The 71,913-nt window shown below is 41.7% G+C and overlaps 3 long non-coding RNA genes across 4 annotated transcripts; 2 read left to right on the top strand and 1 right to left on the bottom strand.

The window, feature by feature from the left end:
- Window positions 1-11,718: 11,718 nt before the first annotated feature.
- Window positions 11,719-28,637, top strand: LOC119017107. The gene is made up of 3 exons (XR_005074341.1): window positions 11,719-11,935; window positions 20,768-20,860; window positions 27,708-28,637. It is a non-coding gene; the product is annotated as an uncharacterized LOC119017107 (long non-coding RNA).
- A 5,784-nt stretch (window positions 28,638-34,421) lies between these two features.
- LOC119016945 lies at window positions 34,422-44,857 on the top strand. 2 transcript variants are annotated; one of them, XR_005074297.1, is made up of 4 exons: window positions 34,422-35,377; window positions 37,444-37,536; window positions 44,354-44,465; window positions 44,608-44,857. It is a non-coding gene; the product is annotated as an uncharacterized LOC119016945 (long non-coding RNA). The 2 variants fall into 2 exon arrangements; XR_005074298.1 differs by lacking the exons at window positions 34,422-35,377; window positions 37,444-37,536 and adding an exon at window positions 43,857-44,024.
- On the bottom strand, window positions 34,495-36,910 carry LOC119016946. The gene is made up of 2 exons (XR_005074299.1): window positions 36,499-36,910; window positions 34,495-36,044 (listed from the first exon to the last, which is right to left on the bottom strand). It is a non-coding gene; the product is annotated as an uncharacterized LOC119016946 (long non-coding RNA).
- Window positions 44,858-71,913: the final 27,056 nt, after the last annotated feature.

Raw genomic sequence — 71,913 nt, 5'->3', positions numbered from 1 at the left:
CAAGTTTGCAGGAAAATCAGAATTTTGGTTGAGGTGTTTTTATCACATATGTCTCACTCTGTATCTCACCATAGACCATAAAACACTATCAGGCAAGACAAGAAAAAACATTTTTGAGATTTGAGATTTAGCTCTGTTTTAGAGTATGTAACTTCCTGGAAAAGCAATAAAACTGCTGAAGCCTTATCCTGCACTCGGGGGCGTATGTTGATTTTCTGTCCGATAAACTTTTTTTTGTTTTGTTTTATGATGCTTCCATGGATGTACAAATGGACAAAACAGCGGCAGAGCAGTGTCCTCACTGATTACAGTACAAAAACACAACTTTAAAACTGGGTCATGTTTTGTGGAGAAAATTGTTTTCCCTCTGTTGCCCTCGAGCTGCTCTGCTTTGAGAAACTCTGGTCAGATAGCTTTACTTGTTGCTAAAGTAACCATGAACAAACACACAGCTTCTCACCTCTGGAGGGCCAGTTACAGCTCAGAGGTGATTTATTGGGTTACCTGGTAGACAGATATCAGTAGCTTTGTTGCTAAAGTAGGTACTACACTGTTGCTAAATGTAGGTAGCCACTATTAGCTTATTAAATGGTCCTTACTGCCTCAGCCCTGGGTTGCAAGCAGCCAAAGCTGGCAAGAAAAGCACCTCAGCACTATATTCACCTTGTATAGCGTGACCTTGTTTTCTGGGGGCTGCCAGTCACGATGGTTATGTACATTCTGTGTTATTGACTGCTGCCAGTTTTTAACTATGACAAAAAACTAGCATCCTATTAGCGGACTCATTGGGACTTTAAAATGCCGTTATTATGGATCCAGATTTCTTGTAAGACACAGCGTACTCTGCTTCTGATAGATGCTGATCAGAAGGAAGCCATGACAGCTTTGTGGTCCTGGTACTCGGTGCTACCATGAAAAGCAGTAATGTTCAACTGATATGCCTTCTTCCCTTTTATAAATAATGGCAATCCGTTCAATAGTTGAGATATATCAGTCTGGACAATCATTCATACCGGTTTTAAACAAAACCCCAGGCTGTTCCTCGTCCAGTTTCTCGCTTTCAGAGATCACCACAGCAGATCATCTTTCCATCTTGCAAGCAAACCGAGCAATTACAAATTGAATGGTTTCTGCATTCACAGGTCCCCCGGTATTCCTGCCCAGGGGTGACTGATCCAGACTTGATCAGTAGACAACCCACCCCTCCTCCTGAGATATGGACATGGCAAATGAATTCCATGGTTAGCCAAATGTATTTGGAACCAGATAGCAGACGTACTCAATATAATAATTGCTCACTCTTATGTCCACATAAAAAGTGTTTGGATAGTTTAGATACATTTTTGGCTTGTGTAGAACATATCCAATCACTCAACAGTTTATGTATCTTTGACTGGTAGAACGTCAAAACTATCCTTAGAAAAGGTGTGATGTTAAATTAAGTGATGCTTTTGTGGGTAATGTTATAAATATTCTATTGTGACAATATTCTCCAAGGATGGCTATTTTTATGAATTTATCTGTTTGCTTTTTGGAAAGCATTCCAATCAGGCATTGAGACCAATGCCAGGTTTGTACCTCAGTAGACTTCTGTCTAAAATATCCCAGCTTGTTTTTAACAGCTACTCTGAAGGCAGCTTGCAGATTTTTCATTTTTTGTCTGTGAGCACTTCGGATTTGAAGTTGAAATATACCTTTTATACCTGTTATTTGGTTTGTAAAAAAGACAACCAACATATGGCTTGGTAGAGCTTCATTGTCTGTCTACATTATAGCTGTGGTTCTCTCCTGCAGAAATAATATGCACACACGGAGCAACGCCTTGTAATTACCATGACAATTGAAATGACATGTCCAGTGGAGGTAGCTGATCATACCGCCTTGATTAGATTGTACTACTAATGGTGTGTGAGTAAGTGAGAGAGCTGACTGTGCACTGTGGTGTGAAAGTTAAATTGATTGGTTAAGGTCAAGAGGAGTTGTGGTAAAGCGCTGGAAATGTGTCTCCAACGAGACGATGCAGAGAATTCGTTCGGACATGAAGTACATCTGTGATCCACATTGTTGCAGAGTGTCAGAAACCGCTCGGCATGACTCATTGCAGACTATTCAGAGGACCATTAAACGTGTCAGTGGTTTGAGTCATGAGATCGACCTTTTCACAGTTTCTAATGAGATGGTTGTAGCCAAAAAGAGAGAGCTTGAATTATCCATTAATCTAGTTTGGATGTTAAAACCTAAACTTCGATGCTCGTGTGGATCTTCGTCTGCAGTTAAGCTGCAGAACTTGGACGGCAACACGTTCCTGAATGTTTTGGCTTCATACAGTCTCTCTTATTACCGCAGATGTGAGGTGACATGATGACAAATCTTTAAGCTTTAATTTGACTTTTGGCCACATCAGAATACATTTAGCAAGGCAGACATTTTTCTCCCTCTTTTTTTTTGCTAAAACTTTGCAATGACTTTTAAAACTTTGCTGCTAATGAACACTGCCACTCTCTTCATATCTTTTGTCAGCCTCCCTCTTTTTCCCCCCGTAGTCTTTTTTGTAATGACTTTTTAGCAGTGATTCGGTTCAGCTCCAAAATGACTCAGCGAGATGGCGTACGTGCAACAAAAAAGCGGCGTAGGGAGAACAAGTAAACAGGAACTGTAGCTTTCAACCCAGTTTGAAGCTACGGAAATTTAGGATCGATGAGCGCTGTGTCACAGATTGTTTTCCACTGTGAACACCTGCCACAGAGGGAAGTATCAACATTGTTTTCGGTTTGTTTTATTTACTTTTCAACAAACTCTGCTCAGACAGTTCCACTCTGTCACACCTCAGAACTAAAATTACAACTTGTCCATCAGTCAGTGTTTGTTTTATAAGAATTCTAATTAAAGTCGAACAACAGGTTATATCAAAGTTATTGCCCTTTTTTAAAAACTAGCTTGTATAGGCACTATTGGTAATCTCTGCATCAGTTTAAATCCTGTAAAATCATAATAATGTTGTATGTTAGTCAGTACGTAATGTCATAACTTTGCATAATCAGAAAAAAGACCAGAGAAATAATGTACATGTAAGTTATTCTCTCTATCACATTCAACATCTTTTCCCAAGTATTTTGTCGCCTAAACTGTGAATGAGGATGCTAGTCCTGCAAACAAAATCTACCTCTGGGTAGAACTAAACCTCACTCAACTGTGACAGAAAACTGAAAAAAAAAAGAAAAAATAATAAGTGAATAGTTTAGCTCTATGTTCAAAACAGAACACAAGCTATTGTCTCCTCTTTTACTTCACCAACACAACCACAACCTTTGCTCCAAATATAGACTTGTCACATGAACAGTGCCAACAGCCTTGAATTGAAACAACGTGACTGATCATTCGCAATCAATGGTCCTGGAACAGTGCTGTCAGAACAATGCCAACATGCCACGTTAGACAAACCGTACCCACAGACTATAACATGTACAACCAGTACTTTCATTTTAAGCCGCTTCAGACTAATAAACAGAGAAATAAACGGGCATTTTCAAGTAATTTGTGTTACCCCCCCCAACAACTCCCAGCTCCACTGCAGGTAGCAGCAACCACAGCTGAATGCTGGAGACAACAATGAAGAACCTTGAAGTTCCCATGAATTCAGAATCATCATCATCTTCCTCTCTATCTCATCCTACGCCTGTATCGTGTGCAACAATGGCGAAAAGTTGTTTTGAAGTTATTTTCAATTATATTTTAGAGTTAGAGAAAACTAAAAAAAATGTTGATGGCTCATCCTGCACTCTGGATTTTTGGTCTAGCCTCTGGCTCACTGATGCAAGTATTACACTACTTATATATTTGCAGTGTTATGGACTGTGTGTCCATCTCAACATTCCCGGTAAGCTCCATTAAGTTACTGCTAATGCAAACTGAGCATTTACTGCACCTCAGCTTCACAATAAACTCATTTTTCTTGTGGAACACTGTCACAGGAAATGTTATGTGTTTGGCAGTATGTTTAACATGTGCGGCTGATGTTCATGAAAAGTGCATCAGCAAAACAAGATAACAGGGTGGTTTTGTCTCAGGAGGCGGAGCAGGTCGTCCAGTACTTGTAACTGGTAGGTAGCTGCTTCCAAAAGCGCTACAGAAATGCAATGAAACAGAAATCTGTTTACCATAACGGTAATTTTCTGAATGTGTTGACAGCAGATTTAAATATGGCAGTAAGTAATAGAACAAAGAGAAGACACTCTGCAACAGGCTGCATATAATACCTCCAACTTCTCAGCAAGACAGCAGCATCTTCCACTGTGCACTGCTGTTCACAGATTCACACCGTGTGAAGCTTTAAATCAGATAATGATTGCTCACTGAATAATGTGAAAAGGCCAATTACTGCCTGACTTCTTTATTAAAACTAAAACAGTTCATTTTGCTGCCCTCAGAGTTCTGTGACCTATAGTATTAAACCACACTTGCTGTTACCACCAAATAACACTTAACTTCTCAAAAAAATTAAAGGTCAGTTATATTTTTTCATGCAACAACAACGTGTGTTGTGTTTTTTTTTTTTCCTCTCATAGGTAACATATTATTTTGTGTCCCCTGAGTGAACGGAGTAAATGCAAAACCAGAACTCAAGCAGGCCTTTCAACCTTAATGATACGTGTAGGAGTGTACTCATTTAATTCCTGAGTGTGCTGCTTTAAGTGTTGTCGTGCTCCCCAGCCTCCTTTGAGGGATGTGCTTCATGAAGAAAACAAGGCACCATCTCATTCTATGGATAAAGCCATGCCATACCAACAGATTTGTTTGCTGTTTCTGTGTATGAACAATTATGCGCTCATGTCCCTGCATGCATTTTGACTTAAATCAAAACAACTCCGACATGTCAACCATGTCAAAATGATGAATATTGATTGTCGGCTTTGCAGGGCTGAGGTCAAGCATGTCTTCAGGCTGAGCTCGACCTCTTGCCAGTCCTGCTGTTATACAACATGTGATAAACTTGTGAAGAGATAAAATCAACCTCCTGCACTTCCTCCTGAACCTTATAGGCCTGATCATTTTTTTAGCACCTATGATAACATATGGGTTAAATATATAATTTGGTACTTATTACATTTCAAATGGCACAGATGGTGCAAAAATCTTTCAAAATGTCCCTTCAAAATGGTACATTTGGGGATTCTGCCTGAGTACTTCGTACTAAAACCTCTCTAATGACTTTTTTAGCATACAAGTTGGCAGAGGCAATGGTCAGATGTTTTGCTATGGTTTGCTAGAGATTTGGAGCTGCAGCTGCATCATTCCTCAGGGATATTCAATTGAAAAAAAGAATCTTTAATTAATGTTGTGTGCCAACTTACTTTACTCAGACCCAGTGACATATATACTTATACATCTGAGCAAATATGTGAAGTGCTCCCTTTACTATGATAACTTGACTTTTCAAATAGACCTTGTAGTGGTTGAGCAGCGACACAATATAGAGGCTAGTTTTTGTACACTGTGGCTATATATATATATATATATATATATATGATTATAAGTAATCAGGAGCAGTGTATATATATATATATATATATATATATATATATATATATATATATATATATATATATATATATATATATATACATATATACACTGCTCCTGATTACTTCATCTTCTTTTCTTGAACAATCAATCACTGCAGACGAGCAGGATAAACACAGCAGTTATCTGAGCCTGAGTGGCCTGTGGAACGGTACATAAAGCCACTCTGGAAGACATGTTGAAACCATTCATTTTTAACCATTTTATATTCATGACGAAGTCTTTTCCATACCATAACATACTGTTACATGTTACTAATGTTGGTGATCCTCCTCTGACAGAGTCGTACTCTCAGATTCTTCATCAGGCGTGTTGGCTTTCTGAGGCGTCTCACCAATTACTGCTGCTATTCTGTCATCTATGAATGACACTCAAGTGGTACTCTGCCCCCCCACTGTGGCACTGACATCTCTTTTGTGTTCTGTAATCTTTTTTTGCAGTCACTTTCAGGTCAGTCCATCTTTTGTCACTGTGTGCCTCCGTTCTTAAGCCCTTTTTCTCTTGGACAAGCCACTTGTGAACATAGCAGTCACAACGTTTTGCTTAAAAGTACTCCCGTTTAACAGTAGCAGTTAGAACCTCATTGTCAGTAATGTTTGTCTTGTGTACATCTTATTTTCTCTGTTCTCTAGAAATAAGCAGATTAATATTTAGCTTACTCAAGTTTTATGGGGATGCCTTTTACCATATATTGCAATTTATGCATTAACAGGTGGATGTAACATACATTTGATCAAAGGGTTACTCAGGTGATTTAGAATTGAACTTCTATGAATTCGGAGGAATTACAAGAAACAAGAGGGACGTCAAATTTTGAAGCAGTAGAGGCCAAGATACCCATAACAAGTATTGTTCAAGCCTTAAAACACTGGCTCCTATTCCCATAATGCAGCTCAACAACATATTTTTCAGGCCATGGTGGTGGTAAAAAATGCTGGATATTTATGATGAGAAGTCAGGACACATCCTGCTGTGTCTGGTGACCAAAGCTTGTATAATAAACTGAAACACAACCTTTACTAACCCCAACTAAGTTGTTTTTGTTCCTTAATCCTGCAGGCATCCAACACAGCGTTGTCACAACATAGAATTGAAAATTCAACACAAAAAGAGAGAAAACTTGCAACATTAAGAGTTTTAGCATAGCCGTCCTCCGTGTAGAAACATGCATTGTGAAACATTTTTTCTGGCAATTGGGAGGTACTGATGAGTAAACCTGCAGAATCAATGGATTTCTTCTTTAATACCAACTTTCTTGTATGTGCAGGCAGTAATTACATGCACATTGGGTTTGTTTTGCATGATTTTATAATGATTTCCTGGGTTATTACTTTCTCCAATGATCAACACACTGCTGAGGCTTGAAAAGCTTGACCACAGCTCAGCGTCCCCGCTGTCAATACATGCAGAGGTAGTCTTTGAGTGTGAGAGAACAGTCAAAGTGACATGTTTTAAGCACTTAATTAAATATCCATCTGTTGCTCGCTGTTGTGCTCGCTGTTTCCCATGTAATTATATCCCCTGATCTGTAATTACTTTGTGCATCTTAAGTGCTTTGTGTGCATGCACTTTGCAAGTGCACATGAGAGCGGAGTGCACAGGGGCTTCTTCATCCTAATAGGTGCAAACATGCACATATACACACACATCCATCCCAAAAGTGATTAAGGAGGGTGGCTGAGGTGGAGAAAATAAGTGTCTTGTCTCTCTTCCAACTTCTTTCCAGGCAAACAATCAATGATGGCCCCGCAACAATTGAGTTACAATCATTTAGTGTTTTCCGGCTATGCTTTGATGCCGTCTACTTCCAGACAAGGCTTGATGGGACAGGGAGGAGAATTGAATTAACCTAAGTCACAAGGGGAGAATGGCACCTGAGAGCTTTGGTTATTCAATAAACCACCCTTCATTCACTTGCTCTCTTCCCTTTGCTTTTCGCCCTCCTTTTTAAACTCACTTTCCCTTGTGAGCATTAAACGCCTGGCGTCTTGGAGACAAGGTGAAGAGAGACACACAAGCAATGCATAAACAAAGTGTCTAATCCTCATGACAGACCCCGAGTCTTCACCAGCTGTTTGGACTTGTTTGCTTTTGTGGACTGTAAATTGTCTTGGATTGCAAGTGTTTAAAAATCTTTAAAGGATTACACGGGTATTTCAAGCAATTTCCCTGACAGAAAACAGCTTTTGCTTGCTTGTTTGTTATTGCCATTGTCAAGGACTTTCAGTTCAATAACTGGGCTGAATAAAGTAATTATCCTACTCTCTTCAAATAGACAAAACCTTCAGTGGCTTAATTTAAAGTTGGAGCCTGATTTTAATGCCTGAAATGTGTTAACATCCAATTGTTGTGTTGTTTGTGGAATTAATAAAGTAGAAAGGATTCCCACTTGGGATGCGGTGTAAATTAATATAGATATGTTATTTGGACACGCTCCATAAACAGAGTCATGGTTTGAATTATTATTTTTTTGTTTAACCTTTATTTCATAGCCTGCTGAGATTGGAATATCTCTTTTCCTGGATACAAATGGCATCCACACTGGAGCAGCCAACTGAGAGGCAGTCCAAAGGGGTTACACTGCAAACTAGAATCATGTGGTGCCCCTAACAAATCACATAGAGCTGAGTGCAGCGCTGCACATTCATAAACACAGAGGTTGATTAAAGCCACGTCAACTAGGAGGGGCCTCACAACCAGCGTGATGTTCACCTGTGTACTCCGAGAGCTCAGGGTGGAGCCATGGTAATGCACCAATAGTGTTGGGTCAAAGTTCTGTTGTCATGTAGCGGCACCATCCTGTTGTGTCTGCTCATTAGTGTGGCAATAGAAGTCTAATACGCAACCCAGATAGCATAATTGTTCTGGCACATGTCTGGCCCACACCAGACACCTTGATGTGGCCCACATACTGTGCGTAATGATGAGGTGGTCCATTGCGCTTTGCCAGATCTAAGCCACAAGCAGGCAATAGCATGGCCACATGTCAGCCAAGAGCAACCAGAATTAACCAGAACCAGGCCAAGTCTGGGCCAGATCCAGCCAAACCAGAATAAAAATGACCTATAGCCCAGATTTAAGCCAGTTCTGGTTCATTCAGTTTGCTCTGGTACAATTTTGCTATCTGGGAGCTTATTTCACTGAACTGAGACAAGTTGTTTTTCTTGCAACATTAAAGTCGCGTATTGATTTCAAATGCATTAAAGTGAACATAGCCACAACAATTTTAAGCTGGCGGGCTGGCGGGAGAGTAATGGATACATTATTAAGTTTAGCTAGGGTGGTTTTCATCAGAACAAGTTTGATTTCTAACACAAGTAAGGACTGTGTAATTTATCAGGGCTAGCTTTGCTTGTTAATCAGCTGCCAAAGTGTTCTTGTAACAGTAACTTCATTATGTTATGTTCTTTAATTTTAAGGTTTGTTAGTATTTCAGGTTTGTTGCTTGTTGCCAATATTTGGACAAATTGCAGATATTTGGATGATGCTGATGAAATTGTGTTTGTGTGGCTGATAAATATGCCTGGACGAGACATGTATCACACTAAAGCAGTATATTTTATTCTGTTTTAAAAAGAAATTATAATCTAATATACTGTATCTAGTCTATTCAAACTGCAATCACTTTACTTTTCTTAGTGACAACTAGTGAAACATGTTCTGTGATTACATTACTGTGATTAATTCTACTGAATAACTAATGTTGCTTGTTTTTACTTAGAGAAAAACATGTAATATAAAGTATTAAACACTGTGTAAAGAGGTGTATGGTCATGGCCTCTGAGCCACCCTTACACTTCAAATGTTAAATAGGAAGTCTGTACTGTAACACATCCTGAGGGACTTCAAAAGAGGTGAGCATTTGCCAGACAGGGTAAGGGAATTGGATTATGGGAGTTTTACTGAAATACTGTCACTCGTATGTAGCGCTTAACTGATCCTGACCACGAAGCAGCAGTGGGCAAAACTCCACTCAAGGTCAGTTTACTTGGTTGAGTTGCTCCTCTCACTGTTATTCATGCTGACTCATAAGTGCTGCCAGAGTAAAGGTTGGCAATTTATGTTTGGACAGATATGTTGAAACTCGAAATCCTGTTGCAACACTGTGCCTTTGCTCTGATTAGGTTCAGAACATAAGTCGCTTGGTAGCACGGCAGGAAATCGTCCCAAACATCCTTAAAGATATCGAGGGGTTTCACTGGGAACAGAGTCTCGAACTGCAGCCACTGACTCGGCAGCCTTCTCGTTCAACTCCACCACCATCATCCACTACTATCATCCACTACACCTCCTGATGTGCAGGTCAGGCCATTAACATGCTACGTGAATGTGACATGACACATCTTGCAGTAATCTCAGTGTGGTAAGTAGCCTGTGACATGTACAAATGTGCACGGATCAGCTGTTTGCAGAAACATTAACTGCCAATATTTCAGTCTGGTGACAGGGGGTGATATTCACATATGTACAAGAAAAGTCACTGTCCTAGACGCCAATCACTTTCTAAAATAGCCTCATTTGAAGAAGCTCACACTGACATAGCTTGAGCTATTCCTGGCAAAACATCAGCTGTACTACACTAGTGCCTTTGTAATTATTTTTTGGATTTGGGTGTTAAGATGAATGTTGTGGGTCCAACCTCAGTTCATTTCAGGTCTCTACAGAGTCAGAAAGATTAGTGTGACTGTACAGTTGGTGTGTGCATGTGTGTGTGAGTGTGTGTGTGTGTGTGTGTGTGTGTGTGTGTGTGTGTGTGTGTGTGTGTGTGTGTGTGTGTGCTCGTTTGTGGGAGTGTACACAGTATGTGTTCCTGTGTGTATGGGCCACTGCGTCCAGCTCCTTCTTGCTAGAGCTCCAGTCTGTGGAGGTAATGAAGATCAATGAGAGGAACGGTGGAGGCCGGCTGAGATCCAGGTACTGTCTCCCTGTTTCAGGCCAAAGCTCTATCGATCCCCCAGCGCTCCACTCTGCCAGCATCTGATAAAGGGGTTCAGTACACACACACACACACACACATGCACACACACACTGGCACAGAGACTCATGTGCACGACCAAAGAAACACACCAAGTTGCCGTGCTTAGTCCCTAATGCCTGGGAAGGAGTTAAGCCTCCATCACCCCCTTTTACAGTTTTCTGCACTGTCTCAAACACCTGAAGGAAAATGTAGAGCTCACATTTCATCATTGTCAAATAATGCTAGCTGAGTATAGCTATTTTTCACACAGCAAATTGCCTTGTGGTGGTGCTGCTGCTTTCAAGTACACTTTTGCAAGCCCCTACTTCAGAATGCAGACGATGGGAACGCAAGTATATCAAACATTCAAGTGCTGTTTTTGTTGGCTGTAATGAGAGAGTGGATCCTGCAATAAAAGCAGTCAATTTTTAATGGCAGTTATATTAGTTTAGAGATCAGCGGTGCCTGCAGCCTTCTGTCTTGTGGAATGCTAAACAAAGGGGCAACAAACATTTTCCCATTTGCACGGATATGTGATCCGACATTTGTGCACAGAAAAAAGGCATTTTGGCAAGGTTATACCTGTTTTTGTGCTACACTGAATGAGTAAAGGTCTGTTACTGTTTATAGGCCGTGCTGAGAGTTGCAGTTTCTGAGTTATTCAAGCTTTAATCATCACTTTGTGTGACTCTGCACCAGTTTCCCACATAACACAATATGCCCAAGATTGTTGCATTGTCCAGATGTAAGATTTTTGTCGACCATTGTCGATTTTAACTGCTGGCGCCAATGTTGCAAAGACAACCAGACAACTTTCAGTTTTCCCCAGAACCTGGCAACTTGTCATGGTCACATAATTTTAGTTTATGTGTGTTTTCTAGGGTTTCGAGGAGTCCTCCCCGTTTTTTCCACTGTTCTGTTTTTGCTCCTCTTCAGCCAGATTTCCCTCCACACCTGCCCTGTTACCTGAATTCTTCCCCAGTCGGCTTTCACTCCACACCTGCACAGCATCTCTTTCATTAGCCTTCTCTCTTCCCAGTGTTTCTACTGTTTTGCCATTCATTACCCTCACCTGTGTGTCTCCGCCTCACTCCACCTGCACCTCATCCCCTCGTTAGTTCAGTTCGTATTCAAGTCCATACTTTTCATCAGTTACTGCTGAGTCATATGTTGAGTTTCAATCATCCTGCTGCTGTTGTTTTTTCCCGTTTCTGCTATTGTGTTTCCCTGCGCCTGCCGTGTTCACCTGTTCCAGCCGTTGATCCTAATATACTTCATCCATTCTTCATCATGACACAACTGCCAACAGCACAGGACAGGCTGCATGGGGATCTAAATTTCTGTAAAGAAATGATCAACAATCAAAAAACAGAAAAAAAGGAAGAAGCCATTTCAGAGGTAAAGTAACATTTTTATTCTTTGAGAGCAGAAACAAACAACTCTTCCACCCTCCCTTTCTTCTTAACCTCTTCTTGTGGGATTGTTGTGGACATGGCTACCGCTGGCAGCCTGGTTACTGTCCAAAGCAATAAACAACCTTAAGAATCCTGATTATAACAAGACATTCTTATTTCAGTGTTATGAGAAGGAAGGCAAAGTAAAACACTTCATATTTAATAAGTAGACAGGTGCTGTGACTAACTGGTCTAATTTAAAGAATGCCATTTTTGAACCCTCTCACGTCCCGGTGAAAAAGGGAGACACGTATCAGTGGGGTAACGGACTTTGACAACACCGGCGCTCTCCATTCAGTAAATGCCCGTCTGTTAACTCTTGTTTTACCTCAGTTTCAATCACTCTCCCTCCCTGCCGTCTCCACCTCCTCCATCAGCAGGGACCTTTTTTATCTGCAGCATAGAGCTTTCAGTTATTCTGGTTGTTCTGTTGCTTGGGGATAGCCATGGGTGGACAATGCCTCCTCCTGTTAGCGCAATGGCAGACTGCTTCCTTTTTATTGTAATTCAGCCTTAGTTTTTCTGGATTGAATAACAATATGAAACAAGGTTTATAGGGAATAGGAAATCTATACGCGGATAGTGTATTTAAACGTATGGGACATTCATCCTTTCTGTGTTTCCACAGTGAGTTCTTTTAAGTTTCTAACATAGGTAAGTGTAATTGCGAACAAAACTTAAGTAACATACATCATGTACAGTGGGTATATTTGTAACTGAAGTTACAGAAGTAGCATAGTTATTTTAGGCCAAAGCACTCTGTTTTCCTGAACCAAACCAAGTAGTTTGGCCACCTAAATGCCTGTTGCTGGTGCGCTGCAGCGGTCTTATTATTCTGGTAACAGTGACATGTATATTGTTGTGGATGTCCCTGCCAATCGAACTATTCAGTTCTTTGGGTATGAGGATGTGTTGCTTAGTCTATAATTAAGACATGAAAGCAGACTGGGTTGTCCCGGAATTTCACAGTGAGTAAGTAAGTATATAGGGAATCAATCCAACGCTGGTGTCATTATTCTATGGCCATTACATTGTGCAATCAACAGTTACCTCACAATGATAAGTTAAGCAAAACAGCTGACTCATGCCAATCTAAATAATTTAGTTTTAAGAGCTATTAGACAGCCATTACAGTATATAATAGTCTGGAACAAATGTTGTAGTCCCTGAATGAAAGCATGCCCCCATAGTAATCTCCGTCTTCAGCTGTCGAGGAAGGATTTCACTATCTTTAGCAGCGGTGCCAAGCTCCAACTCCAAATCCTCAAGTGATCACATCATCCCCAAAATGCCTTTTGAAATTCGCCCAAAATCTGTCTCAGTATGTTCTAAAAGGTGCTAATTGTCTCAGCTTTCCCAGAGTTGTATTTCCAAGCGAAATAGAGATTAGATAAGTGTACTTTCCAGACAAATAGTCCCCCCCCCCCCCTTCTTTATAGTGTTTCAAGCAATTAATAGAGTCTGTGAATGCCAGAGCCTGGCTTTGGTACCTTTCACTCAAATGGGTGCTGGCTGGTCCTGGGCCAGTTTTGCATGTCTCTCCCTGATGAGAAAGGTAAGTCATGCAGTGGAGGAGCTGAGCCAAATTGTGGTGTCTGAGCAGAAATTAGCTGCAGACTCGCAATTAGCGTGACATTGCTGTTAATGCTCGGTGAACTGCACCAACTGGTCCATGATGCCAAACATGCATTGGATTAATTGACCTAATTAGCATAGCTGTGAGAAATAGAGCAGGCTTGTTTCCTGCATGGTGTTGTGCTACTTCGTATTCACATCTCTTTTGGGTGATGTGTTTTTATACCCGCTCGTGTGTGTGTGGGTGTGTGTTTGTGTGAGACAAAGAGAAAGATATACAAAAAGTTCAATAAAGCAGGCGTTAGCTGTGGGCAAATGTTAGCCTAAGCCACCCTGTGTTTGCGTCTCCCTTTGCCAGAGTCTATTCTTCTGTCACAGCAGACATTTCACTTTTCTTCCTTGTCTTTGTGAGCGAATGAGACAAGAAAGTTGACGACTTGTGGGCATTCTCCAGCTCCGAGCGAAGCATGGAGGCATCTTTTCTTTTTTTTTTTTTTCTTTTTACCCCCCTTCTTCTAACTCTCTTCCGTCGGTCTCTCCATCTTATCCTCACTGCTTTCCACGTCTCCTCGGGGGAAGCTTAGGGAGACAGTGTGCTCGGATGGATGGATGAGGGGATGGTGGGTGGATGGACAGGAAACACTTGTCACCCATTACAACAGAAGGGAATCACATTATATGATTCGCATGGCGTTTTTTTTTTTTTTTTTTTTTTTTTTTCCTGAGGGCGTCTGATATGCCCATCACGCGGCTCAATCCACTTAGCGATGATGAGCGGCCACTTGTCACATTCACGTCAACGTGTGAAAAGAGAAACCCCGGGGGGAACAGACAAGCAGGCATGCTGGAGGTGTGAAATGTATGCATGCACACTCACATGCTACTTCTCGTCTGCTCTTCAAGGTCATGAAACAATACAATTAAATTAACCCGTGGTATGTAAATGGAGCGAGCCCGACGGTGCTTAAGTGTAGTCTCTTTACATGTCTTTTGTAAAGCACAAACACACACACACACACACACACACACACACACACACACACACACACACAGCAAGCTCAGCCCTGGTGTCATACACTACCTTTCAGCGTGCCGCTGGTGTTATGCATTTTTATGTTGGGCCGAGGCCCTTCTCTAAATAGGGGTGTCACGGGTGCGAGGTTCGGTAACCTTGTGCTTTATTGTCTCGGGGGCTGGAAAATGGGTTTTATTCCAGGCTGCAGATGAGATAAGGCTCTGTCAGGAATACTGGCCTCCCTGCCTCTTACCCTCACCGCTGGAGGCTTATTGCTGCAGAGAGGACTAACATTCCATCTCTCCCTCACTCGGTCTTCTATAGATTTTCCCCACTGCCACTTTCATTACATTTGGCGCTTTCTTTTCTGCTTTGACTTTCATGTTCTCTAACTCTTTCCCCTGCACCCGCAGATTCACCCATCTTCATTACGCTGTCATTAAACCAGTTCTGATTTCATTGCAATCATTTATCATTCCGTTGCATGGATTCATTATCGGGATCTTTTTAGTGCTCGCTCTCCCCTCCGCCTCTGTCTTTTTTTCTCGGTCTGACCCTGCAATGAGATGGCCCCTGTGCATTTAGATTGTCTTCTTACTGTGAGAGCATGGGTGAGTGAGGAAGAAAAGACAGAAAAGATGCAGGGAGAAAGAAAGAATGAGCATTTTTCTCACCTTCCAGACACTGCAGTGTTACTCTGACCACTACTTTTTTCTGTTAACTCCCATCCACCCGCTCCTGTCCCCTTGATGTCTTCCCCCGGCTGAGGCCACGTCCCATAGGGTCACATCTGGCGACAGGCCTCCCTCCCCATAAATTGCAGCTAGTGGATAAATATGTGTGCAGCTGTTAGCCAGTGCTGACACTTTACCTCTAAGTGCCCCCTGTTGCCCAGGGTTTGCTGGGTGTAAATTGTCCCGGGCTGCATGACTGTATGATGCCTCTGAGGTGAAAATAGATCCTCTTCTCTGTTACATGCATCAATAAAAAAGATTTTCATGTCCTTTACTCAAGAATTCTATCCATACTACACTGTAAATCAATGAAGTGGAGCTAATCTGAACGACTTCATGCACTCAGTTGTCAGGTTATTTGTTACACCTTGCTGAAACTAATGCAGCCTAATAAAACATTCCTACGATAAATCCTACCTGCGTGATGGTTTTAATTTGTTGTTTTGCCGAACTGTTTAAGAGAAGCTCAGATTCAACCGCGCGGTCATTTTGTGGCGCTTGTATACGGCATTGTGTTACTATTTGTCCTCTGGATTTAATTCAGTGTGGGCTGTTCATTTTCCTCCGTGAACATCTGACGCAACAATAAAGTTTTAAAATATGAACCTCATTAATTGAAATCAACTCCACCTGGACTAGCTGCTACATTTTAATATAAAGTATAATTTAAATAGTAATTAAACTTCAATGAGATTAAGCATTTAGTCATTTGGTCACAAAAGGATGTGACGGCAGTGTATTGCTGCCACTCCACAAAAAGAAAGATGAGTCAGTGTCCAGGTGTATTGTGAAAAGTTTATTGTTATAACAAACGTCTTTTTCAAATTATATAAAAAGAACTTTTCACATTATTACATCATACAAACATAACAAGAAACATCTCACAGCCCCACATCTAAGGATCCGAACTGTCACGTTATCTAGACATATTCCACGGTTGACCCGATTGCATGACTGAATCTGAATAAGCAGTTTGTGTGGTTTAAAGGCATTTGTAGCAATTTAAACAACAAAATCTGATAAGGAGAGAAGTATTGCTGCTATACTCAGGTGACTGTTTAAAGTGTAAACACTCTGCATGCTTCTCTCTCGAGCTGCTAACTGGCTAACTTTGCTGTGGCTTGCTGCTACCTCTACTCCTGATGGTTCACACTATTTCACAAGCAAAAGCAAGCTCGCCTGATATCACTTCACTTGTCTGTCTTTGTGGTGACCTGTGTCTGTCTTAAAGAAGGTACAACACAACAGTATCTATGTGCATTTGTCCAAGGCAAAATTAGAATTGCTGTGTAAGTGACTATGTTTCTGACCCCGTGGCTGCTGCAGTGTTACTGTCTTGGCTCTGTTCAGTTGGTGTTTGGTGTGTTTGGTAATATGCTAAGCGTTTGCTGAGGCCACTGGCTGTTTGTTAACTCTCACTGGCCGTTTCCTGGGCCGTGTCATGTTGTCTACTAGCTGCTCACTTTTTGCTGTAACACTGCCGGCTGCTATCATCTTGTGTAACCTCCTATCTTATTTCAGTCTGGTTGTTATTTGGCATAATGCTCTCAAGCTGCTAATTTATGCAGAAGTGCAATATAAATATTCATGTCTGAGTATTAATGAGTCCTTTTTTTTCTCAAGTCATGTTAGGTTGTTGTTGTTGGAGGGGTTACCTGTTAGTTTAATGCAAGCTGTGGCTTTAGGGGTGTAACAACATCACTTTTATCTTGTGCACAGCTCTGTCTGCTTTTAAACTTCCACAGGAAACTCAGGAGCTGCACTTTTGTAGCACGTAGGGGAAATTAGAGGACTACTTCAAGTTAAAGTGTGTATGTGCTTGCTTTACTATTTTTCATATCATAATTACATCAAGACGTCTGAGCTCCTCTGCTGCGGTTAACAAGGCTGCTACACTCAGCTGCACACATTGCCAACGTTTAGCTCATACCCATGTATTGATGCTTATCAATGCGACACGGCGTTCCATAAGAAGACACTGTCTGCTCGCTTTAAGCCGTAAAATACTGCATTTAATTTGCTTAAATTAATTATTCCACTCTGCATAAACTGATGTGCTCCGGCCTGCTGCTGCATATCAGGCTGACTGCTGTGTGTTGGATTTATCATTTTAATTCTCATAATGGCTGGAGGTGCGTCGTTGTGGAACGGCCACATGGCGTCTGATACTCGCACATGACACAGTCGAAATAATAGCTGTTGTTGGGCTCCATGTGTAGTTTAACATCACGTCACTCCACAGACTGAGCTGCGCTGGGCTTGCTGTATGCTTTTGGGGAGTGATGAGGTCAGAGCCTAAAGGTCAGACGCTGAATAACTACTCTGTATTGACTTGATTTATGTGTTCTGCAACAATTGGCTGACTGAATGCATCGATGGTATTGCCAATTCTTTAAGGACTAGTCTGGAAGACGGCATAGACTCCAGGAAGTCAAATTAATTAGAGACATTTGGAAGTACTGGCCGGGTTCTGATACCTTTTAGTGATGGGAATTACATCTTTCTGAAGGGAGCTGGATCTAATGGCTTTTCAGAGAGCGGTTCAAAATACCTCTTTGTTCTTCCTTTTTATTTAGGGGGCAGGGGTTACAAGATTCATCATTGAAATAATCACTAAGATAATGATGAGAAGATTTCATGTCCTCTCAAAAGCTGATTTTACATTTTTTTTGCCCCTGCCATTAAGCTTGTTTCTATCTCCTTGCTTTATCTGCTTTTGCTTCCTATTTTGCTTTATTAAAAGGAACAACTGTGATTGAAGGGTTTTTATCAGTCTTTTATTCAGCCCACAAAATGATCTCTTCTTTCTTGATAAAGCCGAGCTGCTGGCACAAAATCAAAATACCCTATAGATGTTGACCGTCAGAAAAGAGTGTTGCACTGAGGACATTCGGGGTATATTCATTTCATGTGTCTGACACCTCAGCAACATTATCTGTTTTAGCAGTGTGATGAGCAACAGCGCCTGACGTCAAAGGAAGACAATAAGTCTGGATTTAATTGGTGTCATCACCTCTTTCAAAATGCATAAATCAAATGTACCTGTTTTTATTAAAGAGACGACTTAATTAAGACAGAAGTGAAGGTCTGAACAAGCAACGCACATTGCAGCACAGCGCAGGAACACATCCCGCGTGTAAAGTGAGAGATGTCATCCGTGAAACATATCGCAGGGTGTTACAGCTCTGCGTCGTATGCTGCGTAAGGGTTACTCTCCCTGCTTGGAGCGATCAGCAGTGGCTCTGCTAAAGGATGCATAACTGAGCATGGGGTGCAATACATAAACGCCACAAACCAAACATTACCAGAACGCCAGCTTTCATCCCTCTGTGCAGAGAGAAGATGTTAATTGGTTGGACAGAGCAGCAGTTTAGCCCGACTGTTTGATCTGAAAAAGAACAAAAGTCTTAAACGCCCTGAGGGACCAGAGAAGTTGAGGCGAGGCTGGTCTATATCTGACATCAGCGAGAAGACTTTGAAAACTCCAAACAGCAAATAACATGTTCTGACCTGCTTTTTGAAAACTGTTGAAGTCTGTCTGAATGGGTCTGAGTAGAGTCTCATCTTGGCCAGATTCACTGCAGTGCCCAACAAGGTCCGAGCGCACAAATCACTTGACATGATCTGGAGTGGATGTGTCAGTGAGATGCTGTTGCACTTAGCTGCTGTTAGCCTTGATTACTGGGTCTGATTTGATGCTCCTTCATACACAGAAGCCACCTGAGCTCCGTGTGTCACGTTACTCCAACTGAATATAAGTCAGGGGTCATCATCAGTCATTGAGTAATGCGCTGAGGATTGAAGCTTAGGGGACAAACGACTTGTCTTTTGTTGCCCACAGCGGGAGGCTCAGGCTGTAATTAAAGAAAGTTAATTTGACTCTTCATGTGGAGTAAAAGGATCTTTTCATCGCAAAGACAATACGCCTGCCTCTTGCCTGATTGATGTCATAGGATAATGTGTGCTGGCGTGTATTTTGTGAGGGTGTGTGACTAATCTATTGTACAGCAGTGAATGGCCTTCCTATGACACTCCTCTCCTCCATCTGCCTCAGTTGCCATGATACATCACAGACGTGCTCCCATGTTGCCTCACCTCCCTTATCTCTTTACGGTATTATTTTTTTTTTTTTGCGAGGGGGCAGGCTCAGTTATGATGCTGAAAAATACCAACTGCTATCTGGTTAAGGGTTATGAAAATGGTGTGCATTGTCAGAGGGCACCCTTTGTCCACTTCAGCAGCACAAAAACTCGTCTGTCGGTGAGATATGACGCCACGTGGACTCACTGTTTAACCCAGGTGTCGTGGGGAGGACAATCGGTATTAAGATTTACAAACAGCACTTGAAAGATATAACTTTTCAAAGTGTTTAATATTACTGCCACTTGAATCAGAGCGAGCTGAAAGGCGAACATGATCACGCTTGATTTGCTGCTAAGGAACAGCATGTGTCTTTGATGCAGCCGACAAGTGCGACGCCAGCAGTCTTAGAATTATTCAAAAATTGTTTTCTCGGAGGGGTACGATGAACTTTTGATTGGTGCCTATCCCCGTCCTGAAGGAGCGGAGCTCCACAGCACCACTTCGGTAAGTGGTGGTGGTGGTGGTGGGGGAGGGAGGTACGGACGGTGCTACTGACAGAGTGAGTCTGCCGCCCGGCTCAGTGAAGCTGAGCGCCAGTGCTTGGATTCCCCTCCTTCTGTCACCGCGCAGAGAGACTCAGCTCTCTGTCTCAGTGCTTTTCTAGGTCAGGACGATCAGAGCACTGCAGCAGCAGCTCACACACACATCCACACACACATCCACACAGACAGACAGACAGACAGACAGACAGGACAGTGTACAGTAGGATCACAAGATGAAGTGCAGATGTTTATGCAATTCACACACACACACACACAGATACATGAATACACAGAATAAGCTTTAAATGCATTTGATATATGCAGACACACGAACAGCAATTTGTTGTCTTGTCTAACCCGTGAGGCTTATGAAACAATCCTCTAACAGAAACAGAAGCAGCTCAATTGAATTGTTGCAATCACTAAAACCAGCACACAGCACAATGTAATTTACACAAGGTCAGTGTGGATGTGCTCAAACACACCTGCTGTTTTATTCTCAATTTCAGCACTCTTTACAAAAGGTGAAATACATGTGCACTATGATTAATCATCATCCTCTCATCTAGTTCTATTAATCATGTAATACCTTAAACACTTCAGATCAAATGATTCAAATCATAACAGCCTTGATTCCAGAAAAGTTTGGGACACTGCAATGCAAAACATACAACAGGATACAATGGTATGCCAATGCCTTTTGAAACAGGACAAAAAGACAGTATAATTAATGTTTTACATCATCATTGATTCAACAAGGTGGGCCAGGACCAAAAAAAAGTTCTGGAATGTCTAAAAGTATACATGTATTGTTTCTTGTTTGGCAGAGAACTCTAGGGGCTGTAGAAGCCACTGCAGCAGCGATGGAGGACATCAGGCAAACTGAGCCAACTGTCTCTACAGTTACTGACAGTGTGCAGGTACTTTGGTGATATGCTACCTTCTGTTTGTAGAATATGAATTCAACAGGTGGCCAGTTCTCACATATTGCACATTTAAACTTAACAAAGTAGTTTTTTTCATTTTTACAACAAAGGTCCACCATGCTTGTTGTTGGTGCGCTGCAACATGCTGTTTTGATAGTCACTGGCAATCAACCTATTCAGCTGTTCAGGTACGAGGATCTGTTGTGTTTGGAACATTCCACAGGTAAACAGGCTCGTTACTAACAGGTGATAGGTGTGATTGTATCAAGTATCCTTGAAAGGCTCAGTTGTTCAAAAGCACGGATGGGTTTAGATGTTCAGATTGCTCTTTAGCAGCTCTTCCGCATAAAACACATTCACATAAATGACATTTATTTTTTTGTAAATTTCCTCAAACACATCACATCACGCCACTGTGAAATAAAAGATAGTACATGGGCCCAGGGAGGCTTAGTGAAACTTGTCTGTAGTCCCACTTTGTTTGCGAATGATTGCAGTCTGTTTTGATTTATTACAGTGTCCCAATTCTTGGGATTCAGGGTTGTACCTTTTTTAAAAATTCAATTTAAGTTTGTGAAAATATTTATGAAGTCTGGTCATGAAATGTTTTCTGCATAATTTTCCACATTTTTCACTCAATATTTGTCACTTGCAGTTACTGACTTTGTTGTTAGGCGACATAAAAACTGGTGCAATGAAAGTTAAAATGAAGGACGTTTTGCATTTAGATTGTTTCAGCCAAACTAATGAGGAAGCATTTAATTAGATCTGACCACATTTACATGTGACACTAACAACAATGCTGCCGAAACTAAACCAAGCGGTTTGTTTAAGATTAATATGATCGCATCAATTGGGTCTGGTGTGCGCTGAAGCACAGAAGTTTATGTGCTTATTTTGGGGCAGCCAGGTTGTGCATGATTGAAGTGAACAATGGATAGCTCCAGATGGCAGTGAGAATTCAATCAGCCGAAAAGGAAGGCTGTGTGCACAGGTGGAGTGCCTGCTGGTTGGAAATGTTAGATGGTTTATTATTTGGCATTATTTTGTAGCTATTGTGCATTTTTTGTCAGCTGAATGACACTTCTACACCCTCATCAGCATGATCTATTTTGTCACTTTCCGTTAGTACAGTGCACTAGGCATGGAAATACTTAAAGGACACTTATTATAGTTATTGTCAGGATCATAATTTTATTTTGGGTCACTACTAGAAGAGTTTTACATGGTTTAATGCTCAAACACATCATTTTTTTCTCATACTGCACATTGTTCTAGCTCTGTATTCCTTTTCTGTCTGTCTCTCCAAGTCCCGCCCTTCACAATATGTAGCTGTCCTGACTGGTTAGCTCACACACGCCTTACCCAGCACAGCTAACAACAACAACAACAATTTTTACGTGCCAAAATAGCTGCATGGTGACATAGCGTGATGTCACAAAGTCGCAGATAACAGGTGGGACTAGTGACGAGGCATTTCAGGAGCAGTGCTCTGTGGGAGAAAGGTGCTACTGTTGGTGCAAACTTTTCCCTTTTTAACTTCCAAGATTTATTACGTGCACAAGAACATATATAAAACACTGAAGTTTGAGAGAGCAGAAAGGCACATTGTAAGGCCACACAAACTTGTTGTAGTTGTGCCTCTCATCGTACTGCCAATAAACTGAACTACAGAGCTGGTGTAAGAAAGACGGATGGACACAGAAAGATTCAGGAAACATTCGGAAGAGTAACTTCCTTTGAGGAGGAGGTTTGTTTACAGAAGGAACAGGCTGCCATTTTCCCAAATTAGTCAGCAAAGTGGTCAAAGAGCTCCTCCTAATTAATAGAAATGGGCTCGTCAGCCAAACTGACAGTGCCAGGCGCAAATTAACCATCAGTTCTTGAGATGCTAATTGTACGTTCTCAGTAAACAAATTACACTATAAGTTTCACTCTTCTTTTTTATGCTTTTTTTTCAAACCTCTATCCAAAACTGCCTTTCTTCATTAGCCATTGAGACTCGAAGAAGGAAACAGCTTTTGATAGAGCAGCCGGACGAATGGGAGAAGGGAGGAAGCCTCTGCGATTTGAACCCTCACTGATAAGTTGCCATGTCAGTGTTGGCACCGCGCAGAAGAACATTTTGAAACGGCTAGATGGTATGCATATCAAATGGCTATGAGTGCGATATCACCGAGAGATGAGCTGCCCTCAGATGAGACAACGCCGCTTGCCATTGAGAGATAAACAGGAGAGGAAGAATGGGGGAAAAGCTAAACAAACAAACCAAAAAACACACAATAATGAGCATTCCCCTGACTGGTTTGATTGCATAACTCATCAGCTTTCACCACACTGTCTTTTTAGCAGCCTCCCAGGAGTACCTGCTGTGCAAAGTTTGCAAGCAGAAGTTTAGTTGTTCTGTGGGCTGTTTTTCTCAATATTGGAAGTTTTGAGGGGGAAAAAATAGAGCTTGCAGATTATTATCGGTAGTGTCTGAATATGTCCTGACAACAGCGCCATGGTTTTTCATGCAGCATGGTGATAAAGCCATGTTTGATCACTGCTGAATGGGTGAAAGGTCAGAGATGTGGTGAGAGTCACGCAATTCCAAATGAAGCAAATGTTTTCCAGCAGCTATGGATTTGTTTACTGTCGACACACAGGCAGCTGATGCACTGTTGTAACTCTGTATGTTGTGACATCCCAGTCAAATCCATATGCTTCAGAGCTTTGTTACAACGCTTAGTCCCTCGCTGTGGTTTCCACTGCAACATCGGTGTACGCCGAGATTTACTGAGCTATTCATCTGTTCATTTCTATTCCTCTACCTGTCAGAGGAGGTACACGACTGAGCCAAGATCGGTGTATGTGTGCGCACGTAAATGTGGGTTTTGTCCCACCGTAGCAAGCCACAGAGACCTAACAATAATGTGGCAAAGTTGCTCAACATGGCGTGAAATGACTTTATTGCATTTTTACATTAAAAGCACTGATAGAATACATTTCTAATAAAAGGGCCACAGTGCCCCAGGGAGCCGGCATGGGCTCTGCCAGTCATGCGAGGTGACGTGCGAGTGTGTACTTTTGTGTGTGTGTGTGTGTGTGTGTGTGTGTGTGTGTGTGTGTGAAAGAAAAGTGAGTGCGGGAAGAGAGAGCAACGGGGTAATAAAAAATGGCACGGAGACCAAATGAAACATGTCAAATTTGCACTGTGACGTTCTCGCACACACACACTCTTGAGACTTATCACTCCTGCGTAACGGTGCTAATCAGTGTTAGGCTGTCGAGGCAAACATGCATGTTTCCACAAAAAACGGATTACCTGTTAAACATGTAACAAGGGGGTGATTGTGTGCATGATCAAGGAGCAATGAAGCAGGCTAATGGACAGATAGTTTGTGTTAGGGTAATAGTTCGCCATGGACCTGAATACTGACCAGACTCTGGGCTATAACAACCAGAAAAATGACCTTCTAAACCAAAAGAACTCCATCTTACGGTTATTTGGCTTCCTATGAATGTGACTTAAATAGATGTTTTTGCTGAAATACTTGATTAGCGGCCAGTGTAGCCTGGTATTTTAAGACAAGAAAATTTATAATTATTTTGACCCAAAGAACATGGCTTCTTGAATATTCTTGGTAGCTCTAATGGATGCTACCCTTGAGGAAGTCAAATAGATTATGGAAAATGCTCATGAAGCATCATTAATTCTTCTGTTCAAGGTACAGTTCTTATTTTTTCATTCACACAAGGTTGTAAAAAGAAACATTAGTTGCAGTCCTTGCATATTACTCACAAAACCGATATTATGGTCATAAAAATTGAACTATTTTTTATGGTGCAGTGTGGAGAGAAAACTGAGGAGGCTCTGGTGCTACTGCAGTGGATACCTCTGTATCAGCTGTCAGATGGCAGCAGGGTAAAGAGACTGTGGTCTGGGAGGCTGCTGTCTTTTAGTATATACTGCTCACGTCTGTGAAGTGAATGTTTTTTACTATTATCAGTGCTGGGGAAAGGTCTGGCTATACGGATTTTTTAGAACCAATCACAATCATCTTCAATGGTGCAAAGCCGAGGAGGAAGCAACGGCGACCCTGCAGAAAAGCATCAGGTGAACTTGTTTTGCAGGTGGGGAGGTATTAGTCTGGCTTACTCCCTGCAAAGGAAATGTGAACAGCTGATGGCTTGTTGTAGTTTTTTATACTGTTAGAAGCCAGGTTAGGGTAATTGCGATTTTCAGTGTGAAGGCCACTGGCTCAGAGGTTGTTGTTTCCTTCAGCAAGAGGGATTTTGTCTGCCAATGCCTTATACCAACAATCAACACGATGCAGTCTTTTATTCACATCTTTCATATGAGTCATCTCAACAATGAGAATGTCATGGTTTTGGTTTTAGTTTTTATGTGATCATATTAGTTATATTATATAGTTAGTCAATTATTTCCTGTTTTATTTTGTAAGTTATATCTTCAAGTATCATGTTTTACTTTCCACTTCCTGTTTTTGTTGGTTTTCCTCTCCTTTTGTTGTTTCTGCTCACCTGTGTTCCATTAGTTAATCATTCCTGTGCACTGAAGACTGGGTTTTTCTCTAGCCCTTTGTCACTCACTGGCTGTTGCATTTTTGTTGCTTGCATTTTGGATTTTGGGACTACAGAATCAAAATACCAAAGCTTGCTTTTTGTTTTTTAACCCCTCTGTCTCTGTGTGTCTTGCATTTGGGTCCTTACTGAAAACCATAACAAGAGAAGGTTGTTGTAAATCTTTTTGTGAAAATGATTTTCCGACAGGTAGTCACACAGACTCACCACTGGTTATAATCAAACTCACCACTGGTTATAATCATAACTGTACTAACTAACATAACTGATACGTAGGTTCTACGGAGGTTGAGAAAATGTAGTGCCAAAAGAAAGGGCAGTCTGACGTCAATGTGAAGCTGTGTGAATTTTCTCTATAGAACATACACTTTTTTTAGGTGGGCCTTGTTTTAGGTGGTTAAAATTCACTTTGCATCTGGACTTTGTTTACTGCGGTACAAAGCTGAGCGTCTGGGCCGGAGCAGCTCTCTACTTCTCCAAACTGAGGCTGCGCTGATTGGCAATTACGGTAGGGAACAGACACTATAGATATGTACTTTATATGACCCCACTTCAAAAAACCTGTACTATCCCTTTAAGTCCATGGTTGAAGCTGCCAGCGCTGTTTCTGCTGTGTTGCGCCTTGCTTACGGCTTTCTCCTACACACCACCCAATATTAGCCTCCAGAGCTGTGATTTGCCTGTCCACTTTGTGGCTGGACCAGCACTATTCCAAGCCTTCTAATGTTTGTGATCAACCCACACAGGCCTCTGGCTTGCGAGTCCAAACAACACACCGGCTAGAATCTGTCAGAGATTCAAAGCCAACAAAAACAGAGATCAGCACTCAAAAGACAACACCCTTGTCTGTGCCATCATCTGAGGAACAGGTCTTATAACTGAAGCTTTCTGAACATTGATACCAAGGGCACAGTTTGTTTTTCCACCCTGTTGTTTGTGATCACCAGTGGGCACTCACTGGGTACACATGATAAAAAGCAAAAGAATAAGGAGAATGGATGGGAAGTCAGAATAAACCCCATTTTTCCTTGGTCCAACAGCAACATATCATGCTTTCACACCCCCTTGTCTGACATGTGAAAATACTCTGAGCCCTCACCAGAAACCCAATGTCAGACAAGCACTTAATTGCCTGGCAACATGTGTAAATAGCCCATCCTCTGGTGGGGAACAAGGCTAATTCGAGCTGAACCCTGTGGCCGGAGGGACTTTAACGCAGAAAGCGACCTAGCAACAAAATCACAAGATGGCTAGACCTGCCTAATGTGCAAGTGTGTGTGTGATGGAGAGCGAGTCAGAAATGGATGGCCAGATGAGAGGCAGAGAGAGGCTGTGGTTATTATCATTACAAGGCTAATCACTAACATCTGCAGTGCACTGTGGCACGGGAGAAAGACACGAGGACCATTTATTTGGTGCAGATTTGCATGTGTGGGCGCATGCATGCTGCTAAAACCAGAGGGTTATTTTTGGAAAGACTATTGAGGGCCAAGGCAAGTGAAGCAGCAGTAGGTGTGATTTGGGAAACTGCCAAACGGCCAGAACACCAACAAGTGCCTATCTGTCAAACAAGGCAAACTTCCATTACGGAATTGTCCAAATGGAACCAGATAAATATGTTCCTTCCACAGTCTTCTCCATTACTGTCTCTATTACTTTTAACTTTCAGTCCCTCTGCTGTCTTGTGTCACAGTCTCTGCTAGAGGACACTGAAAGAGACCAATGTAAAAAAAACAAAATCACATAAACAAAGGTAGTCAGAGATAGAAAATCTAAACCAACCATTTTGCATCAGAAAGAGTTATGTTGATGTATTCTGGTCCCCGTGAACTCTTTCCCATTATACACCAAATTGAACGATAGCTGGTTGACTCCTTTACTCGTCCATGTCGGAAGAAGCTGTGTTCTGCCACTCCTGTTACTGTATGCAACCAATAATCCAAACTTCTCCCATGTTTTAAAGTGTCACATCTTCTTTTTCACTCACCTTCAAAAACAAATGCACACACTTACAAGATCAGGATCTTTAAAATAGGTGGAGGTGGTGCCTATACCTATACTGCTTTTGTCAGGGGCTGCCAGAATCAGCAAAAAAATCAAAGTTCCCTGTAGCAGCTTTAAACGATACCTTCCGATGTGGTAGGACACCATGTCTTTTGAACTGCTTCTCTTTGAGTCTAACCTTCTCTGGACTGTAAAGACTCCTTTATTTGGATGCAGCAGTGTTAAAACTTACCTTTCCTTTCCTGTCTAGAGAGGATGTTGTTCTGGAAGAGAAGATATGGCCACAAGCGAACATCTAACAGAGTTTGTATTGAGATCTTTCTCTTAGCTTTACTCTACATTCTTTTAAATCATTTTTTTTAAATGGCAGGAAAAGAAGTGAGATAGAGAAATCATTGTCTGTCAGTGTAAAAACAAGTGTACAACAGAAGAATTGGGAAATTCTAATGAGTGGGGCGCAGTTGGTTTTACTTTGGAGACAGACAGCTAAGAAGAAATTGAAGGTTTGATTTGAAAAAGACCCTGCTGTCAAATAACTTGCATAACTGCTAATATTTTAATGCTCTAATTCCTGATAACATCTCATCATTTCATTGAGACTGTCTTGCTCTTGAAGATGTTGGAAAGCTCTTTTCTTCAAATGAGAAAGAAACGTGTGCTGTGACAAGGACGCTGATGGAATGAATAGAGAGGATCCTCACACACGCTTACTTTGCTGCCTGTACAGAGTGTGTGTTTTCTTTTTTTTTGGTTTTGTTTTCTATTTGCTTTGGTTTAGCTTGGAGTGAGATCACTGTGCAGAGTCTCTCTGCCAGTTGTGCTGCCAGCAGCCGTTAGACAGTTATCAGGGCAGAGAGTGTGAAATTATCTCTCGCCATGGTGATTGTCCGCTCGCTCCGTCTCGTGCTTCGCTGCAACATCTAATTAGCACCTTGCTGATGCTCTGTGTCACCACGGAGATACTGTACAGCCAAAGAGAGACTGACAGAGAGGGGACTGATTCTCCAGAAGCCACAACACTGCATGCTCAAGTTTACCAGTCAAACAATGTCACAGAGCAATGCTTTTGACCTTTTATCATCTTAACAAAAACACAGCAGTTCAATATTCTTTCAGGTATGTTTCTTTCAAGTTGTTAAACCAAACCCAAATTGTTGACTGTATCTTTGTGCAGTTGAGGTATGACTCAAGCAAAATGATGCACTCAGGGTTAACACATATGATACTAAATAAAGCATTTTTTTTTAATCAAAACATTGCTCCAGTTGATACCACCAGGCGTTTCATCCGCTAATTAATTTTATTATCAGCATAAGGTTGAAAGTGAAGGAATTCTAAGGAGCTGCATACCTTGGTAAATGTCCTACAGCAACATATTGCAAAGTCACATACTGCAGGCGTGTTGGAGTGTGCATCAAAGATCAAGTGATTTACAAGTGACAAGCCAAATGGATACTCGAGTTCTACAGCGATCAGAGGGGCTGCATATGAAGATCTTATTTATCCCGCGTCCCATCGTCGCACTTGAAGCACTTGTGGCGAGTTTGCGGTGGGCTGTTTTCCTCAACTCTGTCACTTTTACTTTATAATTAATTCGAATAATTTTCTCACAGAGTTCCAGCCTCTGACATTTAGAAAACATAATTACATTGTTATTCCTGATTCGCTGGGCACAACGTCTGGCCAGAATTTTAAAAGACCAAATAAGTGTGGCTGTAAATATTCAAGTAAACACCAGCGAGATTATCTTAAAACAGGATGTAACTGGACGACCATCACAGCTTTATATAAAGGGCAGCTTGAGTTTAACATTAAAATTCTGTAACTGTTGTGTTGCTATATTTAGTAATTTACACTGATAAATTATTTGACTCCTCCATGAATAAAGAACAATTTACCATCATCGAAACCTGACCTCTCTTTTTGTGTACGTAATACATTTTGTGGATTGCTTTTAGGATTGATTTCTCATTATTTAGTTCACAAGCAACATGAGAGAGAGAGAGAGATGGGCATACAGTGAAAAACAAAAAGGGAAAAAGGAGTTACACCAAAGAAAACGGTCAGCATGGAGCCAATTAGTACGAAATTAAAGATCCATTTCACTCAAATTGTTCCTTGGATTGCTGTGAGGGGTTTGATTTGTACTATACAGCAAATTAATTGGAACAGACATTGAAAATCAGGGACAGAGGCGTACAAAAAAAAAACAAAAAACAAAAACATAGCAGCCAGAATTGCACCCACTCATACACTGTACAAATTAATGTCATAAAACCACCCAAATTACACAATTTGGCATCTTCCATCTGTAAAAACAACAAGATCCTCTGTGGTCAAGATACAGATAACAAATGTGCTTGAATGTTCAGTTCAAGTTTTTGAGAATAGAAGTGGAGTAGAGAAGTAGAGTGCACCAAGGCTCAACAGTCCCTTTAAATTCAATCAAGCCTAATCAATTACCAAATAAAGCATATTTAAAGCCACAGCAAATATACTCATCGATACCAGCACCCAAAATAAGGCAGACACCATCTTATCTCACTTTGCTCAAGAAAGTGATCAAAAGTTATTGGGGTCTATTCTGGGCCAAGACCCATCTTCCATCCAAGATTTAGTGAAATGTGTTTAGTAGTTTTTCTGTAATCCTGCTGACAAACCAACCGGCCAATTGACTGACCAACAAACTGACAAGGGTGAAAACATAACCTCTGTGGCGGAGGCACTAAAACTACTGTGTTAGGTTTAGGAAAAAATTGTGGTCTTTGCTTAATTACATCCTCAAAACAGTCACCACTGGGTCACATAGCCCCTGTTCACTGCCGACATTTTGACTTGTCAAAGCAGGAAAAGCAGGGGTGGAATTTATAATAATGATGGCTGCATTCCATTTAGGTGAGCCAGTTCAGGGTTCTGGTATTTTGCATGTTCCCTCATTGACATTACTTAATGGAATGTACTCATCTTTACATTATTGATCACACCATTTGGCAAGTCAAAATGTCTGCGGTGAAAAGGTTGTACTGTAGTCAACCTGGTGAAAGTGTGATGACCAAACCACCCGCTCATCCCCAAACGCCTCCCGAATTTTCTGTCACTTTGAATTGCACTTGCTGTGGCCATTACTGCCCCCAGTTGGTACTGTACCTTTGTTAATGCCTGTGTTTTTCAGGCCTAGGAGAGCCAAACACTCATCACCCTAACACTCTGACGCTGAATGTGGGTCATTATGGCACGTTTCATCATTGGTTCAACACTTACAGCATCTATCTGTGAGTAACCAGACAAAAGATTCAACAGAAGATGAGTCACCTTTTTTCTTTTTCTGCCGAAGCCCTTTGCGTCAGGCTCTGTAGACCGCTGTGTCGACACAGCGAGGGTGCTGTGTTATATGAAAGAGCGCTTTTGTTGGTCTGAACACATCGACCATCAAATCACCGAGGTCTAGATTTGATTGCCTTCGCTGTTAAAAGTGGGGTGAGGTTGAAGCCATAAATCAACTCACTTTTGGACACTGGATTCATTTTTCTCATCCAGTGCCAAAGTTGCACCAAGCTCACATTTAAAGCATTATAACTGTATAGTAAAAGGTGGCTTTAGGATGGATCATTGGGCCATTCACTCTTTCAACTCAAACAGTTTCACCAAGTTGTGTTTTATAGTGTTTACTTAACATGCAGTTTTTAAGATGATGTAAAAACAATTAGAAACCCTCTAAATCCATAAAATTTAACTGCCACTTAACAAGTTCCCTTGTTGACTGACCCCATTGAGCTATACAAGAGACATAATCTTATAAAACTAAAGTACTAGAGTGTCACAGACAGATAACGTCAACAAGATATGAAGACTCTGAAGAGGTTCAATGGACTGACTGCAAAGGAACGTAGGCGAGGACTGAATTGAAGCAAAGGAGAAGCAAAATGGAAAAGTAAGAGCGGCACAAAGCCACTGTAAGAGTGGAGAGAAAGAAAAGAAATGAGAAGAGGATGAGGCAGGATGGAAACAATCGAAAAGTGGAGCGAGGAGTGCTAGACAACAAAGGCCTCAGAGAATGAAAGAGAGGCTCCAGCTGAAGATGACGGAAGGAAAGAGCGGCGCAAATGTAGTGACAGACCTCGAGAGGGGTCGAGAGTGGAAGCAGAGGAGGATGGGCTTTGTGCAGCACGAAAACACTCATCAGGATTTGAATGTTGAACAACCCTTCTGTCACAAGGCCTCTATCCTAACATTAAGGCCTCTGCTAACAGATCAGACAGAAAATGACAAAATGACACTTAATACGAATCTCTGATACAACATTCTTAATTGGGGATTGGGAATCTGTCCCTCCTCTGCCACTGAAATAGCTTCCTAGTGATTTTCAAAGGACATGTCAGCCCCTTTTCTGTAATATTTTCCGCAGACCTGTGAGCTCAGGGAGCTGCATGGCTTTAACACTCAGATACTGACATTCAGACTGACTCTCGAATAGCGTGTGGCTTATTTGGCTGAAAATGAATGAGTGTAAACCATATCAAATTTCCCATGTGGATTCGATGCCAGCATTTTAAGCTGTTGTGGTTACAGCTGAGGTATTTAGCACCAAAAAGCACATTTAATGGTATGTTCTTCACTTCCCATCCATTTTTTTTTCTCTTGCCAAGGCCAGCACTTGTATATCATCAACCCAAAACTTGATTTTCTGGGTAGGAACATCAACATGTGTGCCCACAGGGTGACGGAATAAGAAACCAGTAAGATGCCTGTGAAGGGTTTGTACAGTCTGTCAATAAGGCCATATTGCAGGCCTTGAGTTCTTCATTTCCTCCAGCATTGCGTCCTCTCACATCCTCTTCAAAATCTATTCCAACAAGCCTGAAGTGGTAGTGATGCATTAACACTGAATTTTGCTGCCTCAGAAACCATCAGCCGCACACAAGACAGAGTGTTGGAGACGCAGAGAGGCCGCAGGGATCCAAAGAATTATGAATTCAGCCACCCCGCACCAATAGTAAAATACGGCATATGGCCTTTGGGATGTCAGTGTTCTCGGTGATGTGACCTCCAAAAACATACTTTGTTTAAAGTAGGAAATAGGAGTGAGAATGCACATCTACACCTGACAGCAGCAGCACAGAGCACTTGAACATACAAACACATGAGGCATCAAGCACACAATATTTCAACGTCACAAAAACATTACAATATTTAAAACATGGGGTTGGTGAGCTGAAGAACTTTTCAGGTGGATTGTAGAGATTGCTGTTATTAATGCCCAGTCGCTTCTGTTTCCAGAGTTCACATAACCATTCACAGTGTGTCCCCACACATAGACTTCACTTGGATGGGCCGTTAACAGCTATACATTGGATGGCATCGAAAATGTATTAACGAGAACTCTAAAATGGTTTGAGGAACATTTTTAGTGTACTTTGTGGACACATTATATTACTTACTGTTACTTACTGTTTCCTGTTTCAAAACGAAGCAAAAAATCAAGCATCCCCTAACTCACACATCGGTTCCTTTTTAAGGATTCGAGTCATTATGAGTCACTCACTAAATTGAACTGGGTTATGCGAGTCACTTGAGTCAGTATTGCCTAATCACCATGGAAACTCAGTCCGAGCCCATTGTCACTTAACCACTAATGTAGAAGGAAGTTCTGTGGATATTACTGCTCATTCAGAGCGTAGCTGGCTGTTTGCGCTATCCTGCTCCTGCTCTGACGCGAGTCGCGAGCTCCAAATCTGCTGCTATGTTTCCGGCGCAGGCTCGCCAGCTACGAGCGCTTCCAGCATCATGACTCGCCAGCTAGTGTTATGATGAGTTGGCTGTGTTTCCGGCATCAAGGCTTGCGAGTCATGACAACGAATGTTTCCAGCATCGGTCACGTGATTCGAGTTAATGATACTAGAGATTGGCGACTCACAGGTTATTTTAAAAACTTGGGATGAGTCACAATTCATACACCTCTACACATCAGCAGGGGAGTACAATTGTCTGATGCAGCAGAGTGCATTCTGGTCATTGTAGGTTATTATCAAAATATTTGTGTGATTACTGATTGTCTACTAAGAAACCTACAGGCTTTGCAGAAAAAAACCAAGAGAGAAAGAGAGAGAGATGTTCTCCAGTATGTTTTTCTGAATGAACTGATTATGGTGTGAGATTTCACATTTAACTTACACCTTTATAGACTACAAGCTTGTACGTGTACCTTGTTGGTGCTTATGTCACTGGATATGTTGGTACCAGTCGCTAAGTCTTTAACAACAAGCCTCCCCCACACACAGCTCACCAGCTCACCAGCTGGTGAGGAAAAACAAAGACAAACAAACAACATGTTTTTGGGGGTTTTTGTGCGAGTTTATAAAACTGCTAAAAAGGAAATTCAATAGAGCAGACACACAAAGTGGGGGAGAAACAGAAGGAGGTGAGTTGTGAGGCCAGAGGTGAAAAGAGAACTGAGGAAAAAGTAATACACACTGAAAATACAGAATTGATAATTCAAATGGTGAAAGAAGAAAATAACTCTAATGTATTGATTCAAATATTTTTGAAAGAATAATTATTTCTCCAAACAAGGGCTGGGCGATATGACCAACATTTTTATCCCAATATGTTGTTTGTATGTTGTAAATTGATTGATGTTGATAATTATCATGATATATATTTAACAATGATGACAATAATGTTACTGTATACAGTTATAAGTATTCTGAGTATTCCCCAGAACCTGAGACAAACCATTATGGTTATTTATTGTCAGAATAAAAATGTGAACAACATTCAGTAGAAGCAACCAACCGAATGGCTTTATGTCAGCCACACTGAATAAATGAAATGCTGAATATCTAAACAACAAATGCCTTGTTTCAAATGTCTCCCAAACATTTTAGCGGTGCTGTGTATACTGAACGTGGATTATATAGAATAATACAAATAAAAACAATTCTGATCACAGAGTGCCTTGTTTTGAATGTCTCTCAAAGATTTTACTTGGTATACTGAACTGAACATTGATTAAAGGAAATACAATAGCAACTTAAATGTTGAGGATGATTATGATGCTGTTTAAACTTGGAGAATATTGCACATTCTAGGCAACTTCACAACAAGTTTCTTACAAGAAAGACTACTGTGTCGACAGTCTCAGGCTTTAAAGTTGCCCTATGGCAGGACACAATGTTGCCACCTGTGCTAAAAACATGCTCTGAGGGGGAGCTGGTGGCAGGTGTGTCAAGGTAACGTTTGGCCAGGCAGCTCACTCTGGGAAAGAATGTTACATTGATCTTCCACCATGCCAGGGGATTGGTCTCACTGTCTGCATCAGGAGCTTGCGGGTATCTCTTCAGTTCAGCTTCAATAGCCTCCTCTTCTGTAGGAACTGATGTGGTGCTGGTGTAGGACTTTTTGAAAAAACTACCCAGTGTCATCATCTTCTACAGCGGCAGCAGCTCCTCCCTCAGCTCCTGCTTCTGTGGCTCCTGCCGGTCCTTCCTCATGGCTCTGGTTTTTATGGTGCCAGTCTTCTCACCCTTCATTCACTTGGTCTTGAATCTAAAGTGATGCCATGTCCAAGAGATCATCAGTGATCACGTCATCATATTTCTCATTTAAATATTCAGTGACGGTGTCTTGATGTTTTCGGTAAGCTCGGCATCATCATCGTCAAGCTTTAACAGCCCTTCATTGAGAAGACACAGAACTGGTTTACAGGTAGTATACACTGACATATTCTTCCCCAGAGAAGGCATCTGAGAATTCTAGAAGTGGATTCAATGCCTTGTGGAATGATTCAAGGACTTGAATATCCGGCCACATAGGAATCAAATGCCTGGTCTTTTTGTCAGCGGAGACAAGACTTGTGCGATGGCCTTCTCTTATAACAGCACTCTCTCTCTACCATCTTTTGATGTGAGCCCCATCTTGTAGGTGAGTCCTTGTAGATAATTATCTAAATACTTGTGTCTTTCTTTAACTAGTGGAAAAACACCTTCACTCTATGATTGTCTACTAAAAAACCTACAAGTTTTGCAAAGAAACCGAGAGATAAAGAGAGAGAGATGTTCTCCGGTATGTTTTCTAAATGAACTGATTATGGTGTGAGATGTCATGTTTAACTTATGCCTTTTATAGACTACAAGCTTGTAAGTGTACCTTGTTGGTGCTGATGTCACTGGGTATGTTGGTACCAAGTCTTTAACAACGAGCCTCCCCCACACACAGCTCACCAGCTGTTGGGAAGACAGAATCGCTGGTGAACACAAAAAAAAAAAACAAGATGTTTTGGGGTTTTTTTTTGTGCGAGTTTATAAAACTGCTGAAAAGGAAATTCAATAGAGCAGACACACAAAGTGAGGGAGAAACAGAAGGAGGTGAGCTGTGAGGTGAAAAGAGGTGAAAAGAGAACTGAAGAAAAACTTCTGACGTGAGCCTCATCTTGTAGGTGAGTCCGTGACCGTCTTGTGCTGGGGAAGTTTGAGCTCCTCTTGAGTTTCTGCAAGGTCTCCCTTCTTTCTCCAAAAGTAGGAGAAGGCACTGACCACTCTTTTACATACTCCAACAGCTCTTTCGATCCTCTTGTCCCTCCCACTTCTCTCTGAAGTTACATAGAATGGCAATATAGAAAATATGTTTAAGACAACTCAGCAACAGTCACTGATGACATGAAGAAATAAACAATAAAAATATCACAAAACTACACTAGAATAGTCAGCACTACAATTACAATTATTTTTAAAGTGTTTTGTGACTTATAGATCACCTGCAAGCTCACTGTGCTTTTTTTGCTGCACCAGTTTTAGCAAGTAGGTGACAGTGGCCTTAAAGGAAAATCATTCACATGCCTTGCGCAGATCTGAAGCCGCGAAAATGTGAACAAAATGTATCAAAGGAGTGACTGCTTATGGTTATGGTTATCTAAAACAATATGCCATGTTGTAGCTGGCAAAATCTCTTGTTATTAGAACACCTGAATCCTTGAAAATGTCATCATTCAAACTATGCGACACCATAAATAATTGTAAGTACAAATGCCTGAGTCAATAGCTTACCTATGGCTAGATGAAGCCGTTGGCCAAAACAATACAGTTGTGTCCAGTTGTTGTGAAGCAGCCTTCACTATGTTTGCACCACTGTCTGTTGTGATGCACACCTGGCGGTCCTCCCAGAGTCCCCATGACATGAGTGCTTCCAAAAGCCTCTGGGCAATTATCTCCACGATGTGGTCATCTGGAAAGTGTGCTGTTTGAAAGCATCTCCTTTGAAGATTCTAATTCTCGTCTTCATGTGTATACTGAGACTCACGCAGGGGTGGGCTGGCCATCTGTGTGTTCTGGAGAATCACAGAACGGTCGGCAGCCGCTAACTCCTGTCCGGTAGGTGGCAACAGGTCATTTTCAAATTGGATGTATGCAAGGCAGCAGCCACCCGTGCTCACCAGCAGGGCCGGCCGAGCAATCAGTCACACCCCTAACAAGCATTAATAATGTTCTTTGGATAAATATGAGATAAATATCTACAATTTCATCATACCACCTGTTAAAGGGCTAATCTGGTCAGTATTTATATGCCACATATGTGTCTCTATACCACAGTCATGGTTACCCTCTACAGTTTATAATCACAGATTTTTACATCAGTCTGCATTGTTTTGTAGCAAAATCTTGTTTTCAGATGTTCAAAAACATGCATGGTTTGGAATAAAACAAATCTACCTGTATTTTTTTTGTCTGATTATTTGTTTGCAAAAGTTAAAATGAAGCAATGCCTTCTGGGAATTTCAAGACTGAATCAAGTGGACTGCATCTGTGTGGCTGTTGGAGGTTAGAAGTTGACTCAGATGAAGCGACACAAGGGGGAGCGGAGAAGAAGAGAGAGAAATCTCAGAGAGCACTGTTGGCTAATGAGGAAAAATGCTGCAAACTGACTGATTTGTCTATAAAATGAAGTGCAGCTTCAGCTAGCACTAGTGCTAATACTGCTACCACTAATGTTAGCAACACAGTTGAGCCAGCGCACCAGGGAGAAAGACAGGACCGTGAGGAGGAATAAAACGAGCAAGAGGAGTATGAAGAGGTAGAAGAATGAAGGTAAGACATGCTTTTATTATAGAGCGGCTGGCTCTGATTATTTATTTATTTTTTTATGCATTGGGTTTGTGCATTGATGTGTCCATGTTTTGGTGCAGGTGTTTATAGCGTGGGAGTTTACGTTCAGCATCACTGGGGCATCAAATGTACGTGTTTGTTCCATGTGTCAGAAGTTCTATCTGCTAGTTGTGTCCTCCCTCGCACTCGGTTTTGCTAGTTGGACGACTCATTTCTAGTATAGTCGAGACACACAGGTGGACGCCACCATTTTGAGTTGTTGTGAGTGTGAAGGGCTTGAAACATGCATCTGCCACATGCATTTGTTTCTCTGCTGTATGATTGGCTGTTGGTGTAGTGTTTTCAAGGGAGAGGAAAAAAAATCTTTAGTGAAAAATAAATGTGATGTGATGTATCATCGTTACCGTGGAAGATTTTATCATGAAAATGATCGAGATTGTTTTATCGCCAAGCCCTACTCCAAACGTCCTCAAACATCTCTCAGGTAATATCAACAGAAGAATTAATTAATGATGCATTTATTTTGTTTTGCATCCGGTGCTGTGCATGTCTGCAGCTTGACCCCTCTCCAGCGGCAGGTGCTGCTGTACATCCATACTTCCCACGGCCCTGCTGCCAGCCCACAACTTTTATTTCTTCCACCATCTCCCTGCAATGCAGAAGTGTTGCTTGTGTTGCTAATGGCAACATCCCATTAAACAGTGATGAAGCAGAGACGGGTCAGGGTCACACTGACCACATTTCTCCTCACCATTAAGCTGCTTGGAAGTAAAGACCACGTCATGCAGAGAGCTAGATCAGGAACATAAACAGCATTTCACAAACAAACAGCGTTTGTTAGGTAAGAGAACGCTTAATTATGGGACAGCCTTGCAAGATTCTGCAAATCCCACATGCATCTGCGGACACTGGCCAATGATAGTGGATTGCGGTTACTATTTCTTTCTCTTTGTGAATATGTGGCAGGTCGGTTATTGCACATACTAAGCTTGCTCACATCAAAGAGAATTGCGTGGTGCTGTTAATATCATTTCGTGATGAGGAGCTCTGGTGTTACCGTCTCAGAGGCCTGTGCTTTATTGGTTTTCTTGTTTGTGTCTTTCACTGTGGGGGGAAAAGAGACGAGGGTTAGAGAGAAGGGAGAGAAGGGCATAACTAGATTTTTGGAGATAGATGCTATGCAATTATTTTGAGTTATGCAGACATGTGTTTGCTGCATGACTCACAGCCGGTGTGGGTGGTATTTTTCCATAGCCATACGAATGCAACCCAAAACAGAGCGTTCTGTCACTTTGTGCGATGGGGCCCCATAAGATGCAACCAAACAGCCGACTGCAGAGGGGAAAGAAAACAAATCAAGCAAATAATCACTAGAGGAAGAGATTCAATACAGATGAGTTATTTGCTGTTTTGTTTGTTAGTTGCTGCCCCTTGACTTGCTCGGTGGCACAGCTAGCTCCAAGATGTCGCTTTTTGCGAGGAAACGAAAATTAACCTCAGAAAAACAAAAGCTTCTTCTTCGTCTTTGTCTGGGCTTGCTGTGAGAACATGCACAACGTACTGTCGTTGAAGGGCATGTTCCCTCCTTGCATGATTGATGTAAACATGGTGAGGCATAAAACTGGTAATATAAAATGTGCTTATGTGCACTTGTCATGCCTCTCGGTTGGCTCCGCATGTGCTCTTGGCACGGCGCACAGCTAACGCTCTGTTCATACTTTACAGCGTAACTCAAACGAGGCCTTGTATCCGGCAACCTTAATACAAATGGTGAACTGCTCTTTGATTTATACATGTGTCAGATGTGCGGCTCTTGGCACCGCCTTGCATGAACAAAGGTGGAAATTATGTGAGATGTAATTCATGAGGACAGAGTGGACAGCCATAAAGGGATGCCATTGGTGACTGCTCAATGTGCTTCAGTGGGCCTTAGGGGGGAGTAAGTAAAGGGACATGAGGTAACACGCCTTCTATGATTGCGTGTTATCTCAAAGACATACAGTACATAAGGCTTTTAATAGTCCCTGCACAGAGAATTGGACTCTAACGGTGTCTGGAGGGCTAAAGACAGTGGTGGACTCAGAAAGTTTGAAGGGCAGGGGCAACGAATATGACAAGGGCACCAACATGCAAAAAGTTGTGATACCTTTATAGAGAAGAGAGGGCACTTCACTAGCTTCATCCACCGGAAGGGGATCCCAGAGGGCAATTAATCATGATTTATCTACCAAAGGTGCATCCGTGAGGACACTGAGGCTAAAGAAAGTATCGTTGTAACTGTGCCCACACTGAGCAGCACTCATCTGAGAAACTTTTAGCTTCTGCATCCATTATGTGGATCTATTTTAATCGCCGAATAATCGAGACATAAGGGTATAGATTGGAAAGGAGCAATGTACCGGGAGCATCAGCAACTTTGTCCCGCGAGGAATTTGTTTTGTTATTTTGAGTCGGTTGAGTTCTTTGAGTTCTCGTCGTCAGCATTCTTTCCTTTTATTGTATCCTCCTGGGCGTTATCTCGGTCTTTTACACAAGCACAGCATGTACGTGTGTCGTGTGTCTCAGCTCTACAGCTGTGCCTCTGTGGTTTTTGACTCAGGTGTGGCCAACTGGCAGCATGTTGGCATTGTGGCACCAGTGTGTCCCCTGGTATTCAGTATGGTGTCCCTGGAGGCTGCGCACTGGCCAGGGAGTGTGTGCTTATGAGTGTGTGCATGTTTGTGTGTGTTTATCTTATTCAGATGAGCAAGCCTAGAAACAGTATGTACTTGAATTTGAATATATTCATCGCTATCATCTGCAACATAGCTGAAGCTCTTTTTGTTTTAATGGTTCATATGCCTTTGAATTGTGTTTGAAGTAATGCCTTTTCAAATGTTAATCTTGTGATTGCATGCCCGTGTTTTCTCACTTGTCGAGCTCATCTACAGACAAATATTTGCATCATAATGTTCACAAAGATGGAGAAAGCAACTATCAATATTTACCCAGTCACACTCATTCGCGAAAATATTTAAACAACGATATAAAGGCAGGAGATGGTAACTAAACCGAACAAGGAACAATAAAACCCTGATGTAAGCCAAGAAAGGATTTGACCGAGGGAAGGAGTGGAAATTATGTTGGATTACTCGTCCAACCCCCTCAACAGAAAAAGGGGCTGGTAGTGACGGATGAGCTCATACATCACACACACCACAGTGCTGACAGCTGCCACTGTCGCAGCTCAACTCCGACCCCACAGCTTCATTCATCTGACTGCATGTGTGAACACATTCCAGGCAAGGGTTCACCTCTGCTGACACGGAAACACAACCACGCGCACACACTTGCACATGCACCACGTGCCGACACTAGCGAAGTCTCACATTTATCTGGCTGTGCATATTTATGGTTACGGTTGCCACTCATGCATCCACCTTCACAGACAAACAGAGGTATTCCTCCGGGCAAAATCTCCTTAGTCCCCATTTTCCCAGTCCAGTGGCCCTGAGAGTGGGTTAATAGTGTGAGGGGGGCTCTGAGAGACCCTCTGGCATTGGCTAATGGTGGGTACGTTTAGCGTGAAAATGCCACATTGACCCAACTCAGGTACCCCCATTACTCATTCCACCTCTGCTCAAATGTTCCCAGATTTTCCAAACTGGGTGTGTCTTGTGTTTTTGTCTGTAGGTCTTGGTGTTTGTCAGTAAGTCTTTATGCAACAAACCTGTTCACTTCCACAGTGGTATCATATCATCTGGAGGAAATGATGGGAGTCAGAAACTGATGCAGGCAAAAAAAACAAAACCATTTCTGTTGTATCCATTTAATTTTCAAATGTATCTTGTTTTAAGGAGCACATTCAGTTCCTGTTCTTGACCCAAGTCCAAGTGGTGTAACCTTTATGAGTGTACCCTTAGCTTATTTTAACCACACTGGAAGGATGACTCTCCAAATTGCAATTTGCAATCTTCATAGCTTGGTTGGTTGGTAGGTTGATCGAACACTTTGGTCCAAAATGAAATATCTCAAAAAGAACTGGAGAGAATTGCCATAAAGTGTTCATGGTGCCTAGAGGATGGATGATATTGTTGATCGCTTGACTTTCCCTCTAGAACCATCAGCTGATCCACATTCGGATTTATACATATATATACATTCTAAGTGCTGTATTATAGGCAGCTGGACCTGATGATACAGCACTTAGACGTACCATGACCCGGATGACTGAGAACCTTCATCAACATGTTTCTTTACATCATGGATTGGCTCGCATACAAACAGTCACCATCTCTGGTGATTCCCTGATTTTGCTCTTTAGCACCATAATGAGGTTTCCATGAATTGTCTTGATTTCAGACAATGAGGCCTGTCTCTGTCATGTAACCGTGCAGTGAGAAGGGATGAAGAGACATCATCCAAACACAAACCAAAGCATTACTATACACCACGGGACTTCAAACTGTGTTACGCGATGGAAAGTCATTTCAGTTTTATAATCAGTTTTATTTTTCAATTAAATGCAATAGCAGCTGATTTCAGTGATTAGCACATATTAAACCGAAAGAGCAGGGAACTAATTAGCAAAATCAGCTGAAGTGTTGTGTTGAGGTTGAGTGAAAAGCTGTAGACTCCTGGCTCACCATGAGACCTTCTGCTCTACGTATTATGTCCTGTAGTCAGTTGAAGCACCATGGTGCGCTGGACTTCAGATGCGGCTGCGCTCCCTCTCCACCTGGTCATTTGCAAATCAAACAAATGACTATATTTACTGACTCTGTGAGAGTGATCAGGACTTATTCTCAATAGAATCAAAGCACCGGATCAGTCTCTGAGGCACTCTTTCGCTCTTCTTCCTGTTTACTTTTCAGCTGAGGCTCTGGCTTCACTCCACAGACAATACATGCCTCACAGAGAACTGTTATTATTTTTGTTATTATTATTATTATTATAAGACTCTCATTTACTTTTAATGCTGTAGGCCCTCATAAATCCAGCCTGTTTTCCTACTCAGCAGAGTGGCCTTGCACATGAATAAACCCTTTCAAAGCTGGATTCACCACAGAAATAGTACAATAACAACATCATCGTGAATGCACAGTGGTAAACACAAGTTAACAGGCTTTCCTGTGTAAATAAAAGTTAAATTATCCAAACAAATGATAGTGGATGATATTTAAAAAGGTTAGGAGCAGTTTTTGAGCTGTACATGAAGATAAAGGCAAATAACATCTGCTAAGAATCTAAATGAAGAAAACACAAACATAAATAGAACAAAGTGTGTTTTTATTGCTCCTCCAGCCATCACATAGACTTCTTAATTGTTTTTCCTCCATTATTATGTATTTTCTGTATGTTTCACTGTTCCCAATTCACTACTTGCAGCTCCCTTTATCCAACACTGATCTGCACTTCACAGAGCAGTCTTTTTATTTGTATCTGTTTCTGCATCCCTCTGCCCCAATTTATAAGACAATTCAGTTTTTCTTTAATGTCGAAGAGACCTAATCAAGTAGAGGTACTGGGGTAAATTATAGGAAACCAAATATTCAGATTAATCACATCTTGAGCAAGGTTTTAATATCAGGGTGTACTGATTGACATGTCAGATTACAGGCAAAACAACAACTATTCAAATAATGTGTACTGCTCCTACTGCCATGCTGGAGCAGAGCAGGTGAACCCAAATTAAGGAGATGGCAGGCAGGAAGTGCAATGGATGGGGTTTATTTCTGGATCATTGTACATAAGGAACAGGCAAACATAAAGAGACATCAGAGAAACTCAAGTGCAGGATCAGGGACACTCAAAGGCCGGATTGGGAAACTTAACTGCAGGATCAGGTTTTTGTGTTTTGCATAGATGGACACAGCCAAATACCATAACAGGAGGAGGCTTAAAATACATGTTTTTGTTGCCATGCTCACGGATGATGTATCTGTGATACGGATGATGTATCTGTGATACATCATCTGTGAGCATGGCAACAAAAACAAGTATTTTAAGCCAAACTATAATGCTTCATCAACCCTAACCAAGTGGTCTTTGTGCTGAAACCCAAACAGGGCATAGGCACAACGATGTGATGAAAGAGAAAAAGAAATTTCAACCGAAACAAAAGGAGTTTAAACATGAAGAAACATCCAGCTTGAACTCATCTGTGGCTTTGCAGAAACGTAACATTTAGTCTGATAAATTTGGTTTGTGGCTTTAGATTCTTTAATTCTTGGGTGTAAGTGTACTCCACTAAAATAAGGATTGTTCAATCTATGTTCTGTGCCAATGTACAATCTGATGTGTAATTATTGTAATTGTGATGCAATTATTTCCTTTACAAATTTTCTGTGTGGATAAAATAGTTTGTGTACGTGTGTTTGTGTGATAATGACGATGTCTGGAATGTGAAACGTGCTACAGTCAATGGAGCCGAGTGTGAGCGGCCGTCTTGCCTTGTTAGTGTTGGATTTGAGAGCAACTTGTCAGCTACAGTAAGTGACAGGCGAACACGCAAAAGCTGTTATTGTTGTGGCTGTCAGATAGAACTTCAGGACGGCACACCCATCCCTCTTCCAGACATTTATCCTTTCTTCCAGCTGCTTGACTTAAACCAAAACAAACACTGTGCGTATGATTGCTCTCACTTCTACACAATTTGTATGTAGTATTCATCAGGAGACGTGCCTCTGACTGGTGACTACAGTTGGTCTGTGTTTGCCAACAGTTCATCTGTGCAGCCAATCTCTTCCATGATATTCTTGTTTAATACTTTAGAAAGAGAAATAATGCTTTGCAATCTCCTTTCTGCTGTGCTGTAAAGGTACCTGAGAGATGAGTCATGAGTAACAATGCCCAGACCGGGAGCACAATGGGCTTTATTTCTCCAGCCGTTCACACGCTGCTTCTCTTGAGAGATGTCACTGTTACAATAGGTAAGACTTTTTTCTGTCTCATGGCACAAAATGGCCGCAGCTCTGCAGAGCTTTGATAAGGTTATTGATCAAAGCCAATGACTCAATGACTATGTTCGCACCGAAGGCGGCGTAAATACCTCTAATACGTCACTCTTCACAGGAGTAAGCCGACTAAATCCTGCAAAGTTCACCCACAGTTTGAGCATAAAAGAAGGTGACAACCGAATAAGACAGGCGCATCCAAACACCACCAGGCCACAGTCTCTCTCTCCCACACCATCAGTGTCTCCTTGAGATGTACGGAGCATGTTTTAGGTGTAGAGATGCGCAACGCTTACATTTTCAGCGACCGTCTTTCCACTCTTGCTGTTCCCATCACTTTTGTGGTCTGGGGGTGAGGAGGTGACCCGAATGAGAACTCTACACCGGTAAGTGGTTCACTTAAAAAGAATAAATCTGAGGAGAGTGTGAAGTTGCTGTCAGACTGAAGGGTAACCTAAGAGCTGCACAATAGTTAATATGGCTATCAGGCACATACAATGGCGGCATGAATATAGCCAATGATGACTCACTGTAACTGCGGTGATTGCTGGGTTTTCATCAGCTCACCTTTTGACACATGTTGTTTGGGAATTGTTATTTTTCCCCCCCATCTGCGGGATTCTTTCAAGTGATTACTTTTGTAGCATACACAGACTTAACAAGGCACATTTCAAGGCTTTTTCTTCTGCTTTCAAGTGTGATTTGTTTGCTTTCAAGAAAAAATAAATATCACTTTTGGATAGGTAAGGCTAGCATAATGACTGGAAAAAAAGAAAAACTCTGAGTCTGAACAAGGGAACTAAATATACCGACCAGCACCTCTAAAACCCACTAATTAACAACTTATATCTTGATTGTTTAATCCATACGAGTATAAAGATGATGTGCCAAACTGTTTCTTGGCCAGGAGCAATAACTTCCCTAATCTTTGGAGCCACCGTGAGGTTGCCAGGCAACAGAGACTTCAGGAAATGAAATTTAACATTTTAATTAGTGAGCTTTAGAGACACTGGTAGGCAGACTGTGTTGGCACCTTTTGACACAGCCAGGTCATCTCCCACTGATTCCAGTCTTAATGCTAAGCTAAGCTAATCAGCTCCTGTCTGTAGATTAATATTTTAATGTGCACACATGCAACCTTCCAACAGACCAAGAAAAAGGAAGATTGTCTGGGGTATTGGTGTCGATAAAGGGGAAATTCTCGCAAGATGATGAGGGAAAATTGAAAGCGTAATTCTTCTTCTTGGCACCTGCTCCATCCGTTTACAGTAGTGAACCGAGCAGAGTGGAGGGCTTGAGTGAGTGGATGGATGAGTGACACGAGTCAGGCGGGGTCTTTGCACACAGTCACATCTGTCTCTGGGCTGGGTTACCAGCTACAATGACAAACATACCACAAGATACTGAGAAATTAGACATTAATAGGAGAAATGTCCAATCTGGAGCCAAACAACAGAGGGGTTCCAAAAAAAAAAAAGAAGCAACTCAAAAAACAGACTGCTGTGAAAATTGGTGTTGGAGTGTAGTGGAGCTAAGTATGGGGGACTGAAACTGGCAAACTCTGAAGTAAATAAATGAATATACAGCAATTAAATGCACCAAAAGTAACACCAAAATATATAAATTAGTTGATTTATCAAATGTAACATAAATTCACAATACTGTCTTTGATGGCTTGGATTTTTTTTCTCTGAAGACTGTTTGGCCTCATTCTGCCCTACTGTGCTGTGATTGGCTTTGATTGACAGCCCCCTCCTTTGCATAATGCATTAGACATGGTTGATGGAAAATACAGAAATATATACAATTTTTAGGAATAAATGGGGGTGCAGACTAAAATGAGACAAATACAGAAACAAACCACAATAAAGAAGTCATGATAAGTAAACAGAAATACATTTCAAATATTTATACATTGAGAAATTATTAATAAAAAGGAAATTACACTTTACAGTACTTATTAAATAATTGATATGAAAGACAATAAAATCAGAGGCAAATTATAGCTGAAATATCTATTTGTAACAGATTTTATATATTGATTAAAGCTTACATTTATTTTCTGTTTATTTATTGTGCCGTTTATGTATCAGTTTATTTATTCTGAATGTTAGCATCCTCACTCACATAACGATGGAGGCCTGGAGCTGCTATCTTCTAATAAAGCTCTTGGCAAGAGAGTAAAAAAAAAAAAAATAAAAATAAAAAAAAGTCTAACTATTCCTGTACATGCATGCAAAAACCTTTAGCACTGTTTTCTATAATTAAAAAACTCAGTCAAACATATCTTGCTTTCAGTATTCATCAACCAGCTCTTGAAGCTGTACATGTGGAGCACAAATAGTCTGACACAGTAAATTAGCATTCAGTGTGTTTTCATAATCTTACAATATGAGAAAAAACATGTTTTGCGTGATAAAAACAACAAAGATGAGCGTTCTTGAAACAGATTTGTACGACTGGAAAAGTCTCCAAGTGTGAGGTATGTCAAAAGTTTGTCAAAGGGAGCTGCCTTAACACTTTTCAGAATTAATGTGCTTCTCACACGCTGATGATCTGCCATTCAGACAGGGCGGAATCAATAGGTGAAGAGGTCACTCTAACTGAATTTCATTTTCTACCTCATATGCATAACACTTCTCCACTTTCATATTCGGACCACACCGGATTATCAGCCACAAACATTAAGCCCCCATTGCTGTGGGAAAACGCTGCACACATTAGCATATAGTGAACCAATATTGCTTCAGTTTTAAATATCACACAGCAGCCAGTCAGCGTCACCAAAAAGATGGAGCTTCCACTCTGATCACAGCTCTATTTTAAAGTTTTCAAAGAAAAACTAGTTTTCTGCCATCTGTAAGACAAGTGAACTGACGTGATCTTCTTTCATAACACAGTGCATTAAGATCTTCATGGACTTGTAGCTTTAAAGGACGTAGTTTAAAGAGAACAAAGGCTGGTGAGCGGCAAGGATTGAATAACAAGTATCTGTCTGACCCAGGATTACATTCATTTATATTCATGCCTACGTTTTTTTGTGTTTTTTTGAACTTGAAGGCTTGCTGTCTCGAACTTGATGACATATTGTGGCCTTTACCCAGCTTGAACTGTACAGCTTCTGTTTTTAAATGCAGGACATAATACTGAAAGGGAAAATGCCATGCGATCCAGTTTTACAGTTATATCGCCCCAATGCTTCTGGCAGTATGTGTGGTGAGGTCCAAATTTCTTGATTCAAAGTAACTGGGCAAATGTCTCACCAGACCACCTCATGTCATGGCAGTTTGTGAAATACTGATGAAATTCTACAATGAGCACAAATCCTAAAGATTACATTTCATAATTTATCATGAAGCGATTCTGTATAACAGAAACCGTACGCATATTCATAATCTTTCTCTGAACTTAAGTGAATTGTGTAGATTGAAGTCCTCATGAAACGGTTTACAAAGTGCTAGTTTCTTCAGCGTAGTATTGTTTCCTGTAAAACAGACGCAGCTGATAGAGTGGAATGTACTTTATGTTGCTCACACTGACTCTAAATGGACTGGCAGCTACAAGAGAACACGGTTGGACCAGGAGAGAAAACCACTGCTTCCGATGAAGACAGAGGCTAGTTTGACGTTGAGGATACAGTTCGGTGCAAGGACAGAGCCAACGGCAACTAACTACATTTAGCAGCAATTAGTGCTTACTTTAGCAACAAACCCTCTAAGATCCATCTACCAGGAAACTCCATAATCCACCTTGGGACTGTAACTGGCCTCCATCATCATCCTCAGAGGCGTACGGAGCTGTTCACTGAGAAGCTGCTGGTTATCAATTTTTTAGCAGTTCCTTTAGTTAGAAGTAAAACAATCCGTTAAGAGTTTCTCAAAACAGAGCAGCCTGAGGGCAGCAGAGGGAAAATAACAGCTATTTTATCCATAAAAAACGTGAAACAGTCCAACCCAAACCACTGAACTGAGTTTTAAAGGTCTGTTTTTGTTCAGTAATCCGTGAGGTCCGGTCCCTGGCAACACAGTAGTCTAGCAGCAATGCTCTTCTTTTCACACAAACAGAAACACAAAAAACAAACATGCGCCCAACAGCGCAGAATGAGTTAACATTTTCAGAAATTTTCCAAACTAACAAACTAAAATATCATTAAAAAATACCTTCTTTCTTGCCATTGTTTGGCCTGATACTAATGTGGGTAAGACGGGCCATATGTGATAAAAACACTAAATTCCTTCACACCCATTCTTTAATAATCTAATTTATCTGATCAGATTTTGGAGGTTAACCAATGTACTTTTGTTGCTGAAACCTGACCACAGGACCACAGGGGGACGTCCACCCCGACCACCATCCATTCAAATTCTGTTGATCATGTTTTAGTTAAGTTTTGAAATATTATCCCCACATATTATACCTAAATAACAATGAAGCCTATGCTAATACCACACTTTGTGTGTTCTTTTACAGTATTCTTGTAGCAAAAATGCTTATGATTTTGGCTGAGTGAACTGGCTTTAAAAGAAAAATGATGGGGCTCCAGGGTACAGATATATCTGACCAGTATACCCATGTAATGAGGGATAAAATGACCTGAAGCACTCTCTCCGCCTGACCAGGCTACATAAGTGGCCCCCAGTGTGTACCAAGCATCCCCGAGGCAACGTCTTATCCCTCCAGTTTTAGTCTTTTTAACTGGAGCTTGTCAGAGTTGGAACTGGCCGGCCCATTAATAAAAATTGACGCACTTTCATGGCTTAAACGTCTGCTATAGATTTTATATCTCGCCGAATTTTCAGTACAACAGATGGCAATTAAAGCAAATGACTGATCGCAGCTGCTGTGAATGGCAGTGTCTCGTGCGTCATAATGGTTTCCACTATTCCTTGACTTTAGGCGCTCTCTAAACTGGCTGTGAACGAGATGTGTTAAGAGTTGTTAGATAGGTTTGGCAGAGGCTTTGTGGTGAAGATGTTATTATATGAGCTAGAAGTTACTGAGAAGTAGAATTAATGTATTCATGATATTGCATTGCATCCCGAAAGTCATAAATCAGATCCAAAACTGCTCAGTGGAGTCCAAAATATGTCTGATTTTATACACAGCATAAGAGACTCTTTACACAGTCTAATAACTGCCATACATTATGTAAAATCTGCGGCACATGCTATCCCTTTACCTCTTCTAAATTATTCTCAACTCATACATACATCTCTCTTTCTCTCTCTCACACACACACACACACACACACACACACACAAAATCAGTCCTCCGTCTTGGTAACATCCCATATCTGTATTTCTGATTAATACTAGCTCGTGGTCATCCATCAACATATGGCTGTCATTACCCCAATCGAAGCCTCACTCTGAAATGCATTTAGGGAAAAGAAAAAAAAAAAAAAAGAATTCTGACTTTTTTTGCTCATCGTCCCATCTGGTGGCATGGATAATTAATCACCTAAGCGATGTGCCTCCGTTCTTCATTATTTAGCCTCGGAGAAGAGGCTGACGCTCGTGCGTGCATGTGTGTGTGGCCTGCAGCAGCGGAGAGCAGGAACGAGGTCTGGCTCACTGTTTCGGCTTGTTTATGGCAGCTTGTTTGCTCGGCTCCAAACACAAACATGATCAGATTAACAAACAGTATTGCTCAGGCAATCAGCCCCCCTGCACTACAGTATAACAGTTGATCTAATGAGGGGCATGAGGTACAAAGTTGTTGTTTTTCTTCATTTCTCTCCAGACTGGGGGTCTCATGGATTTCATAATCCGTAATGTAGCATACAGAGTAGCAACATCGTGTGGAGCAGAAGGGTAAAAAAAAAGTCCTCACGGAGTGGGCAAGTTTTCAGCTATGCAGAGATTTTTGTTGCCAAGACGTGAAGGATTTACTTATGCTGGATCTTTGCCAGTCCAGACTTTGGCCATACAAAAAAGTCCTGCTAGTTTAATAACAAATCTTGTTAGTTTCAGCCCCCCACATTAAAAAAAAAAAAATCTTTACATTGATTGTGTTTGTTGGCTACAGGTTTATAACAGTGAAAAGAAAAAAAAGTGGAATGCACCTTTTTAAATTGCTTGTATTGAGCCACGAGGCCAATATGTAGTAATGAAACAAATAAAATGCTCCCATTGTTTGCTCGATGTGAACAGCACTTTCAGAAGAATGTTTGCAAAAAATGGTGTAAATGCTCCTTTATGTACTCAGAAGACTGTAAAGAGAAGATAAAGACTACAAATGGTAGAACAGTTAACAGACTCCAAACAAACACACTAAAATATTAACCTTAACTCACTCTGCGCTGCATGGTCATCTATCCAGACTTCTGAGTCGAGGTGTGAATCAATTACTTGCTGCTTACAAGTGGCAAATTTGATTTTAAAGTTCCAGAGGTTTCGATTAAAGCACAACAAATGCCTCACAGCGGTGAGGTCTTCATGCTTCATTATGTGTCTTCTTTGCAGTGAAAAGTGCGCCCACGTAGGTAATTCTTTAGTGTGGAACACAGAAGAAAAGACAAACAAGGGAAACCCATTCCCCTTCAGCACATTACAAATACATCATGCTTGAGCCTCTTGTCACTGCGGACTGGCGGCAACACTGCTTGCAAAAACTTTCATTTACAGCATACTAAAAGCAATTTAAAGCCACATATTGAGCATCCTAATGACTCACAAACTGATATTCTGAATATAGCATTCTCAAAATAGTAAAGGGAAATGAAGTGGCTCAGGCAAAAAAGCAAGACACCATTTCCTAATGTCAGATTAGGCAATGCCCATTGTACTGATCAAACACCGACAATAGTTAAATATATTTGCTATATTATGCAAATTTTCTGGTTGACAATTTTATTCTGGGTTACTACTAGAATATCCTATCCTATGTCCTATGCTCGGGCACTTTAACTCTATTAAAGCTCCTGTCTCTTTAAGGCCCCTCCTCCTAAGTACCAAGTCTCTGATTAGTCAGCTCACACACCCACACACGCCTGAGCCAGCACAGTTTACAACAACAGAGCAGCTGTGCTAAATCAATTCGTACATACCAAACTAGCCCCTAGACAGGAATTATGCAAATGTGTGACATGATGATGTAGTTTGATGTCACAACCTTTTAACCTTTTTTTAAAATTCAAGTCCTTTTACATGCTTGAAAAAAAAAAAAAAAAAAGTATAATATGTCTCCCCGAAGAAAAGTTCATAGTACCCGCTTCTCAGAATCAGTCTGGCCCAGTGATGGACCTCACTGCCCACTTGCATATAGCCAAAATACACAATTTATACGGTCTGTGAATGGTACAGATCTGGTAGCCAGAGCGTTGGTGCCCATGATATAGAACTGGGTTTGGGGCCAGCTAAAGTCATTCATTTGGCTGAGATATTGCTATATCATGGGCACTAGTGTCCTGGCTGCCAGATCTGGACCATAATTCATTGCTGTATTTGGGGCTGAGTGTATGTGGGCTGTGTTTCCCATCACTGCACCAGATCAATTTTACTGTGTGGGAAAAGAGAAGAGAAAAAAAACATCTGTGAGATCACCTCAAAGGCCTGTTTTAAATTCGTCAGTGTTAAATAGCTTCAGCCATTAAAGGAGAACATCAGAGCATGACCTCTCGCAAATACTACATGCGTATGTGCATACATTCACTTATTTTTATACCTCAGAACTTATACATGCCTGCCTCTGTAACGCCTCACCTTAGCTCCATGCACATATATTAATAGACCATATACCATATACTGGGTGAAAGGTGATGCATCAATCAGCCACGCTGTAAACCTAAGCGAAGCACCCCATGTAGATACCAGCATTTTGAAACCTTTCCCACATGCTATGTCAAAGTTACAAATGCTTTAAAGCTTATGCATTCATGACACATTTGACAACCCTTTCAGGCAACGCAAAGCCACATTTTGCGGACACATTCAGTTTGCAAGGCTTTGAAAATTATTCTGGGATTGGTGCTTTGTGGCTTTTGCAATTTTGTACCAAGGATGTCATTTCGACACACACATATGCAGAAAATATACAAAACATTTGGTGCGGTTAAGGCTGTTTTCAGGCTTTATCAAGAGAAGACACACAAGAACACCAGACACGCTGCCCATGCACATTAGTGTTCATGCTTCTAATTCATTTCATGTCTGTGTGCCTGACTATAGCAATTTTCTCTTTGACTCTCCATACCAGTAAGGATAAGGAACCCCCCTCATTGTGGTTGGACCAGAGCCAATTCTACCAACGCTGGAATCATGCATGATCCTAAAATAAACTGGTATTTTTTGTTGAAAGACAAGGGAACACATTACTTCCCTGTTAATCACGCTGAAATTGACATTTTAATAAAAACTCTAACCAACTCACTTGGCTCCCTCCAAATATTCCCCACGCCTGGCCAGTGTTAAAATGAGCACTCTCCATGTCAGGGATAATTTAATTGCCCCCTTCTAAAATATCAACTGGCTGTAACTGCCACTGAACCAGAGCAGAATCAGCCAGTAGATCCAGTCCCTTTTTGCTCATATAAGCCTGGATGGAGGTATAATGGCCACAATTTTGCCGTGTTGAACATGTGCACCTTGTTCAGCATTGACTGCATTTACCATTCATAGAAACAATCAAGCAGATGAAATGGAAAACAGTTTCTGGAACTGTTGGAACATTTGAAGCTGAATTTCAGATAAATCAGAGCAGGACTGATTGAGTTACCATGAAATGCATTTGTGAAAACCTCCAACCACCATCCTCCCTTGGTTAGCACGGATTTCACTGTAATGAAATGATAACATGCTCCCTAATCAGGACTTTACTCAACCATGTCAGAGGGAAATGAGTGGGCGCGGGAGAATCGGAGGGAAGCGGGGATTTGACATGACAATTTAGCTTCCCGTTCTGACCTTGTTGAGCATAGTGGGTTTCGGGACACTGATATTTGAACCATTGTTTTAGCTCAATTACAGCACATTGGACTTTTCAAAAGAAACAATAATCAGAGGTTCAATAGATCATTTTTAGCTTTAAAATAAATGTAACTGCCTGGAGAAGGACAGATGGTTGTTGAGCCTCATCCCCAGGTCATTAAATACTGATGCTTTGGGTTGGAGTCCGACCCGGGATGATCTGATCTATCATGATTAAATATGTGCAGTGTTCTCTGATTTTAGAGCAATGTAGACAAGGGAACTGGTAATATATTCTCTTTGCAAAACAATAAGCTAGAGCCAGTTGCACCAGCCATTTGTAAGTTCAGTTAGCCTGGCTCAGCCATACGTTTGGGCTGCACCATACAAAGTTCTTACACAGATTAGCAGGCCCACATGGAACTCTACAGATTTTGAACAAGTAGAGTTGTTTCTTGTAAATCTCAGAACGTTTACACAGTTGTGTGTATTTTCAGCAAGTGTTAAGGAGATTTCACAACGTGAGGATTTCAGAACAGTTTAATTTCTCCCAGCTTGAGATCATTGTGGGATGTTTTCATGTATTTCTGTTTGCCTACTTTTTAAATATTCTTTGTCATCTTCAATTAATTATCTCTATAACCTTACAAGAGTAATTTCGCAGCCTTAGTTTGTTCAACTTATAAAGAACAAGTAGTTCTGCGAATGATGGAACTGTATGTGCAGCTTTGCATGGTTGTCAGAACTGATTTTTTTCAAATCCTGTAAGCCACATTTTTCACAACAAACATGACCATGAGTAAGTAAAAATCCATCCATTTTATCTATATCTATACATGACATCCTGTCAATGACTTCCTGTCATTTATAGATAATGGCATGGATGGAATATTTATTGCCAACTTTGCTGAATCAACCAGCCAACCCCCTTTACTTTTTCCTTTTTTTTGCATATTAATATCCTTTCCAACAGTTTTTGGATGCCTGGCCACATAATCACATTGTGTATTTGCATGCGTGTATGGAATCATATTAGGCACTAGCTGATTGCCTATATCCTCAAAATTGCTTTTCTGACATCACATGAAAAATCACCTAAATCATTTTCAAAGATGGTAAGAAACCAGGCTGGTGTGACAAACACCACGGCCAGCTGAATATTTGAGCAAGAATGAATAAACATTAAATCTTAATAGAGACAGTTACAGAAGGGGAAGTATATATCTGTGTCTGGTAGTTTATAACTTGAATTTTCAAACAGTTTTTGCAATTGTTGCTCAGCTAGTTTACACATCTTAACTATGGAGAGCTGACTCAACTTGTGTAATTGAAAGTTGTAACAAATAAGATTAAAGTGCACAATTTCAGCCATTTTAAAAATGTTTAGGGCACGTGGGCATTTGGAGTTAATGGAGCTGTTCATTTCTGGGTTTCTAGAACTTTGTCATTAGCTCAGCAAGTTAAATGTCCTTAAATGTGGACTGTCTCATTTCAGGGAAGAAATTCTCATGAGAGAACTGTTTTGTATTGTTGGTAAAACACTTTATTAGCACATGTGCAGGAAACAATGGCGGTAGGCAAAAACAGTCTTGGGACTGGAGATTGGTTCAGCCAAACCAAACCAGGACACTGGTGAGTAATGTCTGTGAAACTCAGTCTTGTACTCACTCAGTGAAGGAATAATCCGAGTCACAAAACTGCAGGTAGCCACAGAGGAGACGGGAGTAACACTCACTCTGTAGAGCTGAATCAGGCAATTACCAGATAGCCAAGGGAGCACACAGTCAGAGGCGAGGATCATAGTCAGGGACAGAAGGCTGAGGTGATTTCCAGGAGATCGGTGAGGCAGGATGGTCGGAGGCAAGCAGGGTCAGAACGGGGGATCAGGCAGTGAAACGCTGGAGAGTCTGGTGCAAGCATCGAGAACAATCTGGCAACGAGTGAGTGTGGAGCTGGGGCTTAAGTGCAGCCAGAGCAGAGCAGAGAGCACAGGTGAGTGGAGCTGGCTTGATGAGAGGGGTGTGTCTGGTTGGCAGATTGAAGCAGGCAGGTGCAGAGTGGTGAGGCAGAGATGAACTGTGACACAGAACACTCTGGCCTCACATGATAGGATGTCCTACTTACCCTGTTTAAACATTAGGCATGATAAGGTTTGCATGAGGGCATGGTGACACCTGATCTATGAGTTTATATCTCTCATGGTCTTTGCAAACTTAGCAATTCAAAGCTGCTGTAGAAACAGTATGCCTACAGAACAGAGCGGTTGTTTGTGTAAACTCGTGGGATGGCCTTCGATCTGTGTATGGTAGCAGACTTACTGTCTTCTACATATGTTCTTTCTATTCCCGACTAGGTCAGAGGGGAGAAGCTCTGCAATAACTTTTCACTTATTTGTTGTGAAACAGATGTATGGGCGGGATGCTTTCTGCGCTGTAGATGTAATCTGAACATTGGGGAGATGAATTGACATGACAATGCACTGTGCATACAGTTGTGTTGTTATTTTGTTCCTCCATGGCCGTGTTTTATAAACTACTCCAACGTAAGTCATCGGTAGTTCTGCTCTGAGTTTTCTTCATCTCTCCTGAATTATCAAGCGAGCCGAAATTCCACAACACAGTGTTCTGATGACCTTATTTTCCTCTGAGAACAGCTTGGTTATTCAGTTATGGAAAAAAGTAAAATTTCTGAGATTGTATAATTACCTCATTAATACTGTAAGTATTAAAAGTCGGAGTTTGTATTTCTTCTCCAGTTCCCCTTTAACGAATGCTAGCATGCTCGTGGTTTGGATGTCATTATGCACCCCACTGCTTTTTTATGCTTGCCCTTGTCTTAGATAAGGTTAGCCTAACATTCTTACCCTAACCCTAACAAATCTCACTATTCATAGTGAAACCAAACTTTTACCCAACTAATGAATGAAACAATTAGGAGGTAGAGAAGGGAAGTGGGATCCATAATGACGAGTTGCTGTGAGCATGTAACCTTTCAGCTCATAGCACCACTGTGTCTAGTCCTGCTGAAGACTCTTTTGTCTCATTGTCATAGATGCTGCTTAACATTCCACATATTACATAGACATAACAAATACAATACTGTAATTACTGAGACATTACAGTCAGGTGATCCAGGAAACACCTAACCATCTTTTTACTTGAAGTTGACAAAACCGAGTAAATGAAATGTTCTGATTCATGTAGTAACCTATAAAACAAACCATAGAGACTGAAAAATGAGAGGATAAAATCTCCATGACAGCCTGTTTTGGTGCCCTTGATAGCATAGCAGTATATAACATGTTTGGCCTCCAATGTCTCTCTAATTACAAGAATAATACCATTGTGAGTGTTGAAGATATTATTTGTATATTTGTCACTGCAAATAGCCTGTAAATTAAAGCAGACATTCTTTAAATCTGTCATTATTATTATTATTATATCCAGCGGCTCATATGCTGTTGCAGGCTTCAGATAATAAAGCAGCCTCTATCTCCTTCACACTGCATGCTGCTCTCTCTCGCTCTCTCCCTCTTCCCCCCAGTGGGTATCGCTGCCAAGGACGTGCTTCCAACCGCATGAAGGGTATCGCTAACGCTGGTTATAGGCAACTTTCCGAAAATAACGACTGCACAGTAAAAGACGGCTATATGTGCTTGCACACGCACAAAAATTACAGTTCACATCATCACGACGCCGAATCCACTCGTTTGTCTTCCACACTCGGGGTGGCATAGCTGTTTGTAAAGCTGTCAGAGTAATGATTCTTTATCTCTGTTGATAATGACATCTGTTCCTCTTGACGAGTTCCATGTAAAAATGCCCTGAATGAGATGTACATGGTGACAGAATATGTATCTGTGTGTGTGTGTGTGTGTGTGTGTGTGTGTGTGTGTGAGACCATGTGTTACTGAGGGATGAGCTGGGGGAAGGGAAGAGACGGGAGAGTCTGAGGTGAGCAATGTGGTGATGCCAGTCTCGTGTAAAAGGCATTTGTGTGAGATAGAGACATGTTTTTGTCAAGAATTTGATCACTGAATCACTCCACTCAGTGCACTTCAACTAGAGCAGTGTATTGTCAAATGTACTTTTGGAGCTGAAGACGATGAAAAGAGTCTCTATGTTCAGAAAAGGCTCTTTGGGCAAGTTCAAGTTGTTCCAATCTGGTTTCACGTAATCATCTCAAACACGGCCCTTCTGCTTGATTACTGTTGGTTCTTCAATTGAAAAAAAACAGTTCCTTGTAAAGGTTTTTTGTTCTTTACTGTGGGTATGTTTTCACAATAACTTCAGACCTGTGGTGGACCCAGCATGTTTTTGAGGAGCAGGAGTGAAAAAAGGGTTCACCAGAGGTACGCGGTGGTTCACCAGCACGCAAAAAGTTGTGATACATTTATAGTGAACTAGAAGGGCAACCTCGAGGGCACTTCATCACATTTCCTCCACTGGAAGGTTACCCTAGAGGGCACTTTATCCCATTTTCTCAACTGGATGGCCACTTTATCATGTTTTGTCCACTGGAAGGGCATCCAAATGGGCACTTTGCCCCCAAATACACCAGTGCCTCTGATCAGCTTTCTTTTGGAGCATAAGCCTGTAACACTGACGCTAGACCAGAGTGCACTCAGGTACAATAAATCTCTCATATCCTGGGTTGTCTGCAGCATTTGTATATTCTGGCATGCCCCCTCTTGACCTTAATACTTCCTGTACAGCTCAGCCACTACAATGCATTAGTGCAATACAAGGCATTAGCTGTTTCAATTAGGACACATCCTGCACAACCAAGCGCACACAGCTTTTATCGCCACAGCACAAGGACAATATCCTGTATGTTAAGTAGAAAGCTCACTGTAATTTAAAACAGCATGACTTTTTAAGGCTGCTCATGAATTTGTTTGTTCCAGGCTACATATAAAACAAGTCTGAGCATAGGAAGAAAATATCTTTCATTCTCTTTTATCCACTCGCATCTGATTTCTCTGCAATGCGGTGACACAAGCTGTGGCAGAAATACATTAATAACAGTGTCACCACATAAGATAAAACATATCAAGATGCAGCCTTGACAAAGGCTGCAGGTCCAATTTTTGCAACCCAACCGAACAATTCGACCCCCTTAAAAAAAAAAAAAAAAAACTCCCCTCCTGTTTCTGAAATTGCATCACGGCCTCGAGAAGAAGGCATCCATATTTATAAGACCTTCTCCATGACAAGAGTCACTCGGAAGGTAGAGGCAGGCCCCGAAAACAAGGGAGAGCCTTGGACAAAAGGTCAACCTGCTGTAAATCCCTTATTCCAAAATGCTCCATGCAGTGCTGACACCCAAGATCATACCGCAAGTACAACAAGTACCTTATCAGAAAATCTCATCGAGTGTTGTTTATCTTCAGGAACAATAGCCAAGTCCATAGGGACGTCGTGAATATGATGCATAGCCTGACGTTTGGCAAGAAATGCCCAAATTACCATCTAAATGACACTGTAGTGGTAATTATGATGATAACAATAGCAGCTGTGATCAATGAGATAATACTTCCAATTATAAACATGACATCTCATGGAGAAATAATGGGGATCATGTACTGCAGTTAGCTGTTATGATGTCCTTTGTGAGTCGGATAATTAGAAAATGCATGGGTCAATGACAATGCAGCTGAGGACAAATCCGTATATCAGACAAAACAAAACAGGCTAACAATAGATTAAGCCGCTGCCATTGTTATCGTGGTGGATGTCTAATGGCAACATGAGCGAACGGATGATTTCCGAAGGAAATTCCTCTGAATGTTTCGTTTGAAATTGTTGAGCTGCTCTCTCTCATTTCCGTACGTCCTTGGATCTCAGTGAAGCCTTGGTGCATCGTCGAGGAGCCGTGCCCTGCTCAACAGAGGGGGAAGCGCGATGGACTGAAGCCCATCGGTGAGCGCTGTAACCTGAGCCCGCTCACCTCTGCAGAAGGAGTGTATTCAGCGGCGAGCCAGATAACACGGGCGAGCCACTCAATAGCTTTGTCTGGCTGGCTAGTATTCAGGCCTGTGAACCCTGTCCAACTCAATCTGCTGCTATTGTTACGCCGAGAATGCTACAGCAGCTTTGTGACAGGCTGCAGTGTTATATGGCGATTCTCTCTCCGTCTCTCTCTCTCGAACTCCTATCCTCCCTCTCTCTTTATAGTATTTCTTTTTTCTTATGCCGAGAGCCTGTAATTCTCCTGCAACGTGATGACTCTCTTCTCTATCTTAGCCGTCCTTCATTTCCTCATTTTCTGCTCCTCTTCTTCTCTCCCCGAGTGCCATGCCCTATTACTCTCTGTCCTCCTCTCCTGTACGTTTTTATGTCACTCTCCTCGCAGCCACCTGCTCCCCCGTTCTCTGACTCGCGTCATTCTGTTTGCAGCCTTGTCAGTCTGCTGTTTATTTTGTGTGCCAAATCATTTTTCTCTCCTTTATGATTCAGGGAGCAGGGACATTGACAGGAGACATGGAAGTTCACTTACCCAGACATGAGCAGCCTGGAGGCACAAACAGAAACCATCAGCTTTATAATATGCCCGTGGTCTCCTGGGAGGGCTTTAAACCACAGCAAAGAGGGATTATCTTTTCCCATAAACACTGTAACATGGTTCACTAGTGCAGGCTGTTTAGAGTTGTGGCTCGTCAGTTTGTAGTCAGTCATCTTTAAAGATTTAAGCTGTACTTGGTCAGATTTTTATGTAAAAATAAACTCCCTTGGACATCCTAAATCTTAAAGTGGGACACGAGAAAAACAGTTTTCCAGCCGCTGAGCTGAACGTCCAGTGTGTTGTAAAACCAAACACAGAAAACAAACGAGGGGAAAACCTGGATGTTAAAAAAGACGGGATGCAAAATGTGTTGTTCTTATGAAACTCTTGTACACTGACTCAAAGAGCTTAATGACCATAACCCCATGACCTGAAGATCTGCAGCGTGTTAGGCTACAACCTGGCAGCTGAGATTGTATGTAAAACTACTCCCGTAATCACTCTCAGTTTATATAAAACTAACCTCTGGTCCTGTTGGAGCCAGAACTAACACAGAACAGATAGTTTGCTAGGTGTGTATGTGTCCTTCTGTGGACTGATTTTGTCAATGCGATCGTGTCACAGTGGAGCAGGAAGCAGTGACAATGTGTAGCTGACATCAAAATGAAAGCCCAGTTTGAAGGTTGGCATGATCTGACCAGGAGTCTAATCAGTTTGTTTGTTTGATTGAATATTATTTGCTTGTAAGTAAAACAACCTTTATGATGCTTTTTTCTCATAGGAAACTTGAATTCACCCTTGTGAAATATTTTGACATCATTTATTAAAAAAGCCTTAGTGTGAAGCTCGGACATGTGTTAAGGAGACAAACGGGAAGTTAAAGTGGAAGTTTAGCTCACGGAGTTCTTTCACGATGTGAAACAAATTCCATGTGCCACCTGTGGTTGGCACTCAGTCAAACAGGTGAGATAAACCCAGACGGAGAGATGGAGTGATGCAAGCCAAGTGTGTGTGAAACTACAAAGTAGAACACAATGCAGAACAGAGAATTTGGTATGCATTAGATACACAGTCAAAGATTTGTCTGAGTACTTCTTCTTAACCTGTCCTCCTCCTTCAGCTGCTGGCATTATCATTCAGTCTCACTTCAGTCGATAATGCCAAGACAACATCACTCAGGCTGAAATCATCTGTTTGATATGCGCTGGGAGGCCTTTGTGCCTCATCACATTTTCTGTCTGATGTCCAGTGCTGCTCTTTAGGAGAATTTGTCACGTCCCGTCCCCATCCCGTCCTGCACTCTCATCTCTCCAATGCACCCTGAGAGTAAACAACAACAACACTCTGTCCTCCATCTTCTCCTCCTGCATCCCTCCATCTCTTGTCTCAAAAGTCCTTTACTGCATACATTTATCAGGCTGATCAATTTCCCATCTGAAAATTGCCTTTTTTTTTTGCTTTGCTTCAAACTCGAGGTTGGCACTTCTTGTTTGTGTCAAATGCACTCTCAACGCTCGCTCCTTCCTTTCTTACTTGGCGTTAAACACAAGTTATCATCACTTAGTGTGTTTTCATTAATCATACGCCAGCCCAGTCGCCCGGATATAATGTTGGCAGTTAGCGTTTCTGCAAGCCGCAGTACCAAACGTGGCATATAACTTTCACATTATAGACTTATTAGCTGTCTTTCGCATCAGGTGGATGTAATGGTAGTGGTGTTATTACAAGCCTCAAGGCTGCCGAGCGGATGACCACAGTTCGACTCTGTGGAAAGGTTTCCAGCCGTTTTTGTGGTGACCAAAGCGGGTTATTTTTCTCGGGGAGGTGGACCTTCTCCAGTCGCTTTTAGGCAGGTTTTTTTTTTTTTTTTTAAAGAAACCCATGGACAATTAGTTTCTGCTTAACTCAGCTAACATTTATTCTGGCCGTTGGGATGCATATTCTGTTCCTGTGGCTAACGGATGAACCTGTGAACCCCACACGGCCACCATGTAATAGTCCTAATCAAGCTTGTCCTGGCATATTTAGCTTTCCTGCATTTCACCCTGCTGTCCAAAACTCTTATCCAAAGCCCATTTCTCTCTTTTTTATTCCCGGCACCTTCTCTATATAAGAAAAAAAAAAAAAAAAAAACACCCATTCACTCACTTTACCCCTGTCTCTCCTTTTTGTCTTCACACCCCTCGGCGCCGCCACCTTGGAAATGTAATTGAGGCCGCGCTAGTGAAAGGCCTGGCAAGTGTGTGTCCGAGCGGGAAGCGAGGAAGCGAGCGAGAGGAGGCGGGTGACACCGAGGTGGCCTCCACTGGCAGAGAGACTAACTACCTCCTCAGCCATCCAAAATCCCCAGCACAACTTAGGTGATTAAATTAGCAAGTTCTACAGCGCGTACTTTTGATGCATGGCAGAGTTATGCTCTTAAGGTATTTCACCATCACCACCAACTTTTATTCACTGCACTATATCACATTTTATTTCCCCTGCTATTTTATCTCACCTTGGTTGGAGGATTCAAAGATGACGACACTGCATTTTTCTTCTGCGCTCATTTGAATGTAATAACGGAGGAGAGCATGGTATAATCTAATTTTATTAAATGTAATTTAATGTCTTAATTAGTTCACAGAATATTGACGGCACATGATTGATTTCTGAGTCCGTACGTCATGAAATTCCATATGTAGATGCAAGGTTATCATGTCAGATGGAGGCGTTAGGAACGTTTTTAAAGCCACTGTTGCCAGATCCATGTGACGCAGTGGATTCCTACATAAGCCCTTATCTAACAACAGCATTTACATTTCGGTGTCAAGGTCAGAGTGATCAATTGATCCGTGTACACTGCCGTGGCAACACTTAACATTTCTCATCGATGTGGAGGAAGAGATAAAGAGAGAAGCAGAGAGAGGGAGCAACAAAAAAGACATGACTGGAAGCAGAAGATGTGCAGGTTGCAATAATAAAGATATGTGGAACTTTATTGCCATTGGCCCATTGTCTAAACTCACCGTACCCTTGGCTGTCCCCAAAATTAAAGATCATTTTTAATCACTTTGATAATGGAAGCTTCTTTTTTTGTTAAGAGGAAGCTCTGATAGATATAAGAGTTTATGGGAGTTGACAAGGGACATTGCACTGAGGGCATTAGAACTGGCAGCTTGTCAAACAGCCCACTGGAAAAAAAAAAAAAAAGAGAGAAAAAAAGAACAGAGCAGCGAGTTAAGAGAGGAATACAAAGACCAGAGGGGAGGGAGAGAGAGGAGGGAGAGCCTCTGAGGGCAGCCGGCAGGTCACAGACAGGACGACTTTCCGCTTTGCCTTCCTCCTTCTCTTCATCCTCCACCTCCTCATCTTCCCGCTGTCCATTAATTACAGGACAGGACGCAGGAGGGGTGCGGACCGGTCTCATTAAGCAACAACAAATAGCAGGGACACGAGAAACTTAATTACCTGGGGACCGGAGATTGTTGCGCTGTAGTTCTGAGGAGATTCTCCACCACTAAACAAGATCTTTGCCCTCGCGGAGAGGAGCTCGGCGTGACTTTAAAGGCACGAGGAAATTTATGATTCCGCTTTGTGCCGTTTCTGCTCATGCAGTAGATGCAGCCTCATTTTCGGGGACTTTAAAACACTTTACTGAATACTTGTTTTTCCAAGCTGCTGTTCTTATTAAACAGAGAAAATGTATTCCCCCAATTTGTTCCACATGCTGACGCCACACTTTCCTCTGCGTTGCATGTAACGTTCTAGGATTTTTAATAACTGACATCCCATAGTGTGTGTCATATTCAATTAATGACACCCATTTCCCTCGCAGCTCCACAAGACTTCTGGACTGATGACACTCCTTAATATCTCAGCAATTGTTCCACGGCCCTTTAATCCAGGCAGCTCTCCTCCATCCCCATCCTCTCCTTTATGTCATGTATTTATCACTGTAATCACAACGTTTGCCTGTAAGCAGAATAGCTGATCACCCAGGGGTTTGCATAGACCGCGACTTAATCTGCATAGGCCCCACTGTAGAGCCATGCGGGGTGCCACGCTGATGATTATCTTAATTAAAGTCTGTGTCATTGGGAAATGTGCACAAACAAGCAATAACAACATAACCTCCCATCCGATGCAACAGCCGCTTCTATAACAAGCCAGCACCTCCTCCCCCAACTCCCTGCACATAAGCCTCGGCAGCGGCAATCAGATACTCGAGTCAATAACGTGCCCTCATAAGGAGGAAGAAAGGAGCAAATAAGAGAATAAAATGGTGGATTCAATATTTTCCGATGGAAAGTTGCCCACACCTTTGGGTTTCGTCAATAATTGTCAATATTTTCTAATCTCTCGCAGCGACTTGGAAGGCGCGTATTGGAAAGCGTTTTTGGTATGCAAATCAGGACGCTGTTGTCATCCAAGATGGATGGGCTCAGGAGATGGGCTGAGGGATGTCAGAGAGAAATGGGGTGCAGTGAAATTTGTCTCACCCATGCCCAACACACGCACATGCACGCGCGCACACACACACACTTCTATCTGTATTCTTTCACTTATCGCTTCTGGGAGCGACACCTCTTGTTTCAAAATTCCCCCCAATAAAATGGTGTCCTAACTTTACCAATTCTTTTGTGTTGTGTTCCCTCTTTCTCTCATTTTTCGCCTCTCTGTCAGGCTCTGCTAAAGGATTTTTTGGTTGGTGGGTTAATTGGTGGGCTGTGCTCCTATTTAATTATCTGGGAGGGAGGGAAGTATATTCTTCTGCTGCCGCCGAAAGCTTCCTTTTTCTCAAAGTTTCCATTTCTTCACTACAGGCCTGCTGCAATTTACAACATCACGCTAATTCACACGGTAATTCAATGAACCCCAAATTAACCTGGCCAGCCAGTATTTTTCCCCATTAGCTCATTTCACTCCCCTCTCCATTGTCTGGATAATTAAGAAACATCAATGTGCATGAGCTGGATCAAACGTCGTCAGCGGAGGAGCCCATGTCATTCAGCGTCTGGGTTCACCGGAGCACAGCAGTCGCATATTAAGGACAGGGATGACGGCTGAATTACAGCCGATTAAGATCTGGTAATCACATCTCCTCCTGTAATATTGTCACACTATGGTGCAGGCCTCATCTCGCAGGGCAGGAGGATAGCTTGTGGGGGCAGGGAGTTGGAAGTGCGAGGGTGATAACTCAGCGCCGAGAACTGCTACCTCTTAATTCACCTACCTCATATTATGGTAGGATGTCCCTCTTCCTCCATTTCCTGCCACATCAGCCTGAGCTAAGGTGTAATTGTGTTTTCGGCAGATCGTTAAGTAGCACGGTCACAGGCCAGTGTATGTAATATGCACATCACATCATTTAGTAATTTGTCATGCAATCAGTGGTGGTCGTTGAGAGCATAAAACGACCAAACCAAGACCATCAGAGCACATGAGCGGCTCTGGCTGCCATGTGCCACACAGACACACTCGTGTCAGCGCTTGGATCCAACCGCTGACCATAATTGATCTTCTTTGAGAAGTTGTCAAGTGGCTCTTATTTGACAAGCCAATTGTTCCACTCCCTGCCTCTGTGTGATAGTGGGCATTACTCATATCACTGCTGCCAGCTTGACTTGGACATTAGACTGGTGAGGAGAGGCCAGTTTTGGTTGTGCACTCGCACGCTCATCCACTAACACAATAACACACACGCCGGGTGAATAAGACACTTGTTTTATCGCTTCCTGTCAGTAATCCGTAGCAGCGGTTCTCTCCACAGTGCGCTTTATGTGTAACCAAGGCCTTCTGTCTCTCTTTCAGAGGGAGGCGCTTGACAATGTCGACTCACTTGAGCACTCAATGTGTAAGAGAAACATAACCAAACGTACTTCAATGGTCTAAACTTGAAGCCATTATACGATATGTTTTCTCCATCCATCAGGATTTTAATCATTTGGCGAAGGTTACGCTAAAAAAAAAAAGGGTTAAAAGAGAAAAAAGGCTTTTATATTGAGAAAGCTCTAAAGAGGGTATCTTTTTATTTGATATTTCTCAAGATAATGAAGCTTATCTTAAAGTAATGTGAAGCTTTTGTGATATCTGTCTCATGCTGGAGTCATGACGAATATTTATCTCACTGATAATCATCATTTTTCTTGTGGATGTCTTGTGGATGTCTGACTCTGAGGGGAATCATTTCAGTTGGACTATTTTTTAGAATGAAGAAATCTTGTCAAGAGCTCTTATTATTAGAAAAAAGGTGGTCCAACCACTGCTCTGCTTTTCTTTTTTCCTCCCGCTGAAGGTATCACATCCTTCTGGTACATTTGTATTTGGGAGATATCATTTCTTATAGGTTGTAATGGGTTTTCAATTTGACACGGCCCATTTCAATTACGGGAGAATTATCTTAAGTAACCCCCCAAAGACAAAATCTAAATGGAGGTCTTAAATTGTGCAAATGGGAGAGCGAGTTAAATGGTTCTTGACTTCTCGCCGCCCATTATCCACACTCAGGCTGGCACGCCACAAATATCCATCCTTGACCCTGGATCACTCCCTCATCACTCTCTGCTCTCATCCCTCCTCATTCTGCTCAACGCCCGGTCACTTAGGAGAACACTGTTTGTCTTGTGGGGAGCCTCTTTGACCAATCTGTTTAAAATGAACCCAAACCATGTTGAAATTATTATTTTTGATTGCTTGAAATGATTGATTGGATATGCCTCAAATGATCCCTAAACCCTTTGCTCCGTGCTGATCTCCTCTTGCCTGTCACGTCCATTGATGAGAACACCTCTTCCAGAAGAGAGTCTGATAGTCTAAGCGATCGCTCAGGGGTCGGGGGTCAACAGGACGTTTTCAGGGCTGCATTAGATTAGCAGAACGAAGGGACCACGAAGGATGAAGTAACGCGCCAAGCTCTGCTGGCATATTAACAAGGTAAGGTGTGGTTAGTCTGGGTCAGCAGAGCAATTAGATTACTAACATGCATCTTGTCAACATTACATCTGTGTTGAGTCTCACTGGGACGTCTGGCTCCAGGGCAGCTGTTGCTAAAGTGAATATACCAACTCATTGCTGAGAGAGTTTTTCTTAACATCGTCCAGTCTGTAAAGGATCTAAGGATTGGAAAACTACTTTCAGATGTCAATTTATTTGAACATTCACTGATGAAGTCAATTTAAAAAAGAGCTGAGATGTTTAACCACCATGCATATACATACCTCTCACTAGATGGCACTGTTCCCACTTTCCCCAAGCAGCAGACTGTCTGGGAAGTGCAGTGCATCCCTGTAGTCGGAAAAAGGCTTCCTTATCTTGTACTGCATTTCCCAGCCAAGCAAATCTTATTTGAAAACCAAGAAAGGGTTAGATCAAATGCGCACAAGTAGGTGTGCTTGCAAATGTTTGATTCGGTTTTATCAGATCGAGGTGGAGGGCCTGCAGAATTATGGGTTTTAAGATAATAGTGCTTCCGTTTCCATTAAAGTAAAGCCAAAAAACGACACTTAAAGGGCACAAATCTTTGACTTTTTTGAGAGTGGGGGAAGCCAGTGGAAAACCTTTTCACACAACAGGGCCAAAAACTCCACTATTTTTAAATCCACCCCAGAAATAACACCAAGTTGGTATCCCGCAGTGTTCACATGAAAGACAACCATCTGCTGTGTGCAAACGCAACAGCAGCTCAGACAGGCAGAAGGTAAAAAGGTGAGAGAGAGGTGAGCATGGGAACCACAGGGCTTAGAGAGAGAGGCAGTGGTGGTGTGGATCAGTGCTCATGTCACAAACAACCTTTTGCTTCGCCTGCCATCGCGGGGACTCACTATCTGCATGGCTGGAAGGCACGCAGACAGCGAGAGCAAACAACGCAACATCTCGGCGCTCCGCTGCGCCTTCCCCGTGTTTGAGCAAAGCGACGCACCTGCTCCTCTCTTGTGGGGCACGAGAGAGAGATAAAGAGCGAGAGAGGGAGATATTCATATCCTATTTCAAACATTGCCAGGTGACTCTGTTTCTCCACTATGTGAGAGCATCCGCCAGCCCCACTCTCGGAGGCTTTTCGGAGATGTATAAGCTGGTCATGTTCACTTGAATTCATGAGCACTACAGAAATCCAATTCCCCTCTCTAGATCCATACCACCGGTGCATTGCAGAGTGAGGGGGCTTAGAAACTTAAAATATTATTTCTTGAAAAGTTGGGGAAAGTGTCGGTGGATTAGGCTGATGTTTGTGAGGTTTCTGCTCTCTACCCTACCGGTTCAGTGTGCAGCAACTTCTAGCACAAGTCACGTTTTGTCATGGCATACTGCAGGTGCACATGCATGCATCTCTGCTGCGCAACCTCATCAGAATATTTACAGGTTTTTCACACGCTGCATACAAATCTGCCAGATTCATGCAGGCCAACACACACACACACACACACACACACACATAAGCCAAACAAATTATACTCAGGCTTTGACCCGGATACAATTTACCCCACATGCTGCATGCGCATTTTCTCGCATAATTGTATAATCCTGTCTGCCGACTAGATCACACCCATCCACACACCTCTCTGCTCTCCTTTTGGGATTATCATGCTTGACGCCTCTCAGACTGAATGGCTGGTTTAACACTGACAGACTGGTGATCTCTGTCTGCTTCTCAGAAGCAACGGAACCCAACTCCACCCTGCGCTCTCACTCCAATCCCCTTTCCTTCATTGTGTGTATGCAAATCTTCTGCCTTAGCGTTAGTGTATCTCAGGGAGGGAGAGCGAGGCAGACAGAAAATAGGCAGAGAGGGAGAGAGAGAAAATGAGTATTGCTTATGTAAAAGCAGCCAAATCCAGGTCAGACTGTAGATTCTTCATTAGGCACTGCTTCCCTTTTTTTGCCACTGAATGAAGATTCACGTGTACTGAAGACCTGCACTGCAAAAATGGAACTGTAGTCATACATCTCATTAATGTCCATCCTAATTGGTGGTGAAATGATTAGCTGATCAGTCGATTCACCAATTACTCAACGCTTTTGATAGATTAATTGGCCGATTGAAGCCATTCATCATGCAACAATGCCAAACAGTCATAGCTTAAAGCTTTTCCAATGTGAAATTTCTGCTTGTCTGTGATAATTTTCAATTTGAATTCCTTTGTTTGATCCTCGAATGTTAGTTTGAGATGAGCTTAATCATAAATAACACATAAAATACACTTAGACATATAATTTACACACATAATCTTAATATAGAAACATGGCAATGTTAGAAAAAAGAGACATGTCGTAAAACATCTAGTCTGCTGCCACAGGTTGCCACATGAGCAGCGGCCCTGTCTGCATGTTGTCCGCACAAAATGAATATCTGATGGATGGACAACGAAGGCAGACAGACTGTAAAATCACATGATTAATCCTTGATTAAAAAAAGATAAATAAATATATATATATATATATATATATATATATATATATATATATATATATATATATATATATATATATATATATATATATATATATATATATAATGAAGACAAGCCTGAGTTGCAGCCCTCATCCTGACAGAGCACTGCATGTGATTCTGCTGAGACTCTTTCAAATGCAGATGGAGCCTTTCTACCGCAGACCAGTGTCTTCCTGAGGCTAACACACTGCCCTTTACTTTACCTCTCCGTCCTTATTCGGCACTTCTCAACAACGTGTTATCACACGGAGGATCTTTAATTATAAAAGTACTCTGCTTCACCAAGTGAACAAGAAAACCACAGGTTGACAACACTGGCCGTCCGTATCTGTTGCATTTGTTGGCCTTTATTTGCGGGGCATATCAGTATACTGGGCAGAGACATGCCCTGCCATGTTTTATCCTGATTGGAACATAGTACTATACTGTTCACTTATCATGTTCACAATGAGTTCACTTCAACAAAAATACTTGGTTTGGTATAAGACAACATGGTCTGGATTAAAACACACTCTTTCCCTGTCTTTTTATGTGGTTGGTCATTCTCACTGATGGTCCTGGAGCAATATTAATTATGTTATAGGAGCAACATCAGGTCGCACACCCTTTCTCAGTTGCTGTGGGTAAGTACAATCAACGCCAAGCACTGTACTGTCTCTCTATTTCACTAATAAAAAGTGGAAAAAAAAGAATGTAGTACTCTGTACTATTGTGGTCATTTTGTAAAATGATATTAAAAAGATAATTAAGAATAGTTAATGTTGTGGTGTCAAAATGTTAGTTAGTTAGCATACATTCCTTGCATTAGCTTGGTTGTTTTGTATAAACTGAGGATCCATTAATATTCCCATCAGTTGATTGGGCACTTATTATTATAACATGGTACATGGTACCAGCATTTCACTTCAGCTGGAGCATGCGTGAAAAGGCAAAAAATCATAAAATGTGTTTGTAAATCCTGAAATACTTTACAATTTTGACACTTTGGATCCGTTTATTCAGTGCAAAGGTGACACGCTGGTGGTGAGAAGCAGATGCTACTCAGGAATGAATATGTGAAAAGCATAGATAATAAGCACTAATGATACAACACTTTAGGCTGATTGGTGACAAACCTTAAAAATGCAGCCATTGTATGAATAAAGCATGAACATTTTAATGTGAATGTGACAATTTAGTAACTCATTTCATTGCTGTAGCGCTAAATGAACACAGTATCATCAAGAACCTTCTCTTGACACCCTCATGAGAATACCATCTTTCTCCCCTGGGAGCAGGCGTGACTTCAACTCATCCTCCTGGTGCCTCTCCAGGAGGTATTTATGTTGGTGAGATGGGGTATAACTGTGTTTATGACGCTATAAAGTCTTTTTGGCCAAAGCCCTCGCTGCCCACGGCGTGTCTTTAGGTCCGTCGTAAAGCTAGAATGGGCTCTGCCCTTGGAAAGGTACAGTGGGTATTAGAGAGTGTGCGTGTGTGCACCCTCTTGTATATGTTAAGTTGATCGTTACGGGAGCTCGAGGTCCAGCAGCTATCTTTACGGCTACAAACATCATTTGCACTTGCAGAAGTGCTTGCATATCAAACCCAGTGCCTATACATTGAGTATGTCTTGTCATAGTGTATTAACTGAGACTTCTCAATGTCCTCCTACAATATAACTTCTTATTTTTAACTGCAAAGTGTAATGGATTCTGGTGCTGACAAGTCAAAATAGCAGCAAAACTTCTCTGCAGTCAATCCATCTATTTGCTTCGTATGCTCCCAACATATTTTCACCAAAATGCCGCTAAAGTCATTACTTTGAAATCATAACGTCGGCTCTTTTATAGCTGCATAGGTCCCCTGGACAATGAGTGTTCAGAACATACAGTATAGAGCTTACTTGAGATGCGCAGCCAGGGACTGCATTATATAATGTACTGCAGGGATTATTTGAGTGGTTTCTGTGTACATTTTGATATTTATTTTGCTGCTGTGCAAACCTGACACTGGAATCCCTTATACATAGCTGTCATTTCTAGCAGCAACAACCACCTTCCAGACCTGGAGTGTCTGGTTATTTGATAGTCACCAGCGAGATTTTTTTGTGGAATACAAAACTCTGAAGAGGACCCACTCCCTATGTCGATCCGACCTCTTCCGAACCAGCCACAGTATCCCATGAATAAATGGTGACACAAGGGTCAAAAAACTCCAGTCAGGGATGCTTTTTCATCCTTTTATCTGTTGAAAGACCCCACTCATTTTTACAGAAGATGCCATTATCTACACCAGAGATCCTGAGACATCAGTCATTTGATTGACAGCTTATTTGAACAGAATTGAGTTCCTATGCCTGCCCTAGAGCCTACAACTGTTAATGGTTGATGAGTGACCCACCCTCTCGTCTTTATGAGCCACTTACACACCAGCCGGATGATTGAAAAAACAATGAATCTTAGTTTCAGGTCATTATACACTAACGAAAACACAATTATGAATCTTACATAATCCATTTCTGCCAATAGATCCCCCTAAATCCTGCACACTGCACCTCTATGATAGCAGCTTGCGTAATTGTGCTGTCACAGGACTTGTATTT

Source organism: Acanthopagrus latus, chromosome 3 (genome assembly GCF_904848185.1).
Source record: "Acanthopagrus latus isolate v.2019 chromosome 3, fAcaLat1.1, whole genome shotgun sequence".
NCBI classification, from domain to species: domain Eukaryota; kingdom Metazoa; phylum Chordata; class Actinopteri; order Spariformes; family Sparidae; genus Acanthopagrus; species Acanthopagrus latus.
This window is presented reverse-complemented; position numbering and strand designations above follow the sequence as displayed.